A 72,089-nucleotide genomic window follows, 5' to 3' on the forward strand; every position below is an offset into this window, starting at 1 on the left:
TTTATTATTTTCCTTTATTTGTCGTATTAGCCAATCTGATAGGTATTAGGTGGTACGTAAGAGTTGTTTTAATTTGCAACTCTCTAATAAATAGTAATTTAGAGCATTTTTTTTATATGGCAATAGATAGCTTTGATTTCTTCTTCAGAAAACTGCCTGTTGTGAGATTTAAAATTGGATATTAGATCATAAATCTCCCCTCTTTAACCTTTCCCTTAATTTATCTCCCAGACTAGTAAATGGAAGAAGCTTCTGGTTTTCTAGTTAGAACTTTTATTGTGTGGTAGTTATCAGGTGATGTTGATTAGAGGGATAGGGAAGTAGAAATACAAAACAAATAGTCTTAAGTCTAAGCTTAGTCTATATTCTGTATAAAACTCAACAAAAGCCCATGGCCACCTTTGGGGAGAGAGAGAGAGACCGAGTCAAGCGCATGCTGCTAACCGCGAGCCGGGCTGAGTCAAACTCCAGTCAGTGTCTGTCTGTGCAGTGCAGTCAGGAGACCAGCAGAGCAGGAAAAAGATCCCACTTCCGTTCTCTCCTTGCCTTTTAAGCTTGCACCCTGGAAGTGGAGTGCTAGCAGGCTGACTGGCCTTTGGTCTCCTCCCCGAAAGGGTGGTCCTTAAAGAAAAACTGGCATCTCTCCATTATCGCTAACCGACTGTTAAAACTTTTTACCACACTGCTATTTTGCTAAAGTTATTAATTGTTTCAAGTAATTTTTGAGTTGATTCTCTAGGATTCTCTAAGTATACCATCATATCATCTGCAAAGAGTGAAAGTTTTGTTTCCTCCTTGCCTATTCTAATTCTAGTACAATATTAAATAATAGAGGTGATAATGGACATCCCTGTTTCACCCCTGATCTTATTGGGAAGGCCTCTAACTTTTCTCCATTACATATAATGCTTGCTGATGGTTTTAGGTTAATACTGCTTATTATTTTAAGGAAAGCTCCACGTATTCGTAAGCTCTCTAGTCTTTTTATTAGGAATGGCTGCTTTATTTTGTCGAAAGTTTTCTCTGCATCTATTGAGATAATCATATGATTTTGGTTAGTTTTCTTATTGATGTGGTTGATTATGTTAATACTTTTCCTAATGTTGAACCAGTCCTGCATTCCTGGTATAAAGATGACATCTTTAATGTAAAATTGAGGGGTGAGAGGACTGCATGGGGGGAGGCTGAAGGGAAGGGGTAGAATAGGGTGAAATCCCACATGAAAGAAACAGGAAATGTCTTATGAAGTGGGCGGAGAGATGGGAGAGGAGGGGGGCAGTGATTGAACCTTACACTCATCAGAATCAGAGTTGGCTCAAGGAGGGATTAACACATGCATTCACTTGGGTGGAGTAATCTATCTAACCCTGCAGGAAAGTAGGAAGGGAAGGGGATAAGGAAGGAGGGGTGAAAGAAGGAAGGGCAGAGTGAGGGAGGGGCCAATCAGAAGCAAATTTCTTTTGAGGAGGGATAGGGTGAAAGAAGATAGGTAATAGAGTAAATGCCATTGTGAAGGGAAACAATTAACAATAGTAACTGTGAAAAAGCGAAAAGGAAAAAAATTGTACAAAAATATTTATGGCAACTCTTTGTGGTGGCTAAGAACTGGAGATTAAGGGAATGTCAATCAGTTGGGGAATGACTGAAAAATTTGTGGTGTGTAATTTTGGTGGAATATGATGAGCAGTATGATTTCAGAAGAACCTGGAAAGACTTATATAAACTAATATATAATGAAGTTAGCAGAACCAGGAGACCATTGTGCACATGACAGCATTACGGTTCTATGAGCAATTGTGAATGACTTAACTACTCTCCTGAATACAGCAATCCAAGACAATCCCAAAGGGTTAATGATAAAGTATACTATCCACCTCCAGAGAAAGAACTGATATTAAATGAACACAGACTGAAGCATGCTACTTTGCATTTTCTTTTTTTTTTACTTGAGTTTTTTATATAAAAGGACTAATATGGTAATATTTTACATAATTGCATATGTAAAACATATATCTGATTGCTCACCATCTCAGGGAGATGTGAGGGTAGGGAGGGAGAGAATGAGAGAGGGATAGAATTTGTAACTCAAAACTTTAAATAAAAACTGACAAACAAACCCATGAGACAGAGAATGAATGATTACTTCCCATTATATAGAAGAGGAAATTCAGTCATGGAGAAGCTAAGTGACCTGCTGCATACCACATTGCTAAAAAGTTTTAATGTCTATGTCTACTAACTAAATTCAATTCAATTTAATTATGTGTATATGTAGATGCATATATACAAACATATGTATACATACATACGTAAATGCATATATAGAGACATACATATAAACACACATATATAATACATACATGTACATGTTGCAACAAAGACGTGGCAGAGTATTGTGCTTCTTTCCACTCCACCATAGTTATCTTGTGTCACTACAGAGTAAGAAATTTGACTCATTCCAGGCAGAGTGGTGGACATGAAAATTAATTCAAAACCATGCTACTTTTAGCTTTAATGAACTTCTTTGGTTCCCTCGGTACCAGCAAAAGAGGTCTAGGTACATTGACAAAAAAGGTATATTTATAGGCCTAGGAAAGGCAAGAATTATATTAGACCGGGAAAAGAAATCCTAAAAGTCAGCTGTCTTCCAAAGGCATGTTACTTGGTGATGAATAAGATTAGGGGGTATGACTGTACTATGCATCTTTACTAAAGGAAAACAAAGTTAAAGTGTATGCCTGACTGGCAATTGGTCAACAATATGGTCTTTAAAGTGCATTCCTTTTGCCTCAAATATGTCAAGGGCCTATGATTTCATTGATGTGAGAATTACAGTGGGGTCAGTGGCAATGGACCTATAACTTAGGAGAAAGTTAAGACTTAGAGACATCAAGAAGTTAAATGATTATGGTCACGTAGCTGGTAAATGTCCATGAACAGAATAAAACCCTAAATCTCTTTGACTGCAAAGTAATCTGTCTAGTTACTATGTCACACTGCCTTTTATTCTATAATTATAACTTTAAAAAATTGTTTTTAGGAACAGGAAGGGCTTTAATCTTGCTTCTAACTTTTCCTAGTTGCATTGTCTTAACAATATAATCAACTTCTCAGACATATCTGTAAAATGGTGATAATAAAATTTATACTCTATATCTCATTAGATTATTATTTTGAAAACTTTTAAAGAGGAGAGTAACATACAAATTATCTATTATCATCATTATTGAACCTTTGAAAGTTAGCCATTACTAGAATAGTTTCTTGTTATTTGTTTCTTTATTAATAATAAACATGTATTTGCCTTACATCATGTTTTTTAAATATCTATTCCCAGTAGTAGATTGTAATAAGTTCTAAGCAGAGATCTCTAGTGCCTCATTTGATTTTTGTATCCTTCCACTATTCCAGCAACTAGAATAATACTATTGAAATAATAGAAAATTAATAAATGTCATTTATTAAGAATTATTTTGAATATTAAATGAACTAAAACTAATGTGTAAGTTTTTAGTCCAGATGTACATATGTATATCATTTATATATTTATATGTGCATGTGCATGCATATATAGACATATCTCTATAAAAAGTCTCTGTATATGCATGAACAACAAATATGCATATATGTATATATACATGAACATGTATCTATATATTGTGTATGCATGAATGTATACATTTTTATATATGTCTCTCAATACATAAGCATATATGTATGTGTGTATGCAAATACACACATATGCATGTATGTGTTGTTATTTTGTTCTTTTTCTTTGAGGAATGGAGTCTAGAAGCTGAAGAAAAGGCTCAAACTGGTCAAACCAATACACTTTAGTATGCAGTAATCTAGGTCATAGGTGTGTTGGCAAGTAAATAACGACATTTTGATGAAGGAGCAATTTCTGACTTGATGACTGCATTCATTATGATTTGACAATTTGAAAGTTCTCTGACTTTGATGCTGAGTCCCTACGTTGCTTAGAGCAGGACCTCTACTTAATTTCTTTCTCATGTCTAATTCTGGATTTAGCATCAGAAGTCCCAGTTTTTCACCTTCATTCAAACATATTATCTCTGTGCTTTTAGGCTACTTACTTAATCTCTTTGAGTATCAGTTTCCCCATTTTTATAAATAAGTGTATTAGTCTTCTCCAAGGTTTCTTCTAGCTATAAATCTGTAATCCTATGATTTTTCTGTATTTCCATAAATACTACATGGATGATCAATTCAACTTATCAGAGGCCTCCAACTGGTTCTTTTCAAAGCACAGTCCTATCAGTGCAACATATTGTCTCTTATTCATATTATGTGTCCAATCTGCCTCTGTTTCCAACCATACATGTAATCAGTAGTATGATATCTATTTTTTTCAATTCAAGTCATCATTAGGAATATCTTCTCATGTCTTTCATTCATATCCCCTGTAGGCTTATTCATATTTTTCATCTCTATGACATAATTAATATTTTTCTCCCATTCAGTAAGAAAAGTCATATTCATGTCTTGGGATTAATATTATGGTTTATACCCAGTAATATTATTACCAACATCTATTCACCTCTTTGGTATATATTTTAATATACCCACTCAATAATCACTAATGTTTTGCAGACATCTGTTTACCTCTTTGGAAGCATAGAGACATACATAGCATAAAGGTAAGAGGCTGATGCAAAGTTTTCTTCATTAAAGAGAATGACAACAATGAAACAATATACCAAAATTTATGGGATGTAATTAAAGCAATCATCAAAGAACAGGGCTCCTTCACTCTCAATTGTGTTACCTTTGCCAAGTGCCCTCTGTGCATCAGAATTTCAACACCAAAGTAACTGATATAATAGATGTAGAAGACAATAAATAGAAACCTTGATTTTCTTATCCTTTAGTATTATGAAGCCCATTCATCTGTGCTAAAACCCATCTCTTTAAGGGCAGTGATGAACCCCAACTCAGAAATCTTTCTTTTATAATTCTGACTAATAGCAATAAGACAGCTTTTAAGGACACACCAGAAGAAATCTCAAAACTGCTATGGGGGTTAGTAACTTCAGGGCATTTTTTAAAAAATTTGTGCCTTTCTGGCTTTCTTCTACCTTCCCCCAGGAGAGCATGGAACATGTGGAATTGTGTATCCAGTACCACCTCCCCATTCCTGGTTTCCATTTTCAATCATCTTGGGGGTTTGCTAGGCTGTTCTTTAGCCCATAACTTTGGGAAGTAGTGGCATCACCATAAGCATGACAACACTTCTACCCCAGGCATGTAAGAAACCCCATCACTGAATTGTGGAGAGGTCTTTCCTTTCCTTCCTTTGGAATCTAATCTCATCTTTTGGAGTATTATATGAACAGTCCATATATAATTTTTCAATTGAAATTGAAAATCTGGCTACCATCGCTAGGTCAACTACTAATATCCTAAAAATTAAAGTTGATTCCCTCACTCAGGTTATCCTACTAAACTTTATGGTATTAGATCTGATCACTGATTATGAGGGAGGGGCCTGTGCAATGATAAATTAATCTTGTTGTTTGTACATTAACAAATCAGGGTACATCTAGACCTCCCTACATATACTTCAGCAAATAATTGATAATAATTCACCATGTGAAAGATGGTGGCGAAGGGTGAAATAACCTCATCTTGGTTCAGTTGGGTATAGGTACCTGGCCTATTAGTCATCTTGGTTAAATGGGCCCTTATTATCCTTGGTCTTGTTATCCTTTAAAAGCTTTGCCTTAGTTTCTGTATTTGAACATGTTTCAAACTTTTGTCAAAAGGGAAACATGTGGTAGTTCATATGATGATAATGATTATGTTAAAAAATCTTATAGAATTAGCTTATAGACAAGTGATCCATAAAGGAATTAAAATAATTTTTTACTTTATGGTGTTGTCAGTGATATTTTGCTCTTTAAGGTTAAATTTCATGTGACTATAACATAATTCCACTCTAAGTTTTGGTTTCAGGTATAATTATCTAGATTGTTAGCCCACCATTCCCAGAGGGGAAAACATTGCTCTACCCAGAGTGAAAGTGTAGTCCATGAAATGTTACAGGTAAATTTCTGTCTCAGGGAAGACTTGATTGAATGATTTCTGACATGAGTTGAGGTAGGAATCTCTTGACTAAATTTCCAAATTGTGATATTTCCTTTTGAACAGAAAACTTTCCCATCTAGTCAGTTTTGAGCACTATTATAACACCTGCAAATTTTGTGGAACTTTGCTACATGATTGGCTACTAGTTGTGTAGCCAGAGTTTGATGGAGTTTTTCTTCTGTTTGATCAGTCTGTTATCCTGAAAGGTTAGTCTGGTTATTTTTATGACTGCCTCCCTAATTTTTCCTTTCACAGTAAATTTCTATTTAAAGAATCTTAAAATAACTAATCCTTTCAAGGGAGGAATTAAAATTATATCTATTTATATATATATATATATATATATATATGGTTATTTATTTATTTATTCATTTATTTATTTGTCTTAATGGGTGTATGAAAGGTTAGATAAGATTTGAAAGCATTTTTTAAAAACCATTGCTAGAACATCTGCTTTGGTAAATGCTGTTTGCTGAGAAGGACAATTTTGCAAGTCATATTCTTATGGATTTCTTTTTGATCCTTTTAGCCTATTGAGAAGCAGTGTCCATATCAAATAGAAAGCCTAGGTAAAAGCATGCAGTATGTAGAATCTTAAATTCTCTGAAATTTCCAGCACAGGTTTCTAAAGTTCACTAAATTGTACAGATCTGTTTTGTCAAAGATTGTAGCAGAAGCATCCAAGAATCTCCACAAGTAAACTGAAAGCAGAGAAGCAGGTCACTTGGGAGGAGCCACCATAAAAAAAAAAATACCACCAGGACCTCTACTTCCAGATCCTCATGAAGTTGAGGCACTGTTTCTTTGTCATTGCCTACCTGTTTGTTCATTTATTTATTTACTTTTGGGTGAGGCAATTGGGGTTAAGTGACTTGGCCACAGTCACACAGCTAGTAAGTGTTAAGTGTCTGAGGCCGGATTTGAACTCAGGTCCTCCTGACTCCAGGGCTGGTGCTCTATCCACTGTGCCACCTAACTGTCCCTACCTGTTCATTTTTAACCCTGATCCTGAGCTACAACACCTGCTTTCCTGGATGGACTTTGAAAGATTAAAAAAAAATAAGCTCCAGGACTGGGACTAAGCCTTTCAGGCTTTTCTATTTATGAACAAAGGAGGTGGGGAGACCTATATGGGGCATAAATGATGTTAATCTGCATATCCCATTTTCTATGTATGGCCTCCTTGCTGAAGGGGACAGCCCCCAGTGGACACTCTTAATGAATCAGTCAGTTTCCTCTCTCTCCTTTCTCACACTAATCCTGTCATGGTTTAATATCCAGGTTTCATATTTATTTCATATTCAAAACCTTGAAGTTTTCAGTTCTTTCAGGCCTTTTTGTATCCCAGTGAGTTAGTCTTAAGAGATGGGTAGACTTGATGTCATTTCATAACTGGAATATCAGTTAGTGGTTCATTGAGGAAAGTGTTCCTCATTGAATCAAAGGGGGGGGTGAAAAGATCTAATTTTATTAAAAGTTACATACTTTCTATATGATTAAAATAACATATCATATTAGAGACAATCCTGTCAGATACATAAGTAAAATACCTTTTTCTCATACTTCCTAGCTCTCACTTCAGAGACCCTCAGGTTTCAGATTTGTAAAAGTGTTTTAATAGTAATTTCTCTACTGACTCTCCTGTGCTATGATAAAAGTGGCTTCTTAACTGTAAAATACTATCCAAATATAATTTTTTTTCTAGAAGCAGCCAATTTAGATTTATTAAGTGCCTATTATATCAGACACTGTGCAAATTACTACTGGGATTAGAATTAGAGGAATAAAATGGTCCCTTATTTCAAGGAGCTGACAGTCTAATAAGAGTCATGGCACGCAAACAACTGTGTAAAAAGAAATGTTTACCAGATAAATTGGACATAGTCCTAGATGAAATGTGTCAAGCTTCAAGAGGCACTTGAAATACTCTTTGTAGAAGGTGAGACTAGATGAGAATTGGAAGAAACCAGAGAAGCCAGGAGGTAGAAATGACGAGGGATAGAGTCAGAGGCAAAATGTTGCAGATCAGGAGATAGAGTATGGTATGTGATGATCAGGAAGGAGATCAGCATTATTAAAGCAAAGAATGTGGGGCAGGAATAACTTGTAAAAAGATTGAAACAATACCAGACCACATTATGAAGGTTTTTGAAAGCTAAACAGAGGATTTTTATGTCATCTTGAAAGTAGAAGGGAACCTTGGGGGTTTATTGAATAGTGGCATAATAGATCTGTGCTTTAGGAAGATTAATTTGACAGCTCAGTGGAGGATGGAGTACAATGGGCGAGAAAACTTGAAGCAGGCAAGAGTTGAATTCAATAGTTGTCAAGAGATATGCTATGGACCTGTCCCAAAGCAGTGGCAATGTGAAAGGAGAGAAGGATTAGAGGGCATATGAAAGTTATTACAAAGACAGAAATTATAGTAATTCATATTTTATTAGATAAAAGTGATAAAACAAGTCTGAAGACTAAGTTTTGAGTGTGGGTAATTGAGAGGATGGTAATACCAACAAGAGTAATACAAAATTTCAGAAGAATGTAGGGTTTGGTGGGAAAGATAAAGAGTTCAGATCTGATAAGTTGCATTTAATAAGTATGAGACTTCTAGTTGGAGATGTCTAACAGGCAGTGGGAGATACAAGACTAGAGGTCAGGGGAAAGATTGGGGCTGTCCAATTAGATCTGAGAATCATCTCTATTCTACATATACATGATAAATGAAATCATGGGACCTAATAAGATCACCAAAGACATAGAAGAAAAGAGGGCCTAGGACAGAGCTTTGGGAGACACAGTTACTGACTGTAACTTGAATGAAGATCCAGAAAATATGACAGAGAAGAAATCAGACATGGAGGAAGAGAACTAGGAAAGACCAGTTTCATAAAATTGTAGAGAAGAAAGTATCAAAGACAAAAGGGAGATTGATGGTATCAGAGGTTGCAGATGGATAATATTGAGAAAAGGCCATGAGATCAGGAAATTAAAGGCTCATTAGTAACTCTGGAGAGAATGGTTTTGGTTATAAGATGAAGTTTTTATAAGATGAAGTTTTAAGCCAGATTATGAAGAAATAAAAAGAGAATGAGGAAAGAGTAATTTAAGACACCTCCTGCAGACAAGTTTTGAAAGGAATTTAGGCACAAAAGGGAGAAAATATATAGGATGATAGCAAGAAGGAATGGATAGATCAAGTGAGGGTTTTTTTGAAGATGAAAGATGGACATGATTGTAGGCAGCAATGAAGTAGACAGTAGATAGAAAGTGATTGGAGATTAATGAGAGATTGGGTGTGATAAAGAAAGCATTTTGCAGGTGAAAACAGATGGAATTGATCTATTGTACATGTAGAAGAGTTTGCCTTGGGGTACCCTTCATTTGAAATAGGAGGGAAGGAGAAGATTGTGGTGGATGACATATGAATTATTCGAAATGAGAAATATGAAGAAGAGGGTTTCTGAGGAAATATCAGTATATATGTTGATACATTCTAGTGTTAAGACAACCAGGAACTAGGGGGTGGCTGGGTGGTGCAGTGGATGGAGCACTGGCCCTGGATTCAGGAGTACCTGAGTTCAAATCCAGCCTCAGACACTTGACACTTGCTGGCTGTGTGACCCTGGGCAAGTCACTTAACCCCCATTGCCCTGCAAAAAAAAAAAAAAAAAGACAACCAGGAACTGGGGAGGAAAGACTATGAGCCAGGCACTAAACATATCAAGGAAGGAACAAGAGTATTCCTGAAGTCTATATATACAAGTTACCAGAATCTTTATTGGGTGATGGAATATGCCAAATCTCCCACCATTGCAGGTTTGAGCAGAAGTGCAAAGAGTGCTGGGAGGGTCAGTCCCTAAAAGTGTTTCATCAAGTATAGGAAGATGGAGGAAACTAGAAAATAAAAGTTTTAAAGATGAAACCTAGTTAATTAACTGTGGCTAAAGCATTTCAGAGAGCACAGTGGAATGCATGTGTCATTTTCAGAGTAGGAGTTTGGGGAATTTGAGAATAATGAAAATAAGGAAGCAGTCAATAGGCAATAGAGAATGGGATGTAAAGGATAGCAACAGAGAATTCAGAATCACTTGAATGGGGTTAGTGTGATGGGACAGATAAACAATAGTCATTCAGGAATGAGTTCAACTAGCTTACCATTGTCCATAGAACTTCAGCCTCTTGTGGAATTGCCTTAGGTCATCAGGCAGATATTGTAAGACAGGTTCCTGGGGATTCGAATCAAGGAGACCTGAGTTATAGTTCTACATCAATTATTTAGTTAGCTCTTTGACTTGGGTAAATCACTTAATCTCTCTGAATCTGAGTTTCCTCAGATCTAAACTAAATGCATTTGACTAGATGATCTTAAAGGTTTCTTACAGTTCTACTAATCTATGGGTATATGTAGCATATTCTATTATGCTATTGCATATGTTGGCAAACAAAAAAAGTGAAAATGTACTGTATTGATAACTTCCTTGGAGATCTACTTAAACCCAAGGAACTGAACAGACATGATTTTACTCATACTGAAACCCAATATTCTTGTAATACCATTTCTAATCCTTTTGCCATGAGTAAAACAGCTAATAAACATGAGTGCCAAGACTGAGGTGTAGGCCATCTGAATCCAAATCCTGTTCTTTTATACTCCTTCATGCTGTCACTAATAATGCCAATATAGGTGATTTCATGACCCATATTTAAAAAACACAGATATTCATGAAAACTCCCAAATTTCTTATATTTCTGTGGGGACTAGGGACTGATTAACTAATTTTCTCTTTCATGCAGTAACATCCTCCACTTTGAGGAAATTTTAGATAGGCCAACTTAAGATGTTCTATGATGCCAGTATGATTTTTTTTTCCTGTGGCTGGCTTATGTGTTAGTAATATAACCTCTAAGATGTCTGGGTTCAAGGAGTAGTCATTAATGGTTTGACATTGGTTTCTATGGAGGTCTCCAGTGGAGTGTCCAAAGAATCTGTCCTTAATATGTGTTCATTTTTTCAACATTTTATGATTGAGTTGGATGAAGATATAGAACACATGCTCATAACATTTGCAGATGACATAAAGCTGAAAGAATTAATTCACTGAATGACAGAATCAGGGTCCAAAGGATCTTAACAGGAAATAGCAGTAGGCTAAATCTAATAAGATGAGAATAATAGGGATAAATGTAGTCTTATACTTATGTTAAAAAATAAGTAAAATGCATTAATACAAGACATGTATAGACAGTAGATTGTCTGAAAAAGATTTTGGCAGAGATATTAGATTTCAGGCTCATTTTGAATTAGCAGTGAGATGTAGAAACAAAAAGAGTGAAGCACTTTTGGGCTGCATTAAAAGAAGCATAGCTTCCAGGAATAGGGAAATCTCTCCATACTTGGTCCTACTCTCTTGTGGATTGTCTCCACCCTGGTATATGCCCAAACCATCTCACTCCCTTGGATTATTGCACTAGGCTGATGGTTGTTCTCCCTTTCATGTTTCTCCCTACTCCAGTACATCCTCCACTTAGATGTCAAAATGACTTTCCTAAAGTGCTAGCAACTCTCCCGTTTGCCTACTCAACAGACTGCAGTAGATCTCTATCACTTCCAGGATTAATATAAAATTTTCAGTTTGCAATTCAAAGTCCTTTAGAATCTATTCCTCATCACTCCACACCCCTTTTGAGACTTGTTAAATTTTATACTCTCTTATGTGATTCCCTTTAATTCTAGTGACTTCTTTTTGTTAAATATTTTAAATTTATCCTGTATATACTTTGTTTGTACATAGCTGTTTGCATGTTGTCTCCACCATTCGACTGTGAGCTCCTTGTGATCAGGGAGTGTAATCTACCTTTCTTTGTATCCCAGTGCTTAACACTGTATCTGTACACAGTATTTGCTTGAAAAATGTTTATTGATTGACTAAATTACTAGTCACTTAACAGCTCTAGAGTTGTGTTCATTTCTATGCACCACAGTTTCAGAAGGACATTGATAATCTGGTGAACATCCTGTAAGGAATTAATTGTGATTTGGGTTTTCATAACCCTATCTTTGCTTCATTATGGTCAGACTGAAAAAAATGTAAGCTTGAAAAGCCTAAGAGAAGATGGGTGTGTACTTTGGGAAATAATTGAACAAACAAGAGGAACTCTGACCACAGGGAACATTTATTAAAACTAAGTAACTAAGCCTCCTTCTAATCACTTCCTCACACCCACATGGGTCTGGCCAGATTGTAATGGGGATAGCCCATGTAGGTGTGCTGAGCCAATTGGAGATTCAGCATGGTTAAGAACTGCCCCTTCCCTTCTGGTGGGAGAGTCAGTTAGATACAGTTAGAGGCAGTTAGAAAGGGTTCTGAAGAAAACAGGGAAGGAAGGCAGACAGTTAGAGGAGCTGCTGGTGTTTGACCTTTGGACAAAAACATAATAGACTACACAGCTAATTCTCCTTAGAGGTATAGATTTCTGGTGTTGGTGAGTTTCTGTTTTTTGAGGCAAAGCTAGTTCTTTAGAGCTAGTTCTTTAGTTCTGGGCTGGAGACAAGTTTGGGGTGCCTGAGGCCTTTTTACGCCAGAGATTTATACACTGTTTCTAGTTCTATTAATCTCACTTGTGTTTTGAATTTGTGCCCATTAATAAACCTGTTTTATTTTTGAAAGAGTCTGTTTCTTTTCTTACCCCAATATTAAGGCAAGCCACCCAATTAACTCTTCCCATACTAAATTTGGCCTTTATAATTCCAAGGAAGTTGATTAGGATGACAAAGAACTTTATCAGGATTGGTTGAAGGTCTAAGGGACAATCACCTTAAAATATAAAAGACTCTATGGGCACATGACAGCTGTATTGAAATATTTGAATGGCTGTCATATAGAAGAGTGACTATTCTTGGTCTACTGGGCCACAGCTGAATTAGGTTTGAAGAGTTAAATTTGCAAAAGCAACATATTTTAGGGCTGAGTCTGGAGTAAAAAGAAATGAAAGCAGAATCAAACTTTTAAACAATCAGAACCATCTCAAACTAAAGTGGGTTGCCTTAAAACATATCAGGCTCAGTACTTCTGATGAAGGCCTCATTTCTAAAGTATATAGGGAGCTAAATCAAATTTATAAGAATCCAAGTCATTCCCCAATTTAGAAATGGTCAAAAGATATAAACAGGCAGTTTTTTGATGAAGAAATCAAAGCTATCTATTGCCATATAAAAAAATGCTCTAAATCACTATTGATTAGAGAAATGCAAATTAAAACAACTCTGAGGTACCACCTGACACCTATCAGATTGGCTAGTATGACAAAAAGGAAAATAATAAATGTTGGAGAAGCTGTGGAAAAATTGGAACACTACTGCATTGTTGGTGGAGCTGTGAACTGATCCAACTATTCTGGAGAGCAATTTGGAATTATGCCCAAAGGGCTATAAAGCTGTGCATACCCTTTGACCCAGCAATACCACTTTTTTGGTCTTTTTACCCAAAGAGATCATAAAAAGGTAAAAGGACCCATATGTCCAAAAATATTTATAGCTGGTCTTTTTTGTGGTGGCAAGGAATTAGAAATTGAGGGGATGCCCATCAACTGGGAAATGGCTGAAGAAATTGTGGTATATGAATGTAATGGAATTCTATTGTGTTGTAAGAAATGATGAGCCTGAGGAGTTCAGAGAAACCTGGAAGGACTTGCATTAATTGCTGGTGGGTGAGATGAGCAGAACCAGAAGTACATTGTATACAGTATCATCAACATTATGTGTTGATCAACTGCAATAGACTAGATTCTTCTCAGCAATACAATGGTACAAGAGAGTTCCAAAGGACACATGATGGAAAAGACTCTCCAAATCTAAAAAAAAGAACTGTGGAATATAAATGCTGATTGAACCATACTATTTCTTTTGGCTTTGGTGCTGTTTTTTTTCTATTTTGAGGTTTTCCCTTATTGCTCTAATTCTTTTCTTATAACATGACTAGTGCAGAAATATGTTTAATGTTATATATATATTTAACCTATATCAGATTACCTGCTATCTGGGGGGGGGGAGGGAAGGGAGTGAGGGAGAAAAAATTGAAATTGGAAATATTATATGAACAAATGTTGAAAACTATCTCTACATGGAACTGGAAAATAATAAAATACTTTTTTTTTAAGTGAGCCAATTGGGGTTAAGTGACTTGCCCAGGGTCACACAGCTAGTAAGTGTTAAGTGTCTGAGGCCAGATTTGAACTCAGGTACTCCTGACTCCAGGGCTAGTGCACTATCCACTGTGCCACCTAGCTGCCCTATAAAATACTTTTATTAAAAAAAAAAGAGAGAGAGAGGCAGCTAGGTGGCACAGTGGATAGTGCACTAGCCCTGGAGTCAGGAGTACCTGAGTTCAAATCTGGCCTCAGACACTTAACACTTACTAGCTGTGTGACCCTGGGCAAGTCACTTAACCCTAATTGCCTCACTAAAAAATAAAGACAAAAAATTAAAAAAAACCACCACATATCAAACTCTTCCTCAATGGAGAGCTTCAGTGACTAGATGGCCAATTGTTAAATATATTAGAATGTGGATTCTTTCTAAGGTATGATTTGGACTGGATAGAAAATGAGAATAATTCCAAATCTGAGATTCTAAGGAATATATATATATATATATATATATATATATATATATATATATATATATATATATATATATATATATATATATATATATATATATATATATATATATATTTCAACCCTTTTGGCTTTGTTAAAGAAGTTTCATTTTAGCCTCCAGTATAATAATGGAAAGAGGCTCCTGCACCCAAGTGTGTTACTCAAGTAGAGCTAATTGACTTTGTAAACAAAAGGTAGTATGTTTCCTGAAATTTGATTTTTCTGTGGAGTCATGCCATCACCATAGATCTTTCAATTGCATGCATTTTCAACATTAATTTCTCACTCTCATTCTCAATAAGGAAGTATGGCTAAAGGAGCAAGTGAGTTGAGATTGTTTTCAGTTTTGATTACTTAATCTCCTTTGAAAATGATAGTTTTCAAATAATTTAATAACTATATCAATTAAACAAATATTTGCCATGTACCTACTGTGTTCAAAACAGTTTTCGGTTAGGTAGAAATATTAATTTTAGATTGCACCTGGTCACTGTGCTCATGTGGCTTAGTGGAGAGTGAGATATATATAGCTATAATATTCAAATGGATATGTGATTGCATCAGTATGAATGTTGCTTCCATTAGTCAAGATGTCAATCACTCAGTTCCTGCACAACACACATAAACACACACACACACACACACACACTCACACACACACACACACACACACACACACACCAGTGTTGGCAGGAAACAGACATTTCCCATTGTTGGGGGAACTAAACCCCTTTGGCTTGTAGAAGAAAGAAGCAAAACATCCATATGGTCCTATCATTTTGAATTAACTAAAATTCTAATGTGTTTTTTTTTTTGCCTCCCCCCTCTCCCTTTGGATGCATTCTTTAATATGCACATCAATAACCTTAGAACTCTATCCCAATGTTGAAAGAGGCACAGTAGGAAGGACTCCCAGAGTAGACACATCTACTCTACCCCTCCCTACTGTCTTGCTGCTCTACGTGGATTTAATAGATAGCATCAATCATATCTTGCTTTTTCTTCTGCTTTCTTCTTCTCTTTTCCAAGTGTCCCTTCAAAAATTAAGGTCAGTATCCTCTCCCACATCTCTCTGCTTCATCTGGTTATAGCCAAAGTCAAATTACATCCTGAAGAGTCCATTAAGGAGTTCTAAAATAAAGTGTTAATGGATATTCAATATCATATAAAATCAAATATTCAAGTGCCCAGATTTCTGAAGCAAAACCTGTGCAATAAGTTTGAGTAAATTAATATACCATGAGAACTCAAGGGTAGTCAATTTCTGTTTCCATTTTTGAAGAATAATATATTTAAAATCTTAGAATCTTCTGAGAGTGATCAATTTTCTCCATTTAATTATATACAGTTAAAGAAGGTATTGTCAAACAGTAAACTGAAACTACTCTATCATCTCAATGTTTCCATTCAATAAATCCACACTTTGGGTCTTATTAAATTATAATGAACAATGATCATATTACTTCATGTGAGTAAAGATCCAATCACTCAAAATTATCACCAAAATTTACTGTGTACTTTCAAAAGAAATAAAAAACTTATCAGCTAAAAAAGTATGTACATGGTCATGGTCCACAAAAAAATGCCAAATTATATAACTATAATTTGTCTATCACATAGAAGAGAATGAAAATTCTATGTGATTCTAGAAAGTAATGTTGCTTCAAATTTTATGAAGACGTAGTTTTAGTAACAAGATTGATGCTCTTATGTAAATAGAATTTCCTTGCTGCATGTTTTATTCAAAGACTCTGAAGGGTCCAAGAACTGAAGAGACATGTCTAAGTCTCTGGTCATGTTTTTGAACATTCTGTACTATATAACATGAACTGTTCTGCCTATTTTTTCCCAATGAATTGGCTGGCTATGAATTTATAGGAATGGGTGGCCATAGAGCACCCGGGAACAAAGAAGAATTAGAATGAAAATTCTCTGCTCTAATTTCAGAATCCTTGTAGGTATAGTGATGACTACAAAACTAGCCATACTCAAAGAACACTCATTTTTGTGACAATCCAGATGTCAAGGGATATTGTAGGTCTCCTATGATTTCAGTATATAAAAATTCTCAGCCTTAATCAATAAAGTTAGTTGGAATACAGTAATATGAAAAGTTATTAAAATAATAAAGATACTTGCAGTTAATATGTAAGCGTACTAGTTACAAATTAATTTCAGATATTTCTGTGTTACTTGGCCTTGGACATCAGTTTCATTTATAAAATAATTACAGAAGTTGTAAGTGGTCCTATATGCAAGGTCTTGATTTGCCTCACTGAAAAACAGTCTGACAAATAAGAAAACCCTTTGTTTCCTAGCTTGAAATTTCTGGGCTATTTTTTCAAAGGAGCACACTCTATGATACTTTTCCTTTTAATTCCATAAAATATTGATGCTTTATGCAAGATACTGGACAACTTAGGTCACTCTAAACAAACAAGATCACTCTAGTACTTGCCTAGCCATGAAAACTCTGTTTTCTAAGAATAAAATACAGAAAGAGCATGTCAGCCTTGATGCAAGTTGCTTCTTTCCAGGATGAACAACCAATTCCAAGGCTTACTTCCTAATTTGTCATTATGGACTCCTTTTTAACTTTACCGGTCTCAAGGCTCTTATAGAATAAGGATTTGTTTATGAAATTTTTCCATCTGAGGCTTACTTAGTAGCAAAATGATTCTTGGATCTTATCTATGATGCTGACAAACCTTAACTCTACATATATGGAAATCAACTGCATGCAGGAACTACTTTCTCTGAACCTGTTACACTACAATTTTCATTTAAATAAAAATTTTGCATTAATCAGAGCCTCTTTTCCTTTGCTTCCTAGCATCTATCTTTTCTGACTACATCCAATCTCTCCTTTGGAGAAAATAACAAGGGTATATACCTTTAAAAAGAATGCTTTCTCACAAATATGGAAAGACAATATTTGGTATTGGATTTTTCTTTTGGACCTACTTTCCAAATTCCTTTGTGTCTTGGCTTGTCATTAAGGTGCCCCTTTCTGGAAAAGCTTTCCCTGTGATTGGTATTAAATTTAGTAATGAAAGATCTCTGACCTTGCTCTAGGAGAAAAAAATTATAGAAAACAGCATCACTGCTGAGCTTTATTCTTCAATGTGTTCTGGGTTCCGGTTCCCAAATTGTGCTGGACCTGGCCATGGACCATGAAATACCCTCCAGAAGCACAGATGCATCACATAAAACCTCGGTCAATTTGTCTTTCTGGAAATATAAAAAGAGCAACACACAATAGTACTCTGGAGGAAGAAAGGAGAAGGAATTACCAAACCAGAGTTGCTATAAATCCTTAGAGCCTTATGTGTCATCCATTTCCACATTCTTTCATGAACCACAATGTAATTCACAGAAGGACTGGACTGGTCTGACAAGGGTAAAACAAGAATGAAGACAGTGAGAAACCTGAAAAAAATTTATTTCAACCACTATATATATTTATTTATTTATTTATTTTTATATAAATAGAGCCCCAGATGTATTCTCTAGGACATAACCCTAGCTATGTTTCTCTGCCCTAAGGCTTCTCAATAACCCTTTAGACATCCCTTGGCTTGATTTAGTTACTTTGTATGAAGGTCAGTGTTTTTTTCATGACTGACATGAAAAGTATAACTAGAGAATCTCTGAGTAGTATAGCCTTCAATTCAGAAAAGAAAATTAAAATAAAAAGAGATTCGGTGGGGCAGCTAGGTGATGCAGTGGATAAAGCACCAGCTCTGGATTCAAGAGGACCTGAGTTCAAATACAGCCTTAGACACTTGAAATTTGCTAGCTATGTGACCTTGGGCAAGTCACTTAACCCTCATTAGCCTGCCCCCCCCCCAAAAAAAAGAGAATCAAGCAAAATCCCTTCTGACTTGCCATTTTAAGCAATCTAATACTCCTATCCCAGTCTAATATAACCTTGAGAACACAGCACAATTCATTTGTGTAAGAGGTTAATGTTCCTCACTGTAGTGGAGGAAAAAATAGTTTTAAGCAGAGGCTAATGCACTTTTCTTGATTGAAGAATCCTAGAAATAGTTGCAAGACATAAAAATATTAATTAAATGATAAAGAATTATTTCCTATTTTGGCTCAGGCATTTTTAAATGAGACAAAACTTCTGAATTTATAGTGTTGTTGTGGTTGTAAAATACCAACAGGGCAGTATTGACTGTAGCCACATCAGGAATGAAGAATACACACATGCAATTGGGTATATAAATACATTTTAATCAACCTGAAAATAGGAGTGAAGTGGAAGTAGGGGCATAAGAATTAGAAGATAGAGAGGTTAAGGGAAGGAATAGTCCTAAGAAAAACATTATTCTCTCCATTTTATTGTTGAGGAAACTGAGGTAAACAGAAGTTTAGTGTCTTTCCCAGGTTGACACAATTAATAAGAATCTGAGGCCAGATTTGAATTCAAGTCCTCCTTGCTTCAGACTCCTATTTTTTCAATTGTGTCAGCAGCTGCCTCTATCATGTAAGTGTTCAAGCACCCAAGTTGGAATTTTCTCCAGGATATAGTCTCTGGTTTGAACAAGGAAATGAGGTTATGGAGTTGCTTCCCCAAAAGGATGGAATGATTACACATAGTTCCAAGACAACTCTCAAAGTCAGTGGACTAAGAAAGCAGGCAGTAGGAATGAATTATGGCTGTTGTTTTGTTGATTCTTTGAATGATCAGCTGGTTATCTTGCTATCATGGGGAAAACATATAGGGCTATTTTTTAAAAAGAGTCATTTGAATTAGGAGTGGAAAAGACTTTTATTTTTTATTTTTTATAGTAAAAAACATCTTTATAGTTTGGGGTACCAATATTTATCCCTTTTTATCTCCCTCCCCTACCCCCTCCTTGAGGTAATAAGAAATCAAATATGGGTTATACATGTGAAATTGTGTAAAACATTTCTGTATTAGCCATTTTGTATAACAAAACTTGAATAAAAGAAAAATATGAAAATTAAAAATAGCATGTTTCAGTCTGTGTTCCATCTGTGTTCTTTGTTTGGAGGTGGATAATATTGAGTTAATTTTAGAAAAAAAGATTTAAAATATAATTCTGAACTGAATTGAATAGATATTTCTGCTTTGGGGAGAGATATCTTTATTGATAATATTTTTAGGAAGGATTGAACAAAGAGCCAAAGGATTAAGTAGTGATGCATTTGGTTCCTTTTCGACTTGGCTGGAGTAATACAGTTTCATTCATCTTAATGATTAGCTTACATCCTAATTGGGCAAGACAACACACAAAATTGTACTGGGAAGAGGAAGAGCAAAAAATGGTACTGTCTAGGGACTAGTGAGGAGACTCAAGAACTTGCCATTGAGGCCTGTTTTCCAAGTAGATAAGGCAATAGGCTTATCTCTCAGAGGCTGATGGAGCCCAGAGTAGGGCCTAGGTTCTGGTGAATAGGAGATATTTCAAAGACATCATGTTTCTGAGCACAATAGACATAGTAGTTATTGATAGTGTGCATAACCATGTAGGATTGTTATAAAAAGCAAATTTAAAAAGGAATTTAAAAATGCTTTGCAAACCATAAAGTGCTATTGTTTGTCCTTCATTCTCAAGAGGACTCTGAAATCTGAATGATGTCATGATTTCCACTGAACTGGATTTAAGTGAGGGAGCACTGTGCAAGGTACCAAACCTCACTTTGTACTCCAGAGCCATCTGAGTCCAGTGGCAAGATATAGATCAGGACAGCTGGAGATGGTCCCAGATATTTAAGGCAGTTGGGGTTAAGTGACTTTACCAGGGTTACACAGCTAGTAAGTGTCTGAAATGAGATTTGAACTCAGGTCCTCTTGATACCAGGGCCAGTGCTCTATCCACTGCACCATCTAGCTTCCCCAATAGATTGTTTTGTAACATAGACGCACACACACACATATTTTGTATCCCATGGCTCATAAAATGTTACTCTAGTGTGGAATAGAGCTTTGGCCACTGAAGTTTATATCAAAAGGTAGGCTTCCTGGTGCTACTGTGCACTAGGTTACACAATTTTGTACCAATTTATGAAGAGAATTGCTAAGAGACATATTCTATCCTTGCAAGGTTATCTTTTCAGGGTTGCTAAGGAGTCTCCTATGCCTGACAGATATACTAATGATGCATCAGATAGCAGACTTGATAAAAAAAAAAAAAAACTTGAGGGGAGACCACAGGCACATTAGCAAGTATTAAGGATTCTATGCACTAACCCAACTCCATGGCTTGCCACACTGTGACAATGCTGCCTTAGGGACAATAATATCCTGTCTTCTGGGTAGATTCCTATCCAAATGACTTCATGTTAGCTATGAGTCTCTTTCAGAATAAAGCTGTGTGGGAGTACACTGACAACTGGTAAAATTTGAGCAAGAGATAATGAAAACTGTAGTCTGTGCAAATATTTCTAAAAGTCAAAATACATGTTATGGGGATGGGAATGGGTGGGTGGAGAGGATGCACAGGGTTCTGGGGATGGGGAAGTGATAAGCAAAATACCTAAGTTTTTTTTTTCCTGTTTAGAATTTTATTTTCCAAATTACATGTAAAAGCAAATTTTGACATCAATTTTTAAAACTTTGTGTTCCAACTTCTCCCCCTCCCTCCCTTCCCACCCCCTACCCCAAGAACTCAAGCAACGCAATGTAAGTTATATGTGAATAGTCATGGAAAACATCTCCACATTAGCTAGGTTGTTAGAGAAAACAGATAAAAACAAAACTTTAGATTAAGGAATTGTCAAAAAAAAAGGTGTTTGAGTCTTTTCGGATACCATCAGATACCATCTTTCTCTGTAGATGTATTGCAATTTTCATAAGTCCTTCAGAGTTATATTGGATCATTGCCTTGCTGAAAACAACCACGTGCTTCCCAGCAGATCATCTAACACTATTGTTGTTGTCTTTTTATATATAGTACATTTCTCTTTGCTTCAGTTCATGTGGGTCTTTCCAGGTTTTTTCTGATGGCATCCTGTTCATCATAACTTTTATACAGAACCTTACACTTGACAAAGAATTTTCTTCACACAATCAGAGCAGTCTAGGTACCATATGTTTTGCCACTGTAGTCAATCATCAAAACTATTTCCCTCCATCCTATTCCCTTCCAATGATGTTAACTTTATTTTCTATCTTATTTTGCCCTATTCATCCTCAAAAGTGTTTTGCTACTCACTGCCCCCTCCTCTGCTCTACCCTCTCTTCTTTCACACTTCCCTCCTTATCCTCTTCCCCTCCTATTTTCCTATAGGGTTAAATAGATTACTCCTCCCAATTGGGTGTGTATATTATTCCCTCCTTGAACCCACTCTGATGAGGTTAAGGTCTTTGAGTTAATTCTGTTTTCTAAATTTTTCTTCCTCCCTCCCTCCCTCCTTAACTCTCCATATGAAATCAAGCAATTCAATATATGTCATATATGTGCTATTATACAGAACATCTTCACTTTCCTTGAAAGTGTTGTGCTTTATATAGCTCCCTCCCCCAGACTTCCCTTCCCTCCTTCCCTTCTTCTCCCACCCCCCCTTACCTCTTTCCCCTCCCACTTTTCCTCAGGGGAAAAATATATTACTATACCCACTTGAGTATGTATGTTATTCCTTCTTTGAGCCAATTCTGATGATAGTAAGGTTCACTCACTCCCCCAGGCCTTCCCCTTCTTCCCCTCCCCTCCATAAGCTTTTTTTCTTGTTTCCTTCATATAAGTTACCTCTCTCCAGGCCACCTTTGCCCTTCTCCCTCCCCGACTCTATTCCTCCTACACCTCAACCCTATTTTAAAGATGTCATCATAGGTTAGCTAGGTGGCACAGTGGACAAAGCACCAGCCCTGGACCCAGGAGGCCCTGAGCTCAAATCCCACCCCAGACATAAGATACCCCACCCTGTTTGCCCCCAAATGAACAAGGATAAACAAAAAATAAATGCTTTATAGATATCATCCCTTCGTATTCAGTTCAGACATGTGTCCTCTGTGTATTCCTTACTGAGAAAGTTCTTATGAGTTGGAAGTACTATCTTCTCATGTAAGAATGTAAACAGTTTAACCTTTTAATGTCCTTCATGATTTCTTTTTCCTGTTTACCTTTTAATGCTTCTCCAAGGTCTTGTACTTGAAAGACAAACTTTCTATTCAGTTCAGGTCTTTTCATCACAAATGCCTGAAAGTCCTCTTTTTCATTGAAGTTCCATTTTTCCTCTGAAAGATTATATTCAGTTTTGCTGGGTACATGATTCTTGGCTTTAGTCCCAATTTCTTTGCCCTCTGGAATATCATATCCCATGCCCTCCAGCCCTTTAATGCAGACGCTGTTAGATCTTGTTTTATCCTTATTAGAGTTCCACCGTAGTTGAATTCCTTTTTTCTAGCTGCTTGCAAAATTTTCTCCTTGACCTGGGAGTTCTGGAATTTGGCTATAATATTCTTGGAGGTTTTCCTTTTGGGATCTCTTTCAGGAGGTGATCAGTGGATTCTTTTAATTTCTATTTTACCTTCTGCTTCTAGAATATCAGGGCAATTTTCCCTGAAAATCTCTTGGAAGATATTATCTAAGCTCTTATTTTGGTCATGGTTTTCAGGGAGTCTAATGATTTTCAAATTATCTCTTCTAGATCAATTTTCCAAATCAGCTGTTTTTCAAAGGAGATTTTTTTATATTGCCCTCTATTTTTTATTCGTTTGGATTTGCTTTACTCTGTCTTGCTTTCTCATAAAGTCACTGGCTTCCATTTGTTCAATCCTAATTCTTAGGCAATAATTTTCTAGAGACAGCCTTATAATCTCCTTTTCCATTTGGCTTTTCAAGCTTTGCCTTTTTCTTATGACTCTCCTGCATTGCTCTCATTTCTCTTTCCATTTTTTCTTACACCCCTCTAAATCTTCCTTCTTTCCCTCCTACTTTCTCTTCAAAGTACCTTTTGAGTGTTTCCATGGCCTAAGACCAATTCTTATTTTTCTTGGAAGTTTTGGATGTAGGGGTCCTGAAGTTGTTTTTCTCTTCTGAGGGTGCACCTTGATCTTCTTCGTCACTGAAGAATTTTTCTTTTATTCTCAACTTTCTTTACTTGCTCATCTTGTCTTCTTTTACTTGAGTTTTAACTCCCCATTGGGGCTACACTGTTCCAAGTTTCAGAGGGTCCCAGGTGTTTTGTTTTGAGACAGGGCAGGTTTTTCTCTTGCCTGGCCTGTTCTCTGGTCTGAAGATAACTTCAAGCCAACTTACTAATTAAACATGCAGTAAAGCTTTCTGTCCTGTGGTTCTTAGCTTTGATGAGCCTGTGTTCCTCCCCCACCTGGGCCTCCCACCACTTAGGATTTCTTCCTGGTTCCCTGTTGGGGTGGGACAGCTGAATTCCTCCCTAGGCCCCACTGACTCCCTTGCATTTCTCCTCCATCCTCCCTAGCTGTTCAGCCCTCTCACCTGACAGAAAGCTCAGTTCCAGAAGACACTGGTGCTGCACCTGATTCAGAGGCTTGGGGGTAAGTTCCTCTTGTGTGGTGTGCATGGGGTCTCTCTCAGCTTGATTGTGGGATTGTACTTAGGTGGGCAGCCAAGCATGTCCACCTTTAATCTGGCTATGGCTGGAAAATAATCTCAGTTGGTATTTTTGTGGGTGTTTCTGCTCCAAGGCTTCTTTTATTGCTGTTTTAGGGGTAAATGTATCAGGAGCTCTGTGTGTTTAATGTCTTTCCTCTGCCATCTTTGCTCTGCCCCCTACCTACATAAGTATGCAGAGGGTAATGCCATCCTCTCTTGGAGGGAGTTTAGGATGGGACTCCTGAAACGTAGGGTTGCTAAGAAAGCAAATAAAAGCCAACTTTTAGAAGTTCTAGTAGAATGTTTTTATGGGATCCAGCACCAAAGTATTCATGGTCTCCCCTGTTGACCAGATAAGCAGCTACATAGGGAGGAGGAGTATCAGATTGATCTATGTTAAATAATAAAGTATTCTTGTTGGATATACTTTCAATGCTATGGCTGGGCAAACCTTTTATTAAGTCATAAAAGTACTTCATTTTATTTCAACACTGACTTTAAACCAATAAAACACAGTCTTTATTCAAGACCACACATCAAAGGAACAAAAGAGAGTATAGAGAGGTGAAACTAAAATGAGATGTGGATTGATTACTTACAGTTGCTGGCATATAGGTTCTCAAGGCACTGTATACATGTTTTGGTGATTCAACTCAGTGGTGTTTGAATAATGATTAGCACAGACCTGGAAAATTTTTTCAGTGTCTCTTGTTTTAAGTCTCAAGATAGTATAGTCTTCTCAAGTCCCAATAGCTAGGGTGAGAAACTAATATGTTCTTATTTTTTTTTTTTGGTGGGGCAATGAAGTTTAAGTGACTTGCCCTGGGTCACACAGCTAGTATAGTAAATGTCAAGTGTCTGAGGCCAGATTTGAACTCAGGTCCTCCTGAATCCAGGGCCAGTGCTTTATCTACTGTACCACCTACCTGCCCCTGAAAACTAATATATTCTTTCAACAATCATAGATTAATGATAGTAGTGGGAACAATGAAATCTCATTGATTGAAGAGGTATATTTAGTAGAAGCATTCGAGAAAGTATTGGCCACCACATTAATCCAGAAAGATCAAGGCTATTATCATGCCACCTTTATGATTGCCTTTGGAGGTTAAGATTCTAGGGCAAGTGTGCTTATCCTTTGTCAAGTCTGGTGTAACATTCCCAAAATAATGTTTTAAAAGTATAAAATAAATAATTTTGCAAAGGAAACAATATTGAAATATAGTTATTGAAATGTTAAAAATAAGGTTTGCAGAGCCCAGGTTAAGAATTACTGATCTGAATTGGCAAATACTGTATGAAAATCCTTGTGAAATTAGTTAAATATGTGTATGCTTACCTTGTTCCTTAGGAAATTTCATGACTGATCTTGGGGTAGTGCTTTATATATCCCTTAGTATGCTAAACCCAAAGGAAGACAGCTATCAGGAAGCCTTTTGTCTTTCCCTTCCACTTGTGTCATGTGCCATGTGCCATGTGCACAATCAGTACTTCCCTTTTTGCCATTTACAACCATGATCACACCGTAGAATTGGAAAGTTTTGCCTTATTTTGAGCCCCAATAGGAAGTAGCGACATACACACATACACACATACCTACATATATATATATAATATATATATATATATACACATATTATATATATATATATTTTAAAATGAATGTATTGGCAAGTGCATGTATATGCACACATACATACATGTAACCCTGTTCCAGAGCCCATTGTTATGGGATTCTCTCTATATTTGTGGAGATAAATGCCTTGCCCTGAATGAGGGGTAGGGCAAAGTTTATGAGAGCAATAGAGTTCCAGCCTTCTTTAGCCCTCTTCAAATTTCAAATCCTCTTTAGGACTCTGGGTGTTAAGGCTTTTGGAACACTTCTGGTTTCTAGCTTTGGGTTATAGACACACACATACACACACACACACACACATATAGATATGAAAGTTGAATGAAATAATGCAATATATGTATACATGCCTATGTATATATGTATATGTATACATGCATAATACACATAATACTGCATTAAGCTTTATGCAAAAATATTCCCCACTAGATCAAGAAACTTTAGCCTATTACATTAACGAATTGTATATATCTAGGTTTTATGTGTTCAGGACTTGTGTCTGACTGGGATATGGGTAATGATTACTCAAAACTAGATTTGCTTTAAAAAGTACAAAATGGTAAACACTGGGGATTCTGCATATAAGGCTCTTTTTTACCTTTTCCTTTTTTTTTTACCTCAGCTCTATACTCTTTCACAGACTCCCTAGTTATATTCTTCATGACAGTCATGAAAATATATTCTGACCTTTATACCTCTAAATTTGAGAAGCCAGGGCATTCCTAAAGGATTAGTAGTGAAGCTTGACTGGGCTTGTGCACTGGACAGAATCACCAGGGTCTCTACCAATATCTGATAAAGCCAGAGCAATATTTGACCCAGCTTTTTATGTCATGTCATTTAATGTTGGTTCATCCTTGTCAGACCAGTGTAACTTTTCTGTAAATCACAGTGCACTGTAGCAAATAGCAGGAAAGTGGATGGCAGTTAAAACTGAGGATTTATGACTCGAGTTTTATGATCCAGAGTTTCCTCCTCCTGTCTTCTTCTTTAGTGGTGTTGTGTGTGGCTCACATTGTAATTCCAGAGATGGCAATGCATCGACGTTTTATGTTATGTATATCTGCTTTCCTGGGGGTGGGGGGGCGCTTGTGATCCACTGTTAAGTCCTATACTGTTTTAGAACTTTGATACAGAAAAGAATGCATCAACAAGTAGATCTGAGCAATGATACTGTTTTCTATATATTTGCCTTACATTAATGTAAGGGATTAATCCTGTTTGAATTCAATTCCCATCCCTGGGAAAGCTTGCTCAGAAACAGTCAGCTATTTGATAGGCCAAGTCATAAAGCAAATTAGAAAGTGGGTTCAAACTGTTAGGTGTGGTTAAGGTTTGTCAGCATTGTAGATACTATCCAAGCATTATTTGATTACCAAGTAAGACTCAGAAGGAGTAATTGTAAATCCTTTATTCTAAAAGCTGATTAACATTAGTAAAGTTACAGAAAAGGCCATAATAACAAAGTAGGAAGTGAACACTAATTAATTCTTCATCTTGGAGAGAAGTAACTTGTATAGAAACTGATAAACTTTTTTGTATTTTCTTCCTTGAAAACAATATTCATAGTTACTTCAGGACCAGAGTAATTGTGGTCTTTGGAACTTAGAGTGATGCATATTGCTGAATTGCAAACATCATTTCAATCCATCAATTTTTACAAAGATCACAATTATTATAAAAAATTTAAAAAGAAGATGCCATAGTTTACACTCCTTTTCATATTACTGATCTACAAATTTAAAGCTAGGAAATAAAGGTTGTTTTTTCATTGTTTTAATTTTTAAAAAATTTCAGTGAGGCTGTTGAAGACATCATTTATAGAACATGTGCAAACCCCTAAATGATTTGGTAAAAAAAGACTGATGCCCAGGATTAAATGACACATTAATTTCTGAAAACAATTAGGAATAGTATCTACTGGTTTCACTTCAAGCATGTTATAATTTTTTAATAATTATTGCTGGTATTACTGTGTTCCAGTTATCTCTATTAATGGAAGCAAATTTCCAAGAAGTTTAATAGATTTGATCACCACATTGACAGGAAGCCTTACAATAAAAACTGATGATTTGATGACTGCAGGAAAATCTCTTTTTCATATCAGGACAGTTAAAATAACGATTGTTGTGCTTACAAGGATTGGCTGAAATTAAAGCAATCATTGAACATTTTTCAGCTTCCTTTTCCTTTTAAGTATAGGCTATGCCAACCCCATACTATAATATAATAGATAACCAGTTCAGCAAGAAAAAAAAATTGACAAAACATTTGGTGCTGCAAAGTACTGAATGTCTAAACCATAACTAGCAGTCTCATATGAAACCCTTGAATCAAACATGTAACGGGAAATGTTCTTATAAAAGGTATAAATGCCATGAATAAAGGTATTATATTAACCTTTGTAAAATTTGAGACAACATTATTACTTAGAAAAACATGGGATTCTGGTTTTTTGCTTATATAATATATGGACAAGGCATGGACAATTTGACATTTACTTGTGCAGCATGATCATATACATAAATGTTAGCTGATAGTCTGCTTTTATTGTATTTTATTTTTGAAAATGTCCAGGGCAGCTAGGTAGGGCAGTGGATAAAGCACTGGTCCTGTATTCAGGAGGACCTGAGTTCAAATCCGGCCTCAGACACTTGACACTTACTAGTTGTGTCACCTTGGGCAAGTCACTTGACCCTCATTGTCCTGCCAAAAAGAAAGAAAGAAAGAAAGAAAGAAAGAAAGAAAGAAAGAAAGAAAGAAAGAAAGGAAGGAAGGAAGGAAGGAAGGAAGGAAGGAAGGAAGGAAGGAAGGAAGGAAGGAAGGAAGGAAGGAAGGAAGGAAGAAAGAAAGAAAAGAAAATGTCCAGAAACTTATTTTGACTGTCTCTTAATTCACATGGTATATCATTATTATTTTTCTGTAGATACACTGAACTGAAATACAGAGATCGCATAAAGCACTTTGAGTCATCTATTAAAATGCACCATATGTAACTGAAAATGATTTCAATTGATATAATACCCCTCCAAAATAAAAATTTCAATTATTTTTGAATTCTCATGGTAAATGAATTCCCTCATACTCACTGCACAAGTTGTTGCTGCAGGATTTGGGGCACTTGCCAAAAGGTTTTCCTACTTCATAAGGAGAATTTTCTCTATACTTAATATTTCCACTGAAATATAAAAGAAAAGATAAGACAGTGGTCATTTTTTTGACTTTTTTCTCAAATATTTTCTTTTACTAATATGTTGCCACAGTAACATTGGCAATCAGTTTTATAGTACTTTAATGTAACTTTTCTGAAAAGTTATTTCTAAAGTAACCTGATTTTGGCAATAATCAAAGGAGCAGAGAGACTCAGGGAAAGAGATTGATCTTGATCCTTGTAGGGACTTGTGGAAAAGGTAAAATGAAAGCTGCCAAAAGGATAAGACACAAGAGACTCCATCTTTCCAATCCATTTGAAGTGGCAGTTTGGGATGATATGGGGAAGGGAGTTAGACAGATTTGCCTACGTGGGAGCCAACCTTACAATACCTCCTTCAACCCTAGATTTGAGTTGGTAATTTGTTGATGTGGATGCTGGAGAGTATAAACTAAACTCTAATACAAAGCATGTGACATACTAATGAGTTCAAATTTCTAGGAACCATCTGAATGTTTTGCTTCTTTCCTCTCTAGCTAAAAGGATATATATCAAAGCCTCTAGGTATGAAATCAAACCTGGAATAAATTCTGACTACCAGAGTTGTATGTATATGTGGATTTGTATCAGGTGCTTCAGATTGACATCTAGATGATTAGAGATATCACCTAAATTGATGTAATTATAGATGTATTTTAATATTATAATGATATGTCTGTATTGTATCCTCCACTAAGATCTGTGAAGAAAAGGATTTTCTCTCTTCTTAACTCGTTATCTCCCTTTTTCACTGAACTGTGAGTACTGCAAACAGTTGGTTTATAGAAAATATTTGTGGTAATGATGAGAATATTTAACAACTGGAAAATGGTAATTTCAAGAAAACACTTAACTAATCAAAAATGAAATGATCTTTGCTCATTAACTTTGTGACTCTGCTTTCATATTGGGGATAAAAGTAAGGAAGTCATGTTGGGGATGTATTTTATTACAGCATCTATGGTTATAAGGTGACTCCTTTCATTGACAAAATTCCTTTGAAAACAACCATTAGCCCATGGTTACAGAGGCAGTTGTTTCCACTTGAGTAGCAGATTTGGGTACAGGAGTTTCTTTCCATTTCAATTCTATTTTTTTCTTTTCTTTTCTTTTTGTGGGGCATTGAGAGTTAACCGACTTGCCCAGGGTCACACAGCTAGTAAGTGTCAAGTGTCTAAGGCTGGATTTGAATTCAGGTCCTTCTGAATCCAAGGCCAGTGGTTTATCCACTGTGCCACCTAGCTGCCCCCTGCATTTCAATTCTAGAGGCTAAAATTAAATCATCTGAGGAGTCATGAAGGCAGAATCTATATATCTTTTATTTAACTTCAGAACTGGGAGGGTCCTTATTGAATATCTACTACAAATTGTATGTGAAAAATTACCCCCACTATCTTGTATCTGGCAAAATGCTATTGTCTTCATTTAAAGGTCTCCATTGAGGAGACTATTATGCTCTATGTCAGCTCATTTAAATTTTGAACAATGGAGCTAATTATTTTTTTCTGGCATTAACTCTAAATATACTATGTTTTAAAATCATAAAAGTATTTTATTTTCCAGTTGCATGTAAAGGTCGTTTGAAACAATTGTTTTTATACGATATTGAGTTCCAAATTTTTCTCCCTCCCTCCCTTTCCTCCCCCCTCCCCGAGACAGCAAGCAATCTGATATAGGTTATATTTGTATAATCACATTAAAACTATTTCTGCATTAGTCATGTTGTGAAAGAAGAATCAGAACAAAAGGGAAAAACCTCAAAAAAGAAAAAAAAACAACAACAAAAAAGTAGAAACAGTATGATTCAATCTGCATTCAGATTCCACAGTTCTTTTTTTCTGGATGAGGAGAGCATTTTCCATCATGAGTCCTTTGGAATTATCTTAGATCACTGTATTGCTGAGAAAAGCAATGTCTATCACAGTTGATCATTGCACAAAGTTTCTCTTACTACGTTGTTAAGGGCTAAAATTCTAGCTAGTCTGTCTAAAATATCTAATGAGTGGTCGCCAATAAATTATAAGCTTTAGCAAGAGTTAGACTTTTAAGCATTTATTAAGGAGAATAAGAATTTGGTAAAGAGAGAGAAAAAGGCCTAGATTTCTATCTATTAAAGGGAGAGCACATTTCTAGCTCCCTTCTCCACCAGAGTCCAGAGGAAAAAAAAAACGCCCGAGACTCCGCGCCAGTCTCTTCCTTCCTCCTCCCACTAGTCCGCGTCACTTCCTGATACCAAAGACAAGACTCCTGGTCTTGCCCTCAAAGACCTTCGCTTCATGGGCAGAACTCTTCTACAGTTAGTATCCAGCAGGTGGCGTTATTCCAATCGTTACAGTCCCCCCTGTTGTTCCTCAAGAAGCAAAATGTTTCCTTGACGGAACAGTAAAAAGAATATAATAACTATTGATAACTAATAATATGTGAACAACAATATAGAAAAGGAAGAGAGGAAAGTTTTGTCCAGAGGGGCGATTTTTTTTTTTGTCCTCATGAACCGACGCTTTGACATTAGTCTTGCAAAGGGAGGGCCTCTGCAGAGAATACATGTTACAGATGGTGTATATTATAACAGAAAGAGAAAAACAACAACAAAAACAACAAATCAAAACTGTTCATTTAAAGTCTCTGAAAGTCTTTTCTCAGATGTCCTCTAGGTGCTAGGGGATTAAAAGCTTCTAGAGGGTGGGTCATTGCCTCCAGGCATGCAAAATTAGAGCAACAATTACTGTTAGAACTGGGAAAAGCTGCGGGAATCTCTTCAGGTTTCTCTGAAAAAGCATGGTTGGGAGAGGGAGAGATATTTCCTTGTGTGAGTAAGTTGCTGGCTCTTTTAACAAAAATAAAAAGAAAAATAGAAAATCCACAAAAACAAAGCATTAACATGATCTTATCTCCCATTTGTCTGGTTAAACAGACTAAAATCAAAAATAGGGTAATTAGGGAGTTTAAAAGGTCCATTCGAAAAAATTTAAAGGGAAAACACAGCCAGTACGCCAGTACTTAGCAGTTAAAGGGAGAGGGTAGAGAAAATTTCTTACCCAACCAGAAGATCAGAAGTGAGGTTCAGCTTTCCTCTTCGTGGTCAGCCATCTGTTAAGATGATCTTTTTGATACACCTTTAGAAAATCCTGATCTTGTCCTCTATACAGATGGTTCCTCATTTATGAGAGAGGGAACCCGTTTTACTGGAGCTGCTGTAGTTTCTGATTATGACACCCTCTGGGCAGCTTCTCTGCCTTGCCATTTTAGTGCACAGGCTGCTGAACTTGTGGCTCTTACACAGGCCTGTAATATAGCCAAAGGTAAGAGTGCCACTATTTTTACTGACTCGAAATATGGCTTTGGCATATGCCACTTTATTGGTATGATTTGGCGTCAACGAGGCTTTCTAACATCCTCGGGCAAGGCTATTGCCAATGGGGACCTTATCAAGGACCTCTTAGATGCCCTGAAACTGCCTTCTTCCCTAGCTGTTGTACATTGCCCTGCCCACACAGGGAATAGTGATCCTGTTTCAAAGGGAAAACATGAGGACTTCCAATATTTATTTGCTTTTACCTGGAAAAATAGACAGTGGACCTGGACTAGACTCCCACAGGGATTTGTAGACAGTCCCACATTATTTTCCCAAATTTTACAGCAGGATCTGGCCTCTATTACCTTTAAAGCCTCCACACTAGTACAATATGTTGATGACTTACTTTTGGCCTCTCCTAATGCTGAAATTTGTCAGGAAGATAGCCGTCACTTACTGCTGGAGCTGCACAAGAGAGGACACAAGGTTTCCAAGACAAAGGTACAATGGTGTTTGCCCCAGGTAGAATATTTAGGATTTATTTTGGCTGCTGGAACTCGCTCTGTCTCTTCTAAGCGAGTCCAGGCCATTCAACAACTCTCTGCCCCCACTACTAAGAGGCAGTTGAGAGCCATTCTAGGAGCAGCCGGGTACTGTAGACAATGGATACCCTCTTTTGGTGAAATTACTAAACCCCTCATAGCTCTTACAAAAAGTTCTGTTCCAGACAGTTTACAGTTGGATCCCCAGCATCTCTCAGCCATAAAAGAATTAAAACGGGCTTTGTTATCAGCACCTGCCCTAGGACTGCCAGATTATAGTAAGCCTTTCACTCTCTTTGTGCATGAACAAAGGGGGGTGGCTTCTGGAGTCCTGACTCAGTCACTGGGGCCTAACCAGCGTCCTATAGCCTACTATTCAATTCAGCTGGACCCTGTAGCGGCTGGAGTGCCACCTTGCCTTAGAGCAGTGGCGGCCACAGCGCTTTTGGTAGAAAAAGCCTCTGATTTGGTCCTAGGTAACCCTCTAACTGTGCAATGCCCTCATGAAGTGGAGGCTCTCTTACTACGTCACAGGACACAAGCCTTTTCAGATCAAAGGCTGGCTAAGTATGAAATAACCCTGTTAGGTAATGAGAATATCACTTTAAAACGCTGCACAGTTCTTAATCCAGCAACACTACTCCCTAATTTACCATTCTCGGGGGAACCGTTGCATGACTGTGCTTCTTTAGTTGATATGGCTGAAAAACCCCGTGATGATCTAATATCCAATTTTAAATTTCACAACGTACAATGTTCTCCTGGTTCTGCTCACTTCACTCAGCATTGGTCCACTTAAGTGTCTCCAGGTTTTTCTGAAATCTGCCTGCAAGTCATTTCTTATACACAATAGAATACACTACTTTTGTAAATCATTGTACCTCTCTCAACCATCCGGGGATGGATAGAACAAGTTTGATCCCTTTCTTACATGGTAATCTATAAAGTGTTTGAATACAGTTGTCATGTAACCCCTGAATCTCTTCAAAGTATGTCTGAAGAGTCCCTTTTCTGTTTGCCTAAGCTACCCTAAACTGGAAGGAATAATGACTTACTGTGACTTTAAATTGGCTTTATTCCACAGAATTTGATTTAATGTATTGTTTTTTGGAGAGGATATATTGGGAGAAGAGGCAAAATGCTGATTTCACTTTGTCATTTTAACTCCATCCTCTGCATGTCTCACTTTTTAAAAAATTAGGAAAAGAGTCATTTTGTCCTGAATTTGTTTAATTTTGATTCCATTATTTTTATCTATGAATTTCTTCATACCTTGTAAAAAGGTTAAAAAAAGGTAAATATGTCTTTAGACTTCATTTGAGACTTTAACATGTCATTTTTCTTTGTTACTTGCTACTTATTTTATGTGATATTTAATAAACCAACCTGGACAAAGGCAACTGATTCATTCTTCTCCCCAATAATGCATACTATAATCATGCAGGAGAATTAAGGATGATTATGTGTGGTTTTGCCTCACAAAAGGTGAAACAACAGTGGAGAGGAGAAAGAACCTAAATATAACTTGATATGAGACCCGACTACACCACATCATTCTATCATCATCTGCAGATCAATTTAAAAGCATGTAAAATGGAACAGAAATCACAGAGAATTGATATATAAACTTTACTATCTTGGTATATATTGTGCCAAGTAAGTGAAAATAGCACTTAAGAAGTTAAAGGTCTGAAGTTACCCTTATACTTGTCCTTATTCACAACTGGTCTCTTGTTATTCCAACCTTTCTTGGTATCCTGTTTCACTACCATTAGTCACTCTTTCCTTTCTTTGTATATTGATGAATTCAATCTTCCAGTCTTTTCTTGAATCTCTTGCCTTCTTGCTCTACTTTTACTCTTACAATTCTGGTGCCCTGTCCTGTCCCCTCTCCTACAGAACTCCCTAAACAGCTTTTCTGTGTATATTTGAAGTCTATTAAATGACACTGAAACATCATTCAACTACATTGACTAAATCCATCATAGTTGACAAAACCTAACAGATCAACTGAAACTGGTATTGTGTGTAATTTTTCCATATCCATAATATACAACCTCTCCAAAGAAGGGAGGCCTTATATTTTAATGAATGGAACAAGCATTAAAAATAAAGGACTGGGGGGGGGCAGCTAGGTGGTGCAGTAGATAAAAGCACTGGCCCTGGAGTCAGGAGGACCTGAGTTCAAATCTAGCCTCAGACACTTGACACTTACTAGCTGTGTGACCCTGGGCAAGTCACTTAACCCTCATTGCCCTGCAAATAAATAAATGAACAAACAAATGGAAAAAAAAATTAAGGACTAAATTGTATAACCTCAGTAAAAAAAAATTAAGGGGAGGAGATAATCAGATCTTATGTTTAAAAGTGAAGTTAACAAGCCTTGCATTATTAAGACTTACAAAAACAATGTTTACAGCATTCTTACTATTGTGAGAAAATAATTATTAATAATGAATTTCTTTTTTGTTTGTTTTTGGCAGGGCAGTAAGGGTTAAGTGACTTGCCCAGGGTCATACAGTTAGTGTCAAGTGTCTGTGGCCAGATTTGAACTCATTTCCTCCTGAGTCCAGGGCCTGTGCTTTATCCACTGCATCACCTAGCTGCCCCCCTAATAAAGAATTTCTAGGAGAAATCCAGAAGCTGTTCTCTCCCCTTCCCCAGCTTGGGAAGAACCTGCAGCTTAGCAAAAGGAATGCAGATTGACCTTTCTGATTAGCTATGGGGGGGCACACCTCGACCACCCTAAAGTCATGTTAGTCAATGGAACTGATTGATGCTAACCAATTAGCTTAGACCAATGTGTGGTGACCTGCCTCTATCTGAAGGAGGATAAACATCCCTGAAGACATGAGGGTCCCGCTCCTACTCTCTTATGCTCCTACATGCTTCTCTTATTCTCTTACCCTGGGCTTGCTCTCCCCCAGCATCCCTTCCTGGGACTCTATTCTGGGTATATAGCTAGTGGAGTATTTGTTCAGATATGTGGTCAAATTAATTATAAATACTTCCCAAACTGGTGCAGTAGCCTCTAATTTATAAGTAGCCATACCTTAGAAACCGCAGCCTAGTTCCCCAATGATTTAGAACAGAAACCAGCATAGCACCCAATATTTCAAGTGACACATCATGAAGAATTAATGTGATAGCTTAAAATGATGCAAATATATATTTTTCAATAAATTTGATTAGATTAACAGATCTGTATTGGAAGTGATCTTAAAACTCATCTAGTTCAATCCCTTCATTTTACAAGTGCAGAAATGAAGGTCTAGAGAGGTTAATTGACTCATCTAACATCTTGGGTCTCATAACTCCAAATTTAGGATTCATTTTACTGTGCCTTTGTAACCTACTGAAAATAATCATTCTTCCAAATTATTCCTGTTCCTTACCTGAGTATAATATTGAACTGCTTCACTTGAAGTTACTGATCCTACACCAAATTTAAAATGTTTTTTCTGATCATACCAGGCTTCGACAGCTTTTGACCAGCTAAGGGAGACACTTGACACGAAGAGATTTTCACCACAGGTACTCCCTGAGAAGGAAATGAAACATTCATCATGGAAGGATAATATTTGTAATCATAACTTGAATAGCCTTTCTCACAAATATAGATTCTTTTCCTATATCTTTAAGATGATAAAATTTTGAGAGACTGAAATTTTAATTGTTATTATGGAGAGACAATTTCTTAAGTTGTAGGTTTGAAGAGGAGAATAAATATATGGAAACCTGAAAAAAGATTGTGATTGGTATCTTGATAAAACTGAAAAGTGGGATTGTGTTGTCAAAACAGCGTAAAATTCTGGATAGAGGTGACTAGGGTTATGATTTTTCTTATAATGAATATTTTGTAAATATGTTTTTAACTGCTAAAAATATAGGCTATTACATTGATATTTATTCAAGCCTAAAAGATTGAATGTTGGGGTGACTTTGATATGCTTTCCTTTTTTTCTCTCTTTTGCTGTCTCTTTCCATATATACATATTCATGTAGGCATATATACTGTACATATGATATACACATTTTGCATATACTGTATATTATATATAATTTTTTATAAGACAACTTCCATCACTTCCCAAATAAAATCTCATCTTCTACAGAAAGCCATTCCCAACCTCTCTTACTCCCGGGGCCTTCCCTCTATTAATTATTTCCTATTTATCCTGTATGTAGCTTTCTTTGTATATATTTGTTTGCACATTTTCTCTCCCATCAGATTTCCAGCTTATTGAGGACAGGAATGTCTTTTGCCTTTTTTGTATCTTTAGCACTTATCATAGTGCCTGGCACATAGTAGGCATTGAATAAATCACATGCTTTGATTAATATCTATAGTATCTATATTTAGATCTAAACGAAGATCTAAATGTTTATCTAGATCTTTAGAAATCTAAACCTACAGCTAAATATAGATGGATATACTTAGCCAAATATATATATATATACACCACTCTATAACTATATTTATATAACTATCTACCTCTGTTTCTATATTTATGAAGAAAGAGAATGTGAGAGATCAAGGATTGAAAGAGAGGGAGGAGAAAATAGTTTTGAGAAAAAGTTTTTCTATTAAAAAAATTAATATTTATATTAATGATATAATTGATAATATCATTCGAGGTTGCTGTTCAGAGCTATTAGTTAATAAAAGAGATGATGTAATTTTAGTAATTAATGTGGAAATTTGGTCATTTTCCTTTGAATACCTTAGAACTTAAGATGAAGGTGAATAAAAAATGTGTATTCAGTAAAAATGTATATAGGATAATCATCTAACTCTGTCTACATATAATTATGGTTTACCTTAACCCTTGCTACTCAGATATCTTCAAATTGAAAGGGATCAAATCTAGAAGCAAAATAATATAGTAGCAAAGTCCTCAAATATCATGTCACCAAATGTCAATTTAAAATCTCCTTATCAGATAAAAACCTGCTGAGATAACATGAAAGCAGTCTGGAAGAAATTCAGTTTAAACCATTATATTATGTTTTAGGCAAAAATAGACACCAACTAGACATATGACTTAATAGAAAAGATAAATTCATAAAAAAACTAGAGAAGTACAAAAGATGCTTCTCACAGTTATTGATAAGGGAAGAATGGCTGACCAAATATTGTATGGAAATTATCCTAGAAAATTAAAGAATAATTTTTCTTGAAAAATTAAATATATTTTCACAAACAAAATAAATGCTGTTATAATTAGAAGGGCTTTCATTCACTTAAAAATCAAATTTGTAGCAAAAAAGAAGTTTGCAGCAAATTTCTTACATAAAATTCCAATATGCAACATCTATCAGCATGTGATCCTAATATAAAGCAACAAAATCTTTTCTCCCTTTGATAAATGGACAAAGAATATGAATGGACAGTTTTCAAAGGAAATACAAGCTATAAAACCATGGGGAAATGTCCTCAAATGATCAATAATAAGAGCAATGCATTTTAGAAATGATATTCAGATTCCCACTCATCTGATTGTTTACAATAACAAAAAAAATCAAGAAAGGAAAATTATAATTGCCAGAGGAAATATAAGAAGAAACACATACTATTGCACTCTTGGTGGTGCTGTGAGCTGGTTCAACTATTCTGGAAAGCAATTTGTAATTACATCTATGAAGCTACTGAAACTCCATACCCTTTAATCCTATACTGCCACTGTACCTCTAAGAACTAAAGGAGATCATGAAATAACCTATATATTCCCACATTTATATCAACATTTTTGTAGCAAATAATTGTAAATCTAGTGGGAGACTATCAACAGGATTGATTGAACAGAGTATGATGTATTAATTCCAAGTAAAGTTACTGATGTGTAGAAAATGTGATAAGGAAGTAAAAACTGTGAGATTTATTGATTTGGTTAAGGTAATAGCTACAGAAGTAGACATAGTAGTGATGTAAATTATGTTAGTTCTCTGATTCCAAATTTAATGTTCTTTCCATTACATTGCATCACCTCCCTTTTAATGTTCATGTACTATTTTTGTATACATTGTATTGTATTCTTCATCTGATTATGAGGTCCTTGAGAGCAATACCAAAAAGCCTGCTAGCTCACAGTTCACTTTGTATTTGGATCATACTCAACACATTTTGTTATATGGTTCTTTATGACACTGAAGATTCTGGAGCAGAAGAGTGGCTTGACCCTCTGTATGCATGAGAAGGATTGCTCTGGCAGCAAATGAAAGACATATTAAAGAGATTTGAGGTAAAGTATTGAAGAAAGAAGACCTATTAGTAGGCTCCTGATGAAATCTGCTAGGCAGCAATGACATTCCATTCCTGAAATACTGCCTTTCAGAATTAAGAGGGAACAACAAATGGATTTGATTTTGTTGGAGTTCAAAGCAGTAGGACTTCATAACTATTTGGATCTAAGATGTTAATAATAGGAAGAGTTAGCATAATCCTAAAGTCATGAATGTAAGGGATAAAGATGAATGACATAGTCTTAGTTAGAAATAGTGAAGTCATCAGAAGATTTACTGTAAATAACAGTGTCAAAGAGATGGACAAGTAGGAGGTTGAGGTCTGAGAATGGGACATGAAATCTTCAGATATTGACAGTGGAACAAGAAATGCTGAAGCCTAATGTGTGGTTATATTCACATGTGGCTAAACTGAGATGGAAATAGAGTTTCCTGGGGTTGAGGTTGGGGTATTAAGAAATAACTTCAGCTTCATAAATCTGTTATTGTAGAGGACAGTATTACTTTCACTAGCCAAGCTCATAATCCTCCTTTATCCCAATGATTTATGAGATAATTCTTGAGAGTTTCTTTGGCCAAAAAGGAAAAAGAAATGCACCCTTCATTCACCCTGATTAAGACATTCTTTAATCTTAACTGGACTGGTCCTTACCAAACAGCACGTCTATTGTATATCCTTATAATTTATTCCTCTAGATATACTCTCTCCTCAAGTTCCACTGGCTTACTTTTGTTCCCCTCTCACTCCTCATCATTTCTTGACTCCATGCCTTTACATTGTTGTCTCTAATGTCTCAAATGCTCTCCCTCCTCTCCTCTACCTTTTAGGTTTTCCAGTTTCAGTCAAGACTCAAATCTGCCCTTTTGCAGCAGGATTGCAATTCCTCTAGTTGTTTTAAAAATAAAATCCTCTGAATATTGAAATCCTTGAGGATGATGGCCATGACCTGGACAAATTGGGAACTGATCCTTCTCTTAAATACACTTAGAAAGTTTGCTACTAATTAATTGATCATCTTAGATGATTTTTTTGTTTCCTCATTCATTCTGCTATTTATTAGCACAGTATGATAATGAGGCATTCAAGTTAGATAAAAGTGATGGTGTTTATACATTGGAACAAATCACCAAGAAAATTCTCAAGGGATAAGTAGGAAAAAAGCAAAAGACACATAATTTACATTAATCAGTTTAACAACTAATCAAAAAGAAGTGTAACAGTTAACCTGAGACAGGAAGCTAACATGAGTGTTATTGACATCAATGTAATTAAATTATCTTTGTTATTCTTTTACTTTTTCTATTATAGTAAATAAATGTTAGTGTTAAGCCATTATATTTTGGGCAATTAAAATATAATGATGTATAATGGTGGTCTCAGACATTAAACCTCTCTTCAATGTAAAGATATCTATTTATTTTTAAAATACATTTGTCATTCATTGTATAATTTCTGAATAAATGTTGTTTCATGGATAATTGTTCTATCTTCACATATAGACTGTCAGTTCTTTAAGACTAAGAGGCATATCTTTCACTTTTGTATATTTCACATAGTACCTAACACAGCATTGGGCACAAATATTTATAGTTTGATTGATTAGTATTTTAGAAAGATAGGGGTAGGGATTAGACTATGATTCATTTCCTCTAGAATAACAATTGATATCAGCACCATCATTGCAAATTGTACTTTCTTCACTATTTGTTTGGAGCAGTGAGGAGTTAAGTGCATCAGGGTCATGCAATACAGTCTTTATGTGTCAGAGACAAGACTTGAATCCAGGTGTTCCTGACTTTGAGGTCAACTTTCTCTTCACTATGCCACATTGCCTCTGTTTAAGAAAAAATAATTATTTAAAAAATCATGAGCATTTAGAATACATCTTTCCAGAGCCTAGCACTGTACATTACACTCAGTGTTTTCAATAAATATATGCTAATTTTCCAAAATTTCAGAGTATGCTCATAACTGAAATACTTACATCCACTAGCACATATTTTCCTAAGAGGAAAATACATGTCTGTAAAAATAGTAGAAGGTATTAGCTGCTACTGTCGAGACTCTCAAAGCTTGGATATTATTAAATGGGGAAAACATAATGATTACTATATCTTAATAAAAATATGACTAAAACCAAAGGAAGTATTCATGAAGGCTATGAGTTGATGTTCTCAGGGATTAATTGGGTTCAACAAGTGGTATAAAAATACTGTTGATGATATATATGACTGGAAACCAAGGTGGGTTGGCAATATAGTAAGAATGAGACAGAATAGATAAAAAGCCCAAATGTATTCATAACATTTAGCTATTAAAAGAACCAAATGAAGTCCTCAAACACATTGCATGGGTCATCTAACGAGTATATCTAGAAACATTGAAAGGCAAAGCAAAGATGGTCAAGTTGCAGAAAACTGCAATGAGGAACTCCCTGCAAACTCCCCTTCACAAAGACATCTAGAAATTGCAAATCCTGATGTAGAGCCTAGAAGGACCAAATTAATGAAGAAATATAAGAAAAATATGTTAGGTTTTTTTTTTTTTTTGCAGTTCAGAGTAGAGAGAAAGGTCTGTAGACACTGGGGGAAAAGGTTGGTGCAGAGCACGCTAGGCTTAGAGCAGAACTAGAATGGAAGGGAAGGGAAGGAGAATATATTAGGAGAAAAAAAAGACAAAGAAAGTTAAAGAACAAACATCTCACATAAGGAGGGTGTCTGATACATGAACCTTACTCTTATCTGAACTGATCAAAGGAGGGAAGTAAAAATATACATTTGAGTAAAAACACATTTTATTCAACAAGAATATACAAGGGAAAGTAAAGGGAGAAAAAGGAATTATAGGGAGAGAAACTTAAGGAGGGGGATATGCCTAAAGATAAATTAAAATATTGATAGCTTTTTCCAAGGTAGTAGATTGTGAGAATGTGAGGGAATGCCCTTCAGCTGGAGAATAGCTGACCAAATTATGATATATAAATGTAATTGAATATGATAGTAGCATAAGAAAGATGAAGGGGATGTTTCCAAGAAACCTGGGTAGGTTTATATGATGCAGAGTTAAGTGGACAGAAGCAGGAGAATAAGTTATAAAATACAATAATATAGTAAAGAAAAACAAGTTTGAAATAAATAGAAATTCTGACCAGTGTAATGACCAATGACAATTTCAGAAGAATAATGAGGAAATTTGATTCCAGCTTTCTTATTGAGAGTTGAATGACTCACAGCATAAAATGAGAATGTATGTATGTATATGTACACACACACACACACACACATATACATATAAAGAGAGTCAATAACTATGCATGTTTTTAACTAAGGTTTTGTTTTATTTTCCTTCTCAATGGGGGGGGAGGAGAGAAGGTAGATTTTTAATGATTGAATATATATATATATATATGTATATATATGTATATATACGTATATATATAGCCACACAATATCTATCTATTTATCTATCTATCTAACTATCTATAAAATCATAAATTTAAAGATGTAAGAGAGAGGCCTTAGAGAAGTCCACATCTACCTATTTTTGGAAATGAGGAAACTGAGCCCAAAGAAGTTAAGTAACTTAATTAAGAACACACAGAAGGTAACTGGTTGAACTGGGTTCCAAGCCAGGTCCTCTGATGGCAAATCCAGAGTAATTTAACATGTTGGGTTAAGTAGATATTATGAGCTGCATGGAAGAGGTTGCCCACAGAAGTAAGGTCACAAATGTTTAGAAATGTCACATCATAAACAATTTAGTCTTTAAGTCCTAAATTACCCCTTCATTAAAATTGATTTACTTACCAATATTTCTTAAATATGCGATACTGCGTGTCAAAGTACATTTACTTGCCCAGAACTCAGCTGAATTTTGTGCTTCTTTGCTCCATTCCTTAAAAGAGAAAAATATATGCACATCTTGATTGAAAATTTAAGTCCAAATTTTGATTCAGTATACTTATTATCTGTTATAATGAGAGAATTGTTTTAATTCAAGGATCATGTAAGAGCACAAAAAAATTAGATTAAGAACTGCCCTCAAGGAGATTATTATAGTCTATTGGAGGAAAAAGATGCAAAAAAGCATAAAAATAACATATTGTGTGCTCAATAATAATAATTATTATTTTTATTATTATTATTCTAGTAATCATTAAACTTCAAATATTCAATAATGATTAAATAATTTGCATGACACTTTACTGTTCAAAGTAACTTTCTTCCCAATAATCTCGAGTCAAAAAATAAACTTTTTTCCTTTAAAATATTTCTGAGAAATTAATAAAATTCTTTAAAGTCTACATAGCTAGAAAATATTACAAACATTTCAAGCTCTCTTTTCTTAAAAAAATACAAGTAGGTTATAATTATAAAATGAAAAAGTAGTGTGGCAGAAGAAGAATGAACTTGGAATCAGGAAGACTTGTCTTGTCTCTGTCATTTAGCTGTGTGACCATGGGGAATCCTTTAAGTTCTGAGTCCCAGGCAATTTTTTAAGAGGGAAAGATTACTTGGAATTGGGCTAAAGTCTTTTTTTTTGCCTTTTTTTAAAAAGTATTTTATTTATTTTTTCCCATTACATGCAAAGATAGTTCTCAACTTTTGTTCATACAAGCTTTCCAATTTCTTCTCACCAATGCAATGGTACCGAAGAGTTCCAGGGAACTCATGATGGAAGAGGATCTCCAAATCCAGGAAAAAAAAAAAAGAACTGTGGAGTATAGATGCTGAATGAACCATACTATTTCTGTTGTTTTTGGTGCTATTGTTGTTGTTTTTCTATTTTGAGGTTTTTCCTCATTGCTCTGATTTTTCTCTTATAACATGACTAATGCAGAAATATGTTTAATGTTATTATATACACACACACACACACACATATATATATATATATATATATATATATATATATATATATATATATATATATATATATATATATATATATATCACCAATATCAGATTACCTGCTGTCTAGGGGACAGGGGAGGGAGAGAAGGGAGGGAGAAAAATCTGAAATTGGAGGGCTAAAGTCTTAATATAATCTCATTTGAGACAACAGAGAGGTAGGTGCTATTATTATTCTCATTTCACACTGAGGACATTGAGTAAGACAGACTGTGATTTATAAGTTACTGGCATCTAGTCAGACAGTTAGTAAGCATATGAGGTTAAATGTGAATTCAGGTCTAATTGCCTCTAGGTCCATATCTCCAACCACTGTGCCATCAAGTTGCATCTAACCGTTTGTAATAAATTATAGGTTAATTGCTACTAGCCTCAGTGAAGTTCCCATTATCAATGCCATCATAAATCCTTGACATTTTGAGGTATTAGAAGAATGCATTTAAATGACCATGTTATTGACCCATCACCATTCAAGCATATGCTTTGAATTTGTCTTCATTTTGTGGAAAAAGGTTGTAATGAATCATCTTAATCACTGTCTAATATTAATTTCTAGCCTCTCTTAGACTTATTTTTCTGGTACTGAGGGAAATAAAGTGGTTAACTGAAGACAAATGAGTTTAATGATTAGCTATCCTCTCCATCCCTTAGCCCTTCTATAGTCGAACCATTTTCTTGCTGTGCAGTGACATGATATAACCATGGTACCATAAGGAAAAGCCTGAGTGAGCTTGGCACAACATGATGCATCATAACTTTATTTCAACACATTTTAATTTAAGTTTTAAATTTTATTGGATTGAATTGAATTATATTAGAAAGTTTTGGGTTTTCTAACTTAGTAACTGCATGATCTGTGGCAGATTATATAGCCTCTCCAAGACTTTTCTCCTCTTCCATATAGTGGGGGATGGAGGTGAAGGGTTAATAATTCCCATTTTGTCTACCTTACAGGGTTATTGTAAAGATCACTTAAAAGTCACTTGAAAAACTAAAAAGTACCATATAAATGCTACTTTATCCTTTATACTTTTTTATCCATGTTCCTGCTTTTCCCCTAGAAACCTTCCCCCTTGGGCTCGACAAAGAATTTGAACTTTTATCATATTTATGATATGTTGTCTTACAGCTATCTGCATTTCTGTTGTTCTCCAACTAGAGCCCAAGTTGTACAAGAGAAAGAACTGCATCTTCTCTTAATTTTGTATTTATTATTCCTAGGTCTTCTAGTATAGCAGCTACTTACTATTTGTGTTGGAATGATATAGGAGGTATGTCATAGTCATATATTATGTAATATTATATGATAAAATAAAAAATATAATTACTGTTGACCATAAAATTAGTTCTTAATTAAGATATCATCATTGCAAGCTATATTCCTGGTCCATATTCCATCCCGCCCCTCCAGGATTGAAATTTACCATCTTTAGCATGTTGGCTGCAGGGGGTGAGACTTGTGCTCGAAGGGCATTGTGCTTGTCCACAATTTCACGTTGGATTTCTTCATGTTTAGTTGATATAGATTCATAGGATACACTCTTTGGGAAAAGAATTAAGAAGACATACATTGCCATAGTTAATGCTCAAAACTGAATATCCTTTCTAATATGATTCATTGAAATATTTTAATGTTATTTTATTAAATTATTATAAATGGCCATTAATAACACAGGAAGTTTATTCTCTGTAATGAAAAACTTGTAAAATGGGAAAATACATTGTAAGGCTCCAAGATATTGTTATATAATATTATTAACTCCAATATAGGCTAAGCAGATGTAAAATAGAATCATAGCATCCTACTCCTACAAGAAATATTGGATGTAAATAATTCTTAAGTTACAGATTTAGCTGAAACAAACTCAGAAAGATAAATATCTACCACATGGGTTCTTCATTGGAGTATTTTAGATAATAGATTCTAACATTTCTGCTTAGCAGTATACATGTTTTGCCTATACTTAAATTTACTTTCAATTTAGAGTTTTATCAAGTCCAAAGGCTAATATTAAGTACAAGTACAAAATACCTGCTATGAATTTATTGAAAGAAGCAGCATGGCAATAATAGAAGGACAACTGCCCCTATGAGACAGGATTACAAAGGTTCATTCAAGCCTTGCTTCTGATATTTACCTGCTGTGTGATGCTAGCCAATTCATTTACACTCCATAAGACTAAGTTGCAGAGGAGGTGCTCCCCTGAATTGGTATAGGAAGTTTCCTCTTCCAAGTGTTTCCAAAATAAATGATATGGGATAATAAAGGAAATGTAGAGAAATTGGGTTTTATAGGGAGATTCTGGGATTGGAATTGTCTTTATTCTCATCCATTTAATAATATTAGAAATGGCCGAGAGGTGTTAATATTCAGAATCATATACCTTGTTTTTAGTGAGCTTATTTGTTCATCTCATCTTATTTGCTCATCATCTTATCATTATTCCCAAAGCAATGATATTCTACTATATACAACTAAGTTCTTATTAGTACAAATAATGGATCCTGTGAAGTGATTTCATTATTTAGTATATTCACTATATTTTCATTGGTATAAAACTAATGATTATATTTTACATAATTAAAACTTCACATAATATATACAACTACTTCATGGCATTTGTTACATTAATCAAGACCAGCTGCACTTCAATTGAACTCACTTGGAATCATTGAATGTAGGATATTAAAAGTAATATAATATATTCACTACAAAATATCTGAAATAATTATAAGTTGTTAGTGTCCTCATATATTTACTAACTTTGTGAACCTAGGAAAATAACAACCTTTGTCTGCCTTGTTTTTCTCATCTATATAATAGGAATAATGACTGCATCTGCATGCTAGGGTTGTTGTGAAGATGTTGAGTCAGTTTACTATGTATGACCCCATTTGAGATTTTCTTGGCAAAGATACTAGAGAGGTTTGCTATTTCCTTTTCATTTTACAGATCAGAAAACTGAGGCAAACAGGGTTAAGTGACTTGTACAAGGTCACAACAACTCGAATCCGAGGCTGAATTTGAACTCATGAAGATAAGTCTTCATGATTCCAAGCCCAGTGCTCTATCCACTGTACTACCTAGTTGGCAGGTACGTGTAAAGTGATTTGAAAACCTTAAAGTGTTCTATAAATGTTAGCTGCAAGCAATTACTTCTGGCCCTGGACTAACATGGTCCATAAGATCCAGAACTGAGCAAATGGAAGGTGAGAAAAACACCATGACAAGTGAATGAATGAGTGATTTATTTAGCACTTATTATATGACAAGTACTGGTCAAGTGGTGGTGATACAGATATAAATCACCTTTAAGTTTGTATGCATTTATCTGGAAGACAAGACCAGTATCATTGATACTGACTTCAGGCAATTATCTTCCCCTGAAACAAAGACTTAGGGCTTTAGAAAGAGAGCATAATTGTTGAAGAGGAGTATGATGGAACTGATAAATTGTATGGAGGGATAATGAAAGGAATCATTGGCAACTCACTTTGTGTCTTTATCCATAAAACCAGAGAAATCCTTGTTCTATGGATTAGTGTCTTGCACTTAAAGTGGTCTTGGACATGAAAGCTTAGGGTCTATTATGTAGAAATGGTACTTCTGGAAGCCTCACTTAGCTAGGATTGGAAAAGTTCTTAGCATGCTTGAAAGAAATTTTTGAACCATAGTCATACCTGTGCATCACCACAAGATGGAAGCAGTATGGCAGCAAAGAAGAGCAGCAGAGGTAGCAAAATCATTGCTGAAAAATAAAAATAAAAATGTGTAAAATTCTGTCCTTGCTGCCATCATCATCACCACCACCACCAAATTTAGTAGTCAGACTTCTTCGTAGAAAGCACAGTAGAAAGAATGTTATACCTGGAGTCTAATTTACTCCATATATGAGACAGCTAGGTGGTGTGGTTGATGAAGTGCTAGGCTTGGAATCAGTAAAACCTGATTTCAAATCCAGCCTCAGACACTTTCTGATGATGTGACTCTGGACAAATCACTTAACTTCTGCCTCAGTTTTCTTATCTACGAAGTGAAAATAATAATAGCACTATATTCCCAATGCTCTTGTGAGGAAAAAATGGGATAATATTCCTAAAGTACTTTGAAAACCTTAAAACATCATATAAATACTATCTGTTGTTATTGTTACAAGGCATTTTCATATCCATCATCTCATAGACCCATAGTTCATCCAAGCTTGGTTTTCTTTCTTTATCAGAGGCCACCAAAAGTGTTGAAAGGAAGACATATTTTTGGGTTGTGTGACTTTCTTGATGTGGCATTGAAGATAAAGGCTTTAGCCCTGAATATCCTAACTTCCTTCATTCAACAGAGTTGAAATATGTGGGATTGAATCAGGTGGTAACTGATTCAAATGTGGCTGTATCATTTTCTTCATCTATAAAATGGAAAATAGGAATAAAAATATTTTCACCTCCTACCTTCCTACCTTACATAAATTGCACCAGAATTATGAAGAAAGGGTTTTGTAGAGAGTAGTGTTAGAGAAATATGAGCTATTATTTTAAGAATGTTACCTATTTTAAAAATTACTCATGTACCAATATGTGTTCATTTTATTGATTACTTGGTATGTCAAGTAGAATAGTGCTTCCCTTTTTTGATCCTAGACTAACCTGCAGCAAGCTCCTGACAATTCTCTTGAATCCTAATATTCCAGTGTTTGGTGAATTTATTCATCACCTTCTCTGATCATAGTCTCTTTCTACTTTTGTTATCTGTACTGAATAATTCCAATCTTTTCAGTATACCTTTATATAACAGCATTCCATCCCATTCTGCCTATCTCAGACACCTGGACACACAAATAGATTCACACACACACACACACACACACACACACACACACAGACACACCCCTGAAACATTCAAACATTCTCAAGGTGTTTTCTATTTTATTTGAACTATACTGACCAAGCTGGATAGCACACAGGTTTCCAGTTACAAACACGCCATGGTCTTATACAAGATTGTGGGGTACCATGGCTTCAGCTGCATGGTGGAGTCTCACAAGGAAAATCTGACCTCTCATTCACCCCCTTAAATAAGGAGAGATATGTGTGCATGCACATCGTCCAGGCATACTGCTATATCCTTAACCCATCCTTGACAGTCTTGGGGATTTTCTTATAATAGTTTCCCAGGGAATTATATATGTATTCCTGGCCTCTCTAATGCATGCCTTATTTGTACCTTCCTATAAGAGGAGCTCCCTTAGGGTGAGAAAATATGAAGGATCAGAGTCAATCCATTTGTGTTTGCCAGTTGTCAGGGACTTTTGTTAGAAAGGGATCAAAATAGATCCAGTTGCTGAATGCCTGCCATCGTGAACCTCTGCTACACAAGAGTGAGTTGCTTATAATAAATCTTTATTATTCACAATACTGGGTATTCCAGAATCATTCTTCAGTATTTCTTTTATCTCAACTTATGGGGGAACTTACTCTCCCCAACCTTTCCTGGTTTCCAACAAAGGGTATGGTAATTTTAAAAATGTGGTTCCTAATTCTGTAGTATCTAGCATTTGCTGTCACCTAGAATTTCTGGAACACCTGGGGATTAGATAGCTAATTCAATGGCAAATAGGGGAGTTGAAAAGAGAGTTAGTTCAGTGGAAAATAAAGTTATCAGGGCTAGTTGCATATGGAATCACAAATTTGGAGAAGTAGAAGAGAGAGAGAGAAAAAAAAAAAAGGATTTCTATGTAGGGAAAACCAAGAAGCAAAGGTTCTGGGGAGGGAATTGGGAAGACATATTTGGTGGTGTGACTAGAACTAAGGGTGATTTTAAAGGAATGGATTTGGCTAGAGTTTAAATTCCTATTCAGGAATGAGGCTAGAGGCCATAAGAACCCAAAGAGTCCCAAGAGGCCAGATCTCTCTTCTCCCAGTTCTAACCGATTCACCTCATCCTTTACCCAGATGTGGGACATTATTCCCACAAATGAGGAGAGATGAGTTGTGTTATATTATTTGGGAAACAATCATGGAAAGAGTTTCAGACTTGAAATCAGAAGGGATATACTTGGAATCTCGTTTCTAATACTTATTCATTTGTGTAACTATAGGCAAAAGACAACTTCTAGGCTCATATTCTTCAACTATAAAATTATGATAAAAACACTGATGCTACCTTTTTCACAGGGTGATTGTGAGGAACACATGAGATAATACATGAAAAGAAGATTGAAAATGTAAAGAATTCTATAAATATCAGAGAATATTGCTCAAAGTATTCTATAAAGTTTAATTCTTATTATTACACAATTCGGCCATGGTAGTAATCCTCATTTGAAGGATGATAAAATTGAAACCAGGAAGCTAGGTAGTCCAGTGGAAAGAGCACTGGACCTGGAGGCAAGACGACTCATCTTAGTGAGTTCAAATCTGGCCTTACACACTTATTAGTTGTGTGACCCTGGGCAAGTCACTTAATCCTGTTTGCTTCAGTTTCCTCATTTGTAAAATGTGCTGGATAAGGAAAGCTAAAATCACTCTAGTATCTTTGCCAAGAAAACCCCAAACAAGGTCATGAAGAGTTGGACATGACTCAACAATGACAGAATTCAAATCCTGAAAGGTTGTCACACAACCAATTAGAGTTAGAACCAGGAATAGAATTTAAGGCCCGGTATTTTTTTTCCACTATTCCCCCCTCTTCCCCCCCCCTCCGCCCCAGTAGTTAAAACTAAAATTCCATTTCCCATTCATTGGGAACAAAATTCTGCTTGGAAATTATTATTTTTTTTTTCTAGCCTTAAACTAACACCCACACACATTACTTTCTCTTGACTTACGTAATTAATTATTTTTCGGCTCTGATATAATTCAAATGAAGCCATGAATATCATTAAACCAAAGTGTGCATTTAGAGACCAATATTAATGAAGATAGACAAGCAGTTAATGCTTGTGATAATAACTAGGAAATATCTGCCACCCACAATGTGCTGTAGTATTGTTAACCCTGGATAAAAAAAAAAGATTCCTTTTCTTATGGCAATACAAGCTATGAAGAAGACAATCCTTAATTCTATAAGAATGTCAGGCAGCACAGAATCTTCTAAGCTAGTACCTAATTCAATAGACTGAATCCAATTATCCCTTGTATGTCAGAATCACCAGTAGATGTGAATAGGAGCTTTTTTCACCAAAGGGCATTTCAACCCTTACTCGTTGTTTATTTTATATCAGGATGCAGTTAGCCAGGGATGAGTGAGAATGTAGATCCTTAACTTAATTTTTTGTTTTGTAAAATTTAGGGAAAGCTAAGTAAGGACTAAGAACTTTGAGTTTTTGCTATTTTATTAACAACAACAACTAGTATTTATAGAATTCCTTAAAGTTTAACAAGCACCTTACATATATTACAGAGTCTTGTTTATACTTTTAGAAATATAAGTAACATAAAAGAGAAAGTGGTAATATGTTAAAGAAGAAAATGTAGTCTCTGGACTGGGAATCAGGAGATCTGGGTTGTATCTTTGACTATTATCATGGATAAATTACTTATTCTTTCAAGGCCTCACTTTCCCTTCTGTGAAAGAAATTATTATTGAATGATCCCTGAAACCTCTTCTGAATTTGTCATTCCATAAGATCTATGTGAAAGAAAGAAGAAGAAAAAAAAATGCACCATGTGATAAGACAGAAGACAGGAGGAAGGAGGGAAAAAATTTAAACACATTGAGAAATGTCTGGATACAAATGAAATCCCCAAATACTGATATACATTTCAACCAGACCTCTTGGTTTCCCATTGTCTCTCGTGTCATCACCAAACCCTTAATCCTTAAAGAATAATGCAATGAAAAACATTTTGTTCCTGTCCTTCTTGACATTTTCCAGTTTCATGTTATTGTCATTTAATGTCTTTGACTCTCAGTTTCCTCATCTATGAAATAAAGATTATAGAATTTGATCTACCTACCTCATAGGATTATTATAGTATCATCAGTTTGTACATTTTAAGGTCCTATGTAAACATGAGCCACTATAATAACTAAATTAATTAAATTAATGAATATGAGCTATTAAATAATTCTATTTGATAATAAAATTACCATGTTTAGTCATTGATACATATATGAATATATTGATTATATTTAATACGAAATTATTATATATATTTATATTATCACTCAATTGATGAAATTGATAAATAAATATAGCCTATTATTCATGGTCATACACACTACTGGTTAACCTATACAATTTTATATCCTTCTTCATACTGCTCAACATCTAATACCCAATATTTGAGCCAGCCTATTCTCCTCATCATTTCACAGTTGGCAAATCTTGCTGTTTCTATATCTGAAACATCTCACAATAGATAATAAAGTAACATAAATATTAAACGTATGTGCACCAAATGCAATAACATCCAAATTCTTAAAGGAAAAGCTAAATTAATTACAGGAGCAAATAGAAAGTAATACTATACTAGTGGGGGACCAAAAGTATCCTCTCTCAGAGCTACATAGATAAATATAATCATAATATACATACAAAATAAGTTAAGAAGATGAATAGAATCTTAGAAAATTTAAGTATCACAGACCTTTAGTAAAAACTGAATGGGAAGAGGAAGGAGTATACCTTTTTCTGACATATACATGGCACCTTCATAAAAACTGACCATGCATTAGGACATAAAAACCTCACAACCAAATTCAGAAAAGCATAAATGTTAAAAGCATATTTTTCAGAACAAAATGAAATGAAAATGACATTCATTATAGGGCCAAAGAAGCATGGATTAAAATTAATTGGAAATTAATCTAAACGAATGTGTATCAAAAAGCAGATCACATAATTAATCAATAATTTGCTTAGAATGACAACAATGATACAACATACCAAAATTTGTAGGATGCAGCCAAAATAATACTTAGGAGATACTTGTTGCAAGAAACTATTTCCCAGTTTTCTGCTTTCCTTGGTTGCATTTATTATTTCTGCAAAAGGTTTTTAATTTTTATATAAGTATAGTTATCTATTTTACATTTTGTAATACTCTCTATATTTTCTTTGGCCCTAAATTCTTCCCCTGTCCATAAATTTGACAGATAAACGATTTCATGCTTCCTTAATTTGCTTATGATATCACCCTTCATGTATAAATTGTATACCCACTTTGACCTTGTTTTAGTATACTGATCTGTGTTGATCCTCCCTATTGGCCTCTGTTGGGAATGGAGTTTAGTTGCTGGTCTGATCTAATGGTGGGGCCTTGATGTAAAATTGCTCTAGTAATAGAGTCTTTCTGGTGGCTGGTCCTGGAAGAGGGATTTTGTTGCTGGTCAGACTCAGGGGTGGTGCCCTGCTGCTGGTTGCTATGGTAACACGGCCTCTCTGTTAGCAAGCCCTGGAAGAGTAATCTTGGGACCCCCTGCTACTGGTTTACTATAAAAACAGAATATCTCTGCTGGTAGACCCCAGGAGTTGTATCTCATCATTGACCAGCCTGGGGGGCAGGGCTTCACTACTGCTCAGCAGTTTGGTCATGGCCTTCTTGGTGGTTTGTGGTGGGGGTGGGGTTATGGGGTGGGCCATTGCTGTGTAGCTCAGACTGCTCACTTCCCCAGGAGGCTGCTGGTTTGCAGGAGGGTGGGGCCTTGTGGTTGGATTGCCCTAGGTTAGAACCTTTCTGCAGGCCCCCTGCTGTGAGTCTGGAGGTGGTTGCTGCTGTTGCTCCTGCCCTTCGACCTCACTCCCTTCCCACCCAGGTAAGACAGATCTTTCTTGCCACGGTGGAAAGCTACTTCCTCTCCCAACTCCTGGAAAATTCTGAGGCAGTTTTTAAATTGTTTTGGGAGGATATTTGAGAGAATTTTAGAGGTTTCCTTCCTCACTTACCATCTTGGCACCAGAAGTCTCCATTAAATATATATATTTTTTGCAGGGCAATGAGGGTTAAGTGACTTGCCCAGGGTCACACACTAGTAAGTATCAAGTGTCTGAGGTCAAATTTGAACTCAGGTTCTCCTGAATCCAGGGCTGGTGCTTTAACCACTGCACCACCTAGTTGTCCCAAGTCTCCATTAAATATTAAGAATAATTGTTAGCTACAAAATTTTTTGATAAGGAAGGTTCAAAGTTGCAAAATCAAAGCATTCATATGAAAAGAGCTAATCTTTAATAAATCCAATACACTCTATCATAGCTTAAATTGGCAGTATTTTTGAGGCAGAATCATGATGGAGGAATGAGCGCTAATATTTTTGCCACATTGTCCCAACATATCCCTTATGTGAGAACCTTAAAAAAAGTACCAAACCAAATTCTGATTAAGAAACTCAAGAGAAAAATCACAGTGAGTCTTTCATTATCATCTCTTCCAGTCCAAGACAGCTTAGGAGGACAAAAAGAGATGTCCACCGATACTGTGGACAGTGCAGCAATAGAAGTAGCACCAAGTTGCAAGCAGGCTATGGCAATAGCAACAATGGTAGGAAGCAACGTAACATCTAGGAATGGTAAAAGGACTGAATACCTGGGCAAAAAGTGATCACAGGGTCATCTGTATTACTACTGGGAGCAGAAACACATATATCATCTATTATCTCTGTCACCCATTACCCAGTACCTGATCATATTCAATGGCAGAGTAGAGTAGTTATAGGTCAAAAAAGAGTGAAGAATCAAAAACTTAACAGTGTGGCTCTGAGTCCAAGAAGAGAGTTTGGACTCATTTGGTTCTGAACATAAGTTTACAGTGAAATAAACCAAGGATAGAGAGCAAAACCTAGGAGGGAGCCAGCAATTTATTTTGTCTGTATCTGTAAAACCTCTTTTAGATCTAACTGTGGCTAGGTCTAGCAGCAGTCTATAGAAAAGTCAACTACACAGAAGCCAACAGACCCAAAACAGGTCAGGAATTTGCAGAGTGTAGACCAGGAGAGCAATGAACAGATCTCTTCCCAGATAATACCACTTTGAAAGTACTGAAAACTTACAGGCCCCCAGAATGAGCTATGAAAGTAACAGGACTTAAAAGGAAAAAGCTCTGGCTAGGCATTTCCCCTCTGCTCCCCCTGCCAAAGAAGAGTAGAGCCCAACACAAGATAAAGTTCAAAGTCAATAAGTAGACTGGAAAAATGAGCCAATAATATCAAAAAAGAATCCAAATATAGGGGACATCTAGGTGGCACAGTGGATAAAGCACCGGCCCTGGATTCAGGAGGACCTGAGTTCAAATCTGGCCTCAGACACTAGACATTTATTAGCTGTGTGACCCTGGGCAAATGACTTAACGCTCATTGCCCCACCAAAAAAAAAAAAAAGAATCCGACTATAAAGACTATGAAAAGCTACTGTGGAGACAGGGAAGCTCAAGAAACAAATACAGAATAAGGCAATGACTTGAAAATATCTACAAGCAAAGGCTGAAAGAAAAACTATAGATTAGATATAAACCCAGTAAGAATTTCTAGAAGAGTTAAAGAGACAAAAAGGGCAAAGAAACACACCCACACCCACAAATAATAAAAGTGATTGAAGATAAACTGGAAAAAGAAATGAGGGCTATGCAAGAAAATTATAAAAAGAGAATAGCTTGATAAACAAGTTACAAATATACTGAAGAAAATAACAATAAAAATAAGAATTGGCCTTTCTTATGTAAAGATTTTCCATAATCACAGAGCAAGAAATTAAGCATAGTCCTAAAATACAATATTATAGATTCAAAACATTAACCTAAAACAAAACTTATTGCCAGTCAAATGACGTTAATCCAATTGAATGTAATTTTTTTGCTATCTTACAAAAAAAATGATCAATTTAGGCATTCTACATTAGTTGCATTAAGAGACCAGTATAGGATAATTAAATATTTTGATCTCAATGCCATTTTTTTCCCTCTGCATAATACTCTAAGGGAATTTCTCCTAAAAGGCTGGCATTAGTTTTGTTGAAGAGCTAAGTATGTTTTTATACCTCTCCAGGGAAGAAAGAGTGATAGGAGGCATATATTGTGTGAAGGAAAAAAAAAATGGTCTCCTACCATAAAACCCTAGTGGAATACTTCAGAATTTATAGGAACATTCAAACCAAATTTTCATCACAAATTTAGTCTTTTATTAGTTGGCAATGCTCCAAATTTTTGAAGAGTGTAATATCTTTCCCTTTTAACTCATTTTACCCTGACCAGAATTAGGAACTCAAAGATGAGATTATATGTTTTTAAGAGCTTTGAAACTTTCAGCAGAAAAATCCCCAGTTTTTTCCTGTTTGTTTCTTAATACTTATCTCCCACTGAAATTTTAGTTAAAAGCTCAGTGGAAGTCCCAAGTTTTACAGAAGGTGAGTTTAGTATTTGAATTGGAATAATTATAGACAGTCAATAGAGTTAGTTTAGGGGCAGCTGGATGACACAGTGCATAGTGTTTGTCCTGGATCTAGGAAAACTCATATTGGAGTCAGAAGTCTAGGAGCCGGGAGTCAGGAAAACTCAAATCTGGCCTCAGACACATACTAGCTATGTGACCCTGGGCAAATCATTTAACTCTATTTGCCTCAGTTACTCATTGGTAAAATGAGCTGGGAAAGGAAATGGTAAACTACTCTAGTATCTTTACCAAGAAAATCTCAAATAGATTCAGGAAGTGTCTGAAGAGCCTGAACAACACAAAGAACTGATTTGGATAATTTGGATAATTCAATAATTAACTTAAACCTAGGTAATATTTCAATTTCAAAAGATCCTGCCTGGGGTTGAAGATGTCTACTTTCAGAAGGTAACCACAACCAGATAATTTCACAGTCAAAACCATATTTTAAACAAAGCTCTTTTCAATGGAATTTTTTCTAACTTCCAGGAAGATTATCCAAAGGCGGTTTATAATATGGGAGTAGATTTGACCAGGAATAATTTAGCTTCTGAATTTGTCACAAACCAGAATTACCAGAAGCTGACTAGAGTTATGGGGTAGTGAGGGATCTCATAATGATCAACAACTCTCCTGGAGGAATTGAGATTTATTTTAGAGTTATATTAATGGTAGGAATTCTTTTCTATCCACACTAGATTTATATAATACTGGACAGACCAAGACTATCCAAGATTTTAGTCAGACAGGGTAGCTAAAACAGTACAGTAATTTTTAAAAAGTGGCAGACAGACAGGTTTCTTACTTATTTGCCTGCAGAGAATAAGGCCAAAGGGCACAGGGTTTGCATAAATTCTAATCCTAGCCTAGGTATTCACCCAGACTGAAGTGTGAGAAGGCCTTCAAATTTAAGACAGTAATGTAGTTCAGTTTTGCTTTTGCAAAGTTTCCCTTGCTTTCAACTCCTTAACCACAGCACCATGTTGATTAGAATAATCAGGGCAACTACTAGGATGATCCTTGCAAAGGCCAATCATTACTATCTACTTGATTATTCAGGTGCAAGAGGTAGACAGACAACACTGACAATATAGAACATTAACTTGTCTTGGCAGTTTTCTAAGATAGGATCAGTTGGTCAGTCATATTTTTTCCCCCAGAATATTTCTTGGTAAATTTTTTCATTGTGTATACTGGAGGGCTTCTGGGCTGGGAAACTTGATCTTCATCCAACCTAGTCTATCCCTTCTTGTGTGCAAAGTTAGCCTAAGGTGCTTAAAACTTGCTTGCCTTTGGGTAATTGCACAACCAGCCATCAGAAAATGGCAGTCTAGAAATGCCCTTGTAATTAGACAAGGGAAAATTTAAGGTGGCATAAACCCATTCCTCATAATCTTGGTACCAAAGAGCATCTCTTTGCCCTTGTATGGAAACTGTTTACTCCTGGCCTCACTACAACTGTTTATTGCCTTGGTGTGATAATAAAATACTTTTGACTTTCATTTCCCAAGTTTGCCTCAGGGTTAGGCTTCAACCAAGATATCTTTTAACATACTTGTTGTTGTTGTTTAGTCATTTCAATTGTGTCCAGTTCTTCCTGATCCTATTTGGGTTATTTTTGCCAAAGATACTGGAGTAGTTTGCCAGTTTCTTCTTCAGCTCATATTATAGATGAGAGAACTGAGGCAAACAGGGTTAAGTGACGTGCTGAAGGTCACACAACTAATAAGTTTCTGAGGTCAGGTTTGAATTGAGGAAGATGAGTCTTCTTGACTTCAGGCCTGGCAATCTATCCCTTGAGCCACCTAAGCCACCCCATTTAACATGTGGTCACCAATAATTGTGATAATTATTATCAGAGATCTGTTGATAGTTGCTGGTGCCAATCATAACAGTCAATGATACAAAGCTATGAAAAAAGTCTATTATGCTCAAAGCATAAGCACTGCTGTACAAAAGTCAGTGAGCCCTCAGCTGCAGTTTACACAATCTTATGGTTTAGTTATATACGCAGGAAAGGTACAATGGAATTTCAAAAAATAAATACAGGAAAATTATGATTTTTACTCTTTTTTTTAGTGAGGCAATTGGGGTTAAGTGACTTGCCCAGGGTCACACAACTAGTAAGTGTTAAGTGTTAAGTGTCTGAGGCCGGATACTGAGGTCAGGTACTTCTTTTACTCACTTTTATGAGAAAATGCTGGACAGAGAATTCCTAAGATGAGGCTAATCTTGGGAAGTTGTTCTAGATTGAAACACTATTGCAAAGTATTTGGTAAAATGTATCACTTTTATACATATATTTGTAAATCATCATCATCATCATCATTTTACAAAGCCATGATGTTATCTGCCTTCAGTCAATCTTGGACAATTGTTGAGATTATGGGCACTAGACCTGTGATTTGGTTGGTATTAGGAATTCACAAGTGAAGAAACCCCCTTGATCAATCCAGCTTGGCAGCATATCTGCAACCTACACTCTTAGGCTTATTGAGAGCATTGAGAAATTAAGTGACTTGTCCCTAGATCATATAGTCAGTCTATGTCAGAGGTAAGACATGAATCCAGGTTTTCCTGACTTTGTGAAATATACACTGCCTCTTGAGAAATAAAACCATTCATTTATATTGTGAGTGAGATTTTCACCACCCCTTAAATATAAGTAATTTAGCTCTTATAGTAATCAGTATAATAGACTACAAATGGTGATTTACTTAATCTTAAGTATTCTCTAGTCTCTTTGAATTTAATAATCTAGCACAGAGTACAAATCTTGTGTAACTTGTTCTTAATGTATTATAAATTTTTTTAGTGGCTTGAGCCAATGCAGTATTTGTAAACTTAGTGACTCTTTACCATTATTCCTTTCCATTGTGGTTATGTGTTCAACCAAGGGTCATGTATCAGCTTTGTAGTCATGTCCCTTTTTAAAAGGTGCATTGTGATTGACCACAACACTAGTACCTTCTAAGCTGAAGGAACCAATCAGCGTCAAAATTTATGACCTGTTGCTTTAGAAATATGCTTCAGGACTTTTTCCCTCTTGTGATTATTTGGCTAGATGGCCTTTGTCACTGAAGATAATGTTCAAGGTTCAATGTATCCTTTTCTGTACCATTTGCAATTCTCTGAGGGTGCAATGGTAGGAGTCTATGGGGTATAAATACCATCTCCTGGTACTGCTTGGGGTCTTTGTGTCCCAGACCTTACACTGGCTTTACTGTGAGAAAGGTACCCACCCTCAATAAATTTATCTTTCCACATCTTGGAGACTTCTCTGTTTTTTTTTCTTCATCGGACTTAGAAATTTTTGTGACAATTTATTGCTTAAAAGTTTATCATGGACTTGGTATCAATCTGAGAAGATAGGTAGTACTAGTATTAATATACCCACTTTAAAGATGAGGAAACTGAGGGTCAGTAAAACAGAGTCACTTTTGCAGAATCACATGATTTGACTTTATGGGTAGTAAAACTCAAACCTATGTTTTTTTCATTTAAAGTCCTTTTCGCTAAAGCACGTTGTAAATCTAAATTGTGTAGAGACTTTTAACAATTTGAGACAAAGGTGTTGTATTCTTTAAATTTTTTATCTTATAACTGTAATTGTTTATCTGAAATTCAGGAGCATTATATATATTATATACACACATTTGTTAAATATTAGAAATAATAGCAATATTGTGAGGCAAATGCTGTAAGCCACAGCCAGAAAGACATGTGTTTTAAATCCCACCTCTGAAATGGACAAGCTAGGTCACCCTGAACATGCCAAGAAAACTTTCAGTGCCATAGATAACTTTCTAAGCATAGAAGAGATGCTGACCCATGTTAAGACATAGAATTTCTATGTTACAGAATTTCAAGTGTTTATGGAATCATAAGTCCAATATATCACTATATCACTGAGTAATATCACATATTCTAAATTTCTCATTTTATAGGTAAGAAAACTGATGCTTAATGATGTCAGATGACTGATCCAAATTCACATTCTCCATGATAACACATAGTATTACTACTCCTATTTTTAAAAAATGAGGAAACTGAGGCACAGTGAAATGGAATGAATTGACTAAGGTCATAACCTATATAATGCTTATTTTTCAGGGAAATATTGTGTTATTTTGAAAATATGCATTTTTCAAAATGAGGAAACTGTATTTTAATACTATTTATACTGTGAATCCTATTCTGCATCCTAAAATTCTATTCATATGTAAAAGATAGCATGGAAACAAGGTGTTAGATTTTACTTATAGAGCACATCTGCAAAATTCTTTTTACCAAAGATAATTGCTTGAATGTTTTTATTTTCACTTTTGAAGAAGGGTTGTTGGGGTTTTTTTCTTTGTTTTTTGGGGGGGCAGGGGGAATAACGAAGATTGGAGAATCTATAAAAGTTTAAGTAGAACGCCTCCACCTATATAATTGAAATTGAAACATTAAACTACAAAATAGATAGCCCTGCTAAAAAATCCTTGTACCTTTTACTTCTAGCTTAGTCTCAACCCTCACAAATTAGCTCCTGTTTCTCTTATGCTTCAATTTCTCTCATTGGAGTGGATTTGAATGGTCTAGAAATATGACTACAATTTTATTATTTTTTGGTTGTCCTTCAAGGGTTCAATCTCACAACCAGTTTTTCTTGGTCTGACTTTGTAACCCCCCTGGGGTTAGGCCCTCTATTCTTTGGGAGAGGGTAAACCACAAGTGTGGAAAGTAGTACAGTGATGCAAGATGAATTATTTAAACCTATGGAAGTAAAATGTTTCCCCTAGAGAAAGAAATAAGATATTTGATTTCCTAGAAGCACTTAATATTTGTAACATGTTCCTGATGTATAGAAATTGCCTCCTTCCATTAGGTATACACAATACCTTTTTATGTTTTCCCCCTCTCCTCCTTCTCCCTTCCTTCATCCCTTTGTCCTCCGTCATCCTTCTCTCCTTTCCCCTTCGCTCCCTCTCTCCCTCTGTCTCTCTCTGTATCTGTATCTGTGTGTGTGTGTGTGTGTGTGTGTGTGTGTGTGTCTGTATTTCTGTCTCTGCCTTTATCTCTCTCAACCTGAACAGAGTCAGCTTTTGGATGGAATCTCTTTAAAGTCTTCCAAGCATCTATAAATTTCAGGTGTCTGAGATTATAATACAGCTAATTTTAACTTTCTTCAAGTTCAATATAGACATCTTATATACAACAATTCTGGGCATTTTTCTATTAGTAGAAAAAGTGGACTTACACTTTAAACTTCAATTTCAAAGGTATTATTTAGGATTGGCAAATTTTAATCTAAAAGCAAAAGTTGATATGCAACTTCTCACTTTGAAAACTCTATCAATACAAAGTAATTAGTAAGATTATAATAAAAGAAAATAATGAACAGAAAATATAATTATTCACACATATACTCAATTAAATTCCTTTTAAAATCACTGACCCAATAGCGACCTTTGAATTTTCTATCATATATAGATCAAGAAAATTTATTCTTAGGTACTACAGAGAATCTAATCACATGGGTCAGTATTTCCATTAGAATAAAATTGCTTTGGAATGAAAAGATTACACCTTCTATCCTCATCTTCAAAGAAAGAAATGGAATCTTTCTGTTCAATATGAATTAGCAATGATATATCCCTTCATTGGTGATTGTGACAATTTATTAGGTCTTTCATTTCACTAGTTTGAATAGTCGAAAAACATAAGAATAGTGCAGTTTTTCATGTAGAAATAAAAAGGTTGTCACTTACCACTGGTCTTCAGAGCAAGATGAGGCACCTGATGTATCTTTAGGAAGATCTAAGGTATGTTTATTTAAGGATATGAATGGAACAGTATATATATGATCATATATATGTACAAAGCAAACAGTTTCCTGTTTTGGCAATGTCTAGTTGTGCAAGGTTATGCAATTAATTTTTTTTTTTTTTAGGCAATTGGGGTTAAGTGATTTGCCCAGGGTCACACAGCTACTAAGTGTTAAGTGTCTGAGGCTGAATTTGAACTCAGGTCCTCCTGAATACAGGGCCAGTGGTCTATCCACTTCACCACCTAGCTGCCCCCTATGCAATTAATTTTAAGTCAACATGGCCTTGAAACAGATTTTTGTCATGCCATTTCTGGAAACTGTATCAAATTATAGTGCAAGTTGTCTGACATGTTTCCAACCATTGTTTGAGTACTTTAAATTTTACGTTGCAACTGTTTTACATTTTTGATCAATTAATTTTTCTCATAAATGCATCTAGACTCTTTCTATGGCTATTCTCACCTTTGCATCTGAACTAAATTTGTAAGAATATTTTCTATACTAGTAAAATCAAAAGTATGATTTTTCCAGTGTTTCAAAAACAAATGTTTTTACTTGTGGAAAGGACCTGTGATTTATCACCATGAAGAATTCTGAGCAACTCCCTCTATCAATGTAGATAATTTATGATCTAAAATCTAAAGAGTTATTTATGGCAGATAGTAGTTTAGTGACTTATCCAAGGTTACACAGCCAATCCTTGTTAGAGACAGTATTTGAACCCATGATCTTTTGATTCCAAGCCTGGCACTCTATCAAACAAACCACACTGTCCCCTATGTAGAAAGTGTAAATTATTTGGGAAAAAATGAACTATTCTCTCAGTTTTTGTGGGAAATACTCCATTATTCACATGAGTCTTATTTTCTGCAAATATGGTTCACATAGAAGTGACCAAATTTGATTAGCCAAGTCATCCATGGCCCCTTTGATTTAAAGTTGGAAGGGACCATTTGGTCTACTTCTCTCATTTTACAGATGAAGAAACTGAGTTACAGAGAAGTCAAGCAGTTTCCCAGAGTAATTCAGCTGCTATTTGTATGACATGGTAATCAATTCTAAATTTTGCTGATTCGAAGTCTAGCTTTTTTTTCTATACAATGTTACCTCTGTTATTTTGTTGATGCTAAGTATTACATCATGTAGGTACTATAAAACTGGTCAGTCAACAAGCATTTAAGCACTAACTTAATCAGGAACTTTTCTAATCACCAGTTTATACATACATATACACATACACAATGCACTTATGCATATATTATATATTGCATTGTAATACATACATATGCCATATATTCATATAGTGTATATATAAATGCATTATACAAATTGTATGATATATCTGCATATATATACTTATATGCATGTATTATTTAACATTTATATATAACATAAACATATTTATATATTTATTTATTTATATGCCATATAAATATATGTTTATATATTTATATGCCATATAAACATATATTATTTGAATTGAATGGATGGAATTGACTTAATATAATTAAATTATCATTTGGTTTCTTTGGTGAGTTCACTCTCTACTACCCCAGTTGCCTTGTCTATAAAATATGGCATTTTAATTGAATTGGCTCTGAGGTATCTCTCTATTAGCTTTAGAACTCATGTTCCTATTATCTGATTCAGCTTTGGTGACAATCAATGAATCTAAGTTTTGAGGAAATTCCTTGAAAATGAAGGAATATGAGGGCACCATAAAAATCATAGCAGACTATCTCACTAAAAATGAATCTCCAGATAATTATAATCACCTATGAATTATTTATGTGCTCTAGAGTCCAATAAGCTACTTTGACTTTTTTCATATTCACAATTATCTTTCTAGATATGGTGTCATAACAAATTGTTGTAAGTACATGGTTCTGACAATAGATTTATGATTAAATAATCAATTATAGGTTTAGACTTTGAAGGGAACTTAAGATGTGGAAACTGAGGCTCAGTCTGGCAAAATGATTTGTATAGTTTGATCCAGTAAGTGGTGGTGGTAGTGGTGGGAACTGAAAACCATGTTTTATTTTTTTATTATATTTTTTAAAATTATTTTTTTAAACTCTAAATTCAGCAACTCTTGCAACAAAGAAGTTATTCACATAGAAGCAACAGGGCCGATATGGCTACATGTTTTATCTGAGTGTTTTGTTGTTGTTGTTTTCTTTTGTTTTCTTTTTAAGACAAATAATCCCTTTCCTAGAAAAAGTAAAGAGCAAGAGGAAAATATAAAAACAACCTCTGTAATTTTAGGAGGAAATTTGTGGACTGGCATCGTGGGAAGTATTAAGAAGGTTATGCCAGTTATTTCTTTTTTTTTTAATTTATTTATTTTTGCGGGGCAATGGGGGTTAAGTGACTTGCCCAGGGTCACACAGCTAGCGTCAAGTGTCTGAGGCCGGATTTGAACTCAGGTCCTCCTGAATCCAGGGCCGGTGCTTTATCCACTGCGCCACCTAGCTGCCCCCCTATGCCAGTATTTCTAATAGCATTATAGATTAGCATCAGCAAATAAGTTGTAGAATGCCTGTTTTGGAGGAAAGATGAGATAAAAAGCTAAAACAATACTTACATAGAAAAATTATAAATACAAATTGGGAAAATTACAATTCTGGAATTAATACTTTCTGATGTGGGTGACTGGACTTGGATGTAGATGTAAATGTTTGTCTCCATTTTGCCTTATTTAATATTTTGGGACATGCATCTTAAAGAAGAAGAACTCAGATGAGTTCAACAGTTTCTTCCATAATCTACTTCTATATAATACAGTAAAACACACAAGTGTATAGGTCCTACGTGAAATCAGAAGTCTTGGGTTTAAATTCTATGGCTCACATATACCAGGTTTGTGATCTTGGAACTTGGCCATATTCAGGTCCTTGTAGGACCAAGGAACTTCTGTTTTCTTGGCCTTTTGTTGGATACATCAATATTTATGGGTAAATGACATCTAAATTGTCTCTCTGTCTCTCTGTATATATACATAGTCACAGATGTGGATACACACATGTATATAATTGCATATAAAGGTGTATAATATATAATTATATGTACATACATACAGCTAGATGTAGTCTCTGAATGCCTGTTTCTGTCTCTCAATGAATCAACCAATCAATAAATATTCAAAAAATATTTAAATACTTAAAATATATTTAAATATTAAAAAATAAACATATCTTTTAAAATGTGCTTACTATATGCCTGGCACTTTGCTAAGTCCTGGGTATAAAGAGGGAAGGCAATAGAATTAAAAGGTATTAGGGAAGGCTTCCTGTAGAAGGGAAGGTTTTAGTCACAACATAAGGAAGCCAGAGTGGTAAGAGGGAAGAAGGAGGAGTGTTGCAGGCATTGGGGAAAAATCATATTTGTTTGTTTATACATGTATGTGTTTGTGCATGGAGAGAGATGTATTATGGTTTTACTTTTACAAATATAATAGAAGTTTATTTTTCTTTTAGTTTTTTTTTTAGGACTTAGGCGTAAAGACGTTATATCCATGCATATATATGCACATGAAGCAATGTCTTCTAGTTTTAATCATACAAATAGTTTATTTAGTTTAACTTTTAGTTTTGTTTTCAGGACTTACGCATCAAGACTTTAACCCCTGATAGATAAAATGGTCCAGCCTAAGACAAATCTTTTAACCTCTCTAATTCTCCATTTCTATATATGTAAAATGGGGAAAATTGATGCACCCATGCTATTACCAACCAGATCTCTAAATACTGCCCTCATCTCTCTCTGAAGATTAAGTTCAACATTTCTGGATTCCTTGTGGACATCTCCATTTAAATCAGTCTAAAAGTCTGCCCTTTGATCATCAGGGTTGTATTGAGAAAAAATGAGAGTTGGACAGGGGAACGGTTAAAAAATAAACAAAACGTGAAAGCAATATAAAAACATGAAAACAACAATACCTACTCACTAATGCCATCAACAATGTCTATTAATGAAAGGTGCTATTGTACTAAGTTTTTTACTCCGTGAATGGAATGGAAGACAAAGGTTGGAGAGAAAATATAGAGGAAGAAAACTTGGAAATTAATAGGTGTGGGAATTTGCATAATGAAGAAAGGCCCTGACCCATACATGTTTCTTTATATACTCACATTGCAACTGATGATCCTTTTTATACATATTTATTATTGACCTGAGCATTGGTTTGCTTCTCTTCATTTTCCTCTTTGCATCTTCTATTAAGTTCTCTCTCTTTCACTCACTCACAAACACACACATATGCACACACACACACACACACACACACACAGAGTTTCTTGTAACTGAAATGTCATTCCTGTAGAATTACCCACTCTATTCATTTCCATCTTTTAATTCTATTAATTTTATTTTGTTTTTAATTTATGGAATAAAACAGGCATTTCCATAACATAGTATAATAAAAATGATTGCACATGGAATTGCAAGTCTGCTATGCATAACTTGCTATTCTTTTTAAATATACAGTAAAGGTATCATGAAAATTTCTTTTTTCTTCCCTCTCTCTCCCACTCTAGGGATGGCTACCACTAGACACAATAGGTATATCTATGTAAAAGTATTCTATATATATTTCTATTTATCAGTTCTTTCTCTGGATGCAGATGATATCTTCATATGCCCTTTATCAAGTTGAGTATTTTTAATAGTCAAAACGATTTATTTGTTCAAAGTCGTTCTTAAGTCTATATTATTGTTGTTGTATACAATGTTCTCTTGGTTCTTCTCATTTCAGTCCTCATTGTTTTATGTAAGTCTTTCCATGTTTTTCCAAAATCATTGAGCTCACCATATAGGAATCTTTTCCTTTTTCACTAACAATCTAATTGATGAGTTCTATTCATTTTAAATGTCCACATGAAATGCAAGCTTTTCAATGGAGCTTTCTCAAAGTTCCCCAGGGAAATCAAGGATAGCCTTTCTTTCTGGACCTCCCCAAGAACTTCTTTTGTATATTTCATGTTTTTACCATATTTTAGGCAGCCAGGTGGCATAGTAGCTGGAGCTTTGGACCTCGAGTCAATTAAACCAGAGTTCAAATTCTACCTCAGACACTTATGAGCTGCTATGACCCTGAAAAATTCACATCCCATCTCAGTTGTTCAGTTTCTTTTTTAAAAAAAATTAATTGTTTTGTTTTTTAAATTCAGTTTCTTCAATTGTAAAATGGACATAATAATAGTACCTCTGTCATAGGGTTCTCATGGGAAGTAAATAAGATAACATGTACTTTGTGAACCTTAAAGTGCTGTAAAATGTTGGCAATTATGATTTTTCTTTCCATCATATGGATCTTCTATACATGCTCCCCCACCCCAACCTGTAAACCATCACATTGCAATTGTTGTTGTTATTTGTTCTTCGTTCTCAAAGAGGACCATGACATAGGGATGATATCATGACTTGCAGTGAATTGGATTTAAGTTAGAGAAGGCTGTGCAAGGTCATCAATCTCACTTTCTTCTCGAGAGCCATCTTGGACCAGTGTCAAGCTATATATCAAGATGACTAGAGAAAATCCTAGATGTTTTAAATCAATTGGGATTAAGTGACTTGTCCAGGGTCACACAGTTTGTAAATGTCTAAGGTGAGATTTGAATTCAGTTCCTCTCAACTACAGAGCCATTGTTCTATCTACTGCACCACCTAGCTTTCACATTGTAAACTCCATAGGACTAGGAAGCACATAGTATTTAATCTTTGCTGGAATGGAACGAAATTGAATAAAAATAGGAAAGAATACTGTTTGCGCCCATAAACTTTGAAAGCTGAATCTCCTGAAGAACCAGCCAAGCAGATGAGAAAATAAAGGTCCATCAAGCAACTCTTGGCACAAGCATATCAACTCTCTTGAACCTAGACCATTTCTTTTAATTTAGTGAGGCAATTGGGGTTAAGTGACTTGCCCAGGGTCACACAGCTAGTAAGTGTTAAGTGTCTGAGGCCGGATTTGAATTCAGGTACTCCTGACTCCAGGGCCAGTGCTCTATCCACTTCACCACCTAGCTGCCCAAACCTAGACCATTTTGTGGATTTGCCCCTTGATTATCCTCTTCGTACCTCTAACCTTACTGTTTTACTGGTCTGAGATAGTTGCCTTTTACCTGTCTGAGATTGATCTACCTTGTTGGTGAGCTTTGAATGATAAAATACTAAAGGTGGAAGGAACATCAGGGATTATTTAGGACAAGGCCAGAAAGAGAAAGGTTGTATAGTCACTAAACAGCAAAGTTTGATTCCAAGTCTCATCAGTAAAAATCTTATGGTCTTATCCTTAGTGGGACAAGGACTATGAAAAATGATAATGGGGAATTCTAAAAGCATAGCACATTTAGGTTCATTCCTAGGTGGTAGAACAATATCTAAAGGGTGAAGATGCTATCCTGGAAAGAAGTCTCTGGTGGAGAACTACTAGCTTTGTCCTTGTTCTAGTCAACATTATTTTAGTGGAGCAATGAGGGTGAAGTGACTTGCCCAGAGTCACACAGCTAGTAAGTGTCAAATGTCTGAGGTCAAATTTGAACTCAGGTCCTCCTGAATCCAGTGCTTTATACAGTGCTCCACCTATCTGCCCCCTCTAGTCAATATTTTTATCAATTAAGAGTGTTAGTTTTAGGTTAACTTTTTATAGGTGTTATCAGCATCAAGGGACATTTATTAAAATCCCAAACTTCAGAATTAGAGACACTATAGGCAATTATATAAGTATGAAATAAAGTTACAAGAGTTGTTTCCTATTATCACACAAAAAATTTATGACTAGTTTAACCACTAAGAGGAGCTCATGAGTGATTTTTGGGTATTGATAGCAATATTCTCTGTTGCTATGGTTGCATTGCTATAGTTATTAAACATGCATTGAAGTCCTTCTGTCCCCCTTCTCTCTGGGGGCTATGTTTTGAAGAGTGATTGGGAATCTTACTTCACAGACTTAAGGGGCAGGAGAGAAAAAGGGAAGGGAGGAAAGAAGGAAGGAAAGAAGAGAGGGAACAAGGGAGAGAGGAAGGAGGAGGAAGGAGAGAGAAGGAAGAAAAGAAAATTGGAGAGGAAGAAAAGAATAAGCATTTATTAACTGCTTAGTATGTTTTTTTTGTTTTTGTTTTTGTTTTTGTTTTTGTTTTCACTGTTCTTCATTTCTCAAGAGGACCAATGCTGTCATGGGGTAATGTCTTGACTTGCACATGAATTGGATTTAAGTGAGGCAGAGTTGCACAAAGCAGTCAGCCTTACTCTCTCTTCCAGGGCCATCCCAGTCCAGTGGCAAGAAAAAAAGTCAAGATTATTGGCAGTGGCCCAGGATTCAGTGGATGACTTTGGTGTCATCAGTATCTGAACTGGCTACTTCAACTGCCTTCACTTCAAGGCAGTTGGAACAAATTGTTCTTATATGCCCTTTATGCTGATGGAAATCTTCATATGCTTGGGGTAGACATTACCCTAACTCACCAATGGGTTTCAAGCCTGTTGGTTACCCTCAACCTAGTTTAATATATCTACTTAAATGGTTTTTACCAGAGTGTGGTCTCCGTGTGTGTCAATGTACTAAGTACTTTACAAATGTTATCTAATTTATCTTCACAGAAACCATGCAGGTAGGTACTATCATTATCTCCATTTAAGGTGCAAGAATCTGAGGCAGATACATGTTAGGTGATAAGCACAAAGTCTCATGGATTAGGGGTGTCTTCAGTGAGATTCAAACTCATCCACCTGTGCCATGTCCCTTGCACTATCTTCCTCCCTTTACTCAATGGCAGTGAATTTTATTCTCACAAACAACTTTTTCTGATGTCATGATTTGCTTAGGTGTATTTATTAATTGCTGTTCCTTCATTAAGAATGACAAAATGTAACACTAATCCTCTCTCTCCTTCTCTGTGTGTTGCTGTCTATATTTATTCCAAGGCCAATAATTCTGAGAAAGATGTATCTCCTCACTGAGAGCAATAATTCCTCATTTCCTCTTATCTCTATCAACACATTAAATAACAGCAAAAAGCTTAGGAAAGATAGAGGGAAAAGGCTCACATATTTCAAAAAATACATAGTGACATTTTTCATAGTTGTAATAATCTGGAGGTAAAATAGGTGCTTGTTGTTTGGGAATAACTGAATAAATTGTGATATATGAATATTGTGAGAAATTATGAATATGAAGAATTATGAGAAGCTATGGGGAATTTGCATGAACTGATAGAGAAGGAAGGAATCAGAAGAGTGGGAACAATTTTTAAAATGGTAGCTTCAGAGGACTGAGAGTGAAACACATGTACATCTTCTTAGTAGAGAGAGAGGTGATAAACCATCAGTTCATAAATAAGCCTATGTTGTCAGTCATGGCAGACATGTTGATTTTTACTGCTTCATAAGATGTCTCCAACCAGTGCTTTTATTGATTTACTGAATTTCTCATGTTGAACTCTTCTTTATTAATTCAGACTGTTAACTATTCTACAACTTATAGTTTTAAAGCATTGATTTTCTTATTCAGAGGTTAAATGATTTTTTGCTAGGATCCCATGACATAGGTCAGAGGCAGGACTTGAATCCGTGTCTTCCTGACTTTTGGCCAACCCACAATCTAATACCCCACATTGTCTCTCTAGTTTTGCTTAACAATACCTATTCCTATATTCAGTCCTTTCTGACTCTAGGTTTGGAATTCTCTGCTGCACCATCAGCTGCCTTTAGTTTAAAATTTTTAATTCAAAAATGATTGTTTTCAGTCTTTCCAACTCTTTGTGAACTCATTTGGGGGTTCATTGGCAAAGATTCTGGAGTGGTTTGTAATTTCCTTCTCCAGATCAGATGAAGAAGCTGAAGCAAACAGGGTTAAGTAACTTGTCCAGGGTCACAGAGCTATTAAGTATCTGAGACTGGATTTGAACTCATTAAGATGAGTCTTCCTGACTTCAAGCCTCACACTCTATCCACTATGCTATCTAGCAGCCCCTAAAAATTAAAAAATATATATATAAATATATAAATGGCTATCAAAATGTGAGAAAAAGTCATGTCACTTATTGTTAGTGATTTGATAAGAGTTATAAGGGTACAGAGTAATACAATATAGAGAGGACAGGCTTTCTTTTTCTTGTTCATATATTTTTTTTTTCCCAATAGTACTTCAATGGTCCCCAACCTGGCTTCAAGACAGGGAATGCTTTGTGGGTAGTAAGGAGGTGGTGGTCATTCCAGAACAAAGATTTACTTATCTAGCCTTATTTGGGACTAGTCACAAATCATGAAGCTTGGCAGAAAAGGAGGTGGTAAGTAGCATCTAAAAAGTTTGGATGTTTATTCAAAGCTTATAGTGCTTATTACAAACTGAATTGGTTTTAAAACTAGATTGAGATCCCAGGGAAAACAAACTTCCTGATTGGGCCTAGTTTAAATAATTTATGGGAATGTACTCTTGATCTCTTTGCTTCTGTTACTGACAAGTACCACAGAATCAGGAAATCTGGAGGAGGGTAGGAAAAAAAAAAGGAGAGGCAAAAAGAATTAATCACACATAACAAAAATAATTATTTGTGTTTGTATTTTGGGAAAAGGTGTCCTTTTTCTCAGTATCTTGGCTCTTGAATCATGCTTTTCTTTCATGTGAGAGTCACAAGTTGAGTTATAATGGATGTCATTTTGGTTTTCTATTACTAAAGAAAGAGGTGAGTATACTGTTGAATGAAAATTCTCTGTAATAACTTGAGTATTTTTGGTAGATTGAAAATTTTATCAGTTTTAGTTCAAAATTCTACCCTAGCTCCCCA

The 72,089-nt window shown here is 35.6% G+C and overlaps 1 protein-coding gene across 1 annotated transcript; it reads right to left on the reverse strand.

The window, feature by feature from the left end:
• Window positions 1-17,886: 17,886 nt before the first annotated feature.
• On the reverse strand, window positions 17,887-47,878 carry LOC122755011 (cysteine-rich secretory protein 3-like). Its single transcript, XM_044003421.1, has 5 exons — window positions 47,813-47,878; window positions 45,556-45,672; window positions 43,028-43,115; window positions 36,373-36,518; window positions 17,887-17,997 (listed from the first exon to the last, which is right to left on the reverse strand). Exons 1-5 carry the CDS (start codon window positions 47,876-47,878, stop codon window positions 17,887-17,889), a joined length of 528 nt encoding a protein of 175 aa, XP_043859356.1.
• Between the last annotated feature and the right edge of the window lie 24,211 nt (window positions 47,879-72,089).

The sequence above is a fragment of the Dromiciops gliroides genome, chromosome 4, assembly GCF_019393635.1.
Source record: "Dromiciops gliroides isolate mDroGli1 chromosome 4, mDroGli1.pri, whole genome shotgun sequence".
Classification (NCBI taxonomy): Eukaryota; Metazoa; Chordata; class Mammalia; order Microbiotheria; family Microbiotheriidae; genus Dromiciops; species Dromiciops gliroides.

Excerpts from the sequence above, each read along its gene's own strand:
- LOC122755011 (XM_044003421.1), bottom strand. The coding sequence starts at position 47,878 with ATGATTTTGCTACCTCTGCTGCTCTTCTTTGCTGCCATACTGCTTCCA. Across the intron at positions 45,673-47,812 it reads CATCTTGTGGTGATGCACAG|AGTGTATCCTATGAATCTAT; the intron begins GTATGACTATGG and ends CTTTTCCCAAAG. Across the intron at positions 43,116-45,555 it reads CAGCCAACATGCTAAAGATG|GAATGGAGCAAAGAAGCACA; the intron begins GTAAATTTCAAT and ends TTCTCTTTTAAG.